We start from the raw sequence: 72,089 nt of genomic DNA, 5'->3' as shown, positions 1-72,089 counted from the left end.
AAAAAAGTTCGAACTGCGCAACTCTGCGACTTAATGCTTCTGTACAAAAAACCCCACTGAGCGGCTTTGTACATCGCCCCACTTAGACGGCGAATTTTAGCCCCACTGAGCGGCCACGGACAACGCCCCACTGAGCGGCGAAGACGTAATTATAGAGTTGGACTCTAAACTTACTCGGTGTTGCTTAGCGTGTAATATCAGCCTCGAATCCCGCCAATCGCCATTCATCGAGGAGAAAAGACATACAGCGAATCCACAGGAACTTCCTGGCTGACGTCAGTCTTTCAGCGTGCCTCTCCTCCCCTCGGTGAATGCGATTCCAGGGCTCCGGCATCGAAGGACCAATTAATGATAGGTTTGTAGCTTGAACCTATTCGCTGGAACGTTAAGACAATATAATTACACTGCAAGCAAGACGCAAGTAGGCAAACTTCTTCATGGTACTCGTGCACGGGAGAGACTGGACAGAGCGCCATCCCTTCGCTTGACCCCAGTAGCTCTCGTCCGTTCTCCCGTACCACTGTTCTTTTATTGAGGTTACATGAATATGCATAAGTTCATTAACATATGACGTCTACATACACACAAAGAGTACCTTGCCTGTGTGTGTGTGTGTGTGTGTGTGTGTGTGTGTGTGTGTGTGTGTGTGTGTGTGTGTGTGTGTGTGTGTGTGTGTGTTGCTGATCAAAGGGTCAAACATCCTTGGTCAGGAAGAGGGTAGCCTCCCCCTCACCCTAGATGGTTCATCCTAGATAACACGGTGAGGAAGTCCTGCAGTTCATCTAAACAAAGAGCACTTAGACTAGAACAGACGCAACTACGTTAATCCTACCATAAACTAATAAGACACGGTATGACCTCTCATGCTCCCAAAGTGCTGTCTAATACACACAAAGTTTGCAGACTATCAAGGATCAAAACCTCTACCAATCTACAACTAATTACAAAACTCTAAGCATATATAAGTAAATATTTCTAAGCATAAATGACAATCAACAATACAAATCTAACACATGTGGAAAATTGATTCACCTGAAAGTGACAAACTAAGACATTTTCATTATTATTATCACTGCTTAATCAACACACATCTCTCTCTCTCTCTGTTTTTGTGAACAGTCCTTTAAGCAGAAAATGAGATTGTAGTTGTTCTTGGCTGATCAACACAAAACCTTTTCCCTATGATTATTTTTCATCTACAATGTAATGGTGACCTGCAGAATCACCACTCTCACAATCAGAGGCAATTACTTTTACACAGCGCACAAAAACACTGTGACGTCAGACACATTAACACTCACTTGTTTCATCTGCGTAAATAAATCATTTGGCCAATGGCATGTGCCATGGTGATCCATAAATATGATCACAAGTTTATTTAACTATTTTTCAACCCACCAAAACAAATAAACAAAAACATGATGCTGATGCTATGAACACTCTACACACATGAGTCAAGATGCAGAAAAACTGCTGCGCATCTGAAAGAAGAAGCTGAACTCACGCAAACGCTGCACACTCCAGTTATCACAGTGATCATAGTTCTGTTTCCCTCTCTTTGAAGAGTTCTCAGCCAGCTCTCGATCTGATAATGTGTAGCTTGCTCATCAGCTCAGAAGAGACCGCAACGCAACCTCACACAGTGGTTGCGTGCTTTGACCCACACAGTGGCAAAGACTTGCACTTTCATATTCAATTCAGCTTCTGTAATCATGTATTTTTCAGCTGCTTCATACAGGGTTCAGCATATTAGTTGTTTTCACAGGTGTGCTCTATATCGCAATGGCTCATAATAAGATGACAGTCTTTCAAACAGGTCAAGTGCCTCTATGCACGTCATTAGTTTAAATATTTACCTATATCACTTCATCTGTCATTGTACTGAATTTGAGCAACCCTGAGCTTAATGCGGATTACTATTAACAACTGTATTGTGCCTTAAAATCAACTTACTTCCAGACACACACATATAGACATTTGCGCGCTAATTTGTCACGAAGTAATTTCGGCTACCTCTAAAACCTAAGTCTAATTCAGTTCCTTTCGGCGAACCCAACCTATTTTAATTTCTCTGTCTCAACGTGTTTTCATTTGCCTAAACGTATTTTAATTTGTCACGAAGTAATTTCAGCTACCTCTAAAACTTAAGTCTAATTCAGCTCCTTTCGGTGAACCCAACCTAATTTATCACATTACTTTAAACCTTTGCGGCCATTTTATATACCAAAATAGTGTTTCTCACCCTCCAACGTCTCACTGGTGGTTCGGATCATCAGACTGAATCCCAGCGCCGTGGACCAGGCCACCGGCCCAGACCCGAATTAACGCCCTGGGGCTCTCTCCTCGTCTAAGAGGGCTGTGCATAGGCTTCGGTGCTGGCTCCCCACGGCGTCATGAATCAGTGCTGGATCCTGGAACAGAGTCACAGATAACAGTTCTGATATTTTCTGATCCGGCTACGAAAGACCAAATAATGTTAAGAGATATATTCTAAAACTCTTCTTCAGTAGAGAATCAGAGAAGAGAAACACACAGATTTTCTTGCTAGCAAGGGCAGTCTCCTGAGCTCACACACCAAGAGTGAGGCTCAGAGACTAAGCACTGAGGACTGCCCTGGTCTTTTATTTATACACTTCAGTGGGTGCTTGTTCCTTACATTGGAATGTGTGTGTGTGTGTGTGTGTGTGTGTGTGTGTGTGTGTGTGTGTGTGTGTGTGTGTGTGTGTGTGTGTGTGTGTGTGTGTGCGTGTGTGTGTGTGTGTGTGTGTCAGAGTGTGACCCCATAAACGACTTCCTGCTGGTCTGGAAAATCCAACAGTTCATCTATATGTAAAAAAGCACTTAGACTAAAACTGACATAGCTACGTTAATCCTACCGTAAATGGTAAAATGGTAAATGGCCTGTATTTATATAGCGTAAAACAATAAGACAAGGTACGACCTCTCCCATACTCCTAGGATGTGGGGGTGAACGCCAGAACACCCTGGAATGTTACAGACCTCCTAGGATGAGACATTCTTTCAATATGCCACCAACTATATACTTCTAAACACAAATGATTACATGCAGTATTCTACCATATGCAAACTTATATCATTAAAACATTATACTGACTACTAAGTACAATTTTCCATTGACAACTTGTATTGCTCCCAAGGAAAGCATGCATGCTAGATGAGGGGCATGTTCTCATACACCTTTGTAACACTGGACTTGTTTTTGCACCCATCCTGCTGGCTGTTAGAAACAATGTTACATACAGTTCTAAGGCACTGTGTCCTCATCCTCATGTGTTCAGATTATCTGAATCCTTCACAGTGTGCGCTGTAGGAATAGGTTCCCCGTGTTATAAACAAATATAAATGAGCTCAGTCACTAAAGAGACAGAGAAGACAAACAGAGTGATGACAGCAAAATTATGTAAGATGACACGCACAGACGCCTACACACACTCATCTACAGCGAGAGCAATGAACGATGTGAAACAGAAAACTGTAGAGCAACAAAGAGAGGTGTATGTCTGTGAAGGTTCTCAGTCATCCAACTCATCGTAGTCTAAGGAGCTCGGAAAGAAAAGCGTCTGGACTTCTTTAAAGTCTTGACTTGCATTGCTTGGAAGGGAGCTTGGAAAGAAAAGTCCAGACGCTTTTCTTTCCAAGTTCCGTAGACAAAGAGAGGTGTAATCATTGGACAGACTCCACAGAGGAAGATTTTGTTTACAGATCAATACAGTAAATCAGAGTTTCAAACCCACACAAGCAACCACACACTTTAGTGCTTTATTAGCACTGGTTCAACTCAATGTGAGAAAATACATTGAAACACTATCTAGAAAATAGCCCAGATGAATGAATAGAGTGTTACATGCAGTGTGTTTGATTACAGAATATTGAATGTTATGCTACATTTGCCTTGGCTAGAAGAAGAAGACAGATAGAATGAGAGAGATAGTTACAACAAAGTTGCAAGAGTTTAAGAAATGTAATCAGATACTGTTTGAGGAATCAGCAAACATAAATGTGGACCATCTGTGAGAGCTCACTGATACAAACTCTGTATCCATACATCTGCACATGAAACAGACATTTTCCAATCCAGGATCATGCTTGATTAGATCCTTCTTTTTTGACCTACCGCCTTCGATCATGAGGATGAAGAGATGTTCCCAAGCCAGCTGAGCGATATCATCTCTCCATCTTGACTCCTCTACTACCCAAAACATCTAATCTGAGACATCCAAGTGTCATCCTGGTCAAATGCCTGAACAACCTTGACTGGTGATGTGGAAGAGCAGCAGCATTACTCTGAGTTGCTCCTGAATGTACAATCTCCTCTCTCTAAGCCCAGCCACACTTGAATGAAGCACATTTATATTACTTGTATCCTCAGTCTTACTCTTCCAATCACTACCAAAAGATCGTAACTAGGAGTCTATCTGGAAATATAGTTACATTTATAGTCAATTTACAGCTTCATTTTTTACACTCAGTTTTCTCCTTGCCACTGAGGACGGGTGGTATCCATTTCACACAATATCACGTACTATGCTGTACGTTCCTGTACGTTATTAACTGAGTTAATAAAAGTGCAAAAAGTACACAGCAAAATCTCCAGTGTTAAATTAACAACCAGTGTTAAATTAAAAGTAACCTAGTCAGTTTTGAAGATTAACAATGGCTAACACTGAGCAGTGCTGATTTTCTAACACTGGAATATTTCTAACATTTTGAGTTATTTTCCAGTGTTAGAAAAATGTTTTTCTAGTGAGTGGAGGTTGCACATCGATCACTGATTGGTCTCTAGGCCTGTGTGACTAAGGCCTGAGAATCAGTAATACTGTAAGTCAAGAGATAAAATGTTAGAAAAACAAAAATCCTATTTGTAATTATTATTTTGTATTTGTGTGTTAATGCATGTTTAAAATAGTCAGACAATGAAATATGTGTGAGCATTCCATCCATCACTTTAACAAAAGTCTAATGTCGATAACATTAGCATTCAGCGAGCACATTTCCCAATTAAACATTGACACTCTGTCAAATCCTCGTGGGAGCTGTCATGTGTTGTTGCAGCCACTGTCTCTACTGTCTGTCAGAGGGACTGTTCATCAGCTGTTTATGCAGAAAACCAGAGGTAAAGGTTCAGCACAGACTCACGTAATTTTTCTTCTTAGGGGTGACCAACCATGTGTGGAGGACAGATTGATACTGCCCGGCCTGAAGACCCACTGAAGTATGGCAAGCAATATAAAAACTTAATTTAAGTGTGAGTGTTTAATACCAGCTGCTTCATACAAGTACAAAGTAAGAAACAGACAGAGGTAAAAATCAAAGTAGACATGGAACATACAGCTAGACCCACAAAGAGAAAAACTGTAAATCAAGACAGCCCATATTATAATTACCCTGAGAAACAATTAACAGACCGAGGTTCAAAGGCTGGGAAGGTTTCACTGCAGAGGAAAATGCATGCTGCTTGGTTCTCTATTTGAATAGCAACATATGGATAAAATGCCAAAAAATGATGGAGCATTACAGAAGTCAGGTGAAGAGAGTGGATGATTTCCAATTTAATCAGCCAATTCAGTGGATTAGAAAGTCAAAACCAGACCAGATAAATTCACCATGAACTGTTTACAAAGTATGTCTTGTTCTTCTTATTAAATCTCTGACAATGACACTAAAATGTTCCCCATGTGTTTGTAGATAAACTATACAACTGTGGTGTTCCCAGTGCTGCAGCACTGAGTTTGCAGCAGCAACAGCAACTCTAAAGCAAAACTTTAGCTGCACAAAGACAACTCGTGAACAGCATGTATTTTAAAGAGATTCATGTAGCAACCCACTGGGTTTCTGAGCTTAACGTTCAACGTTCCCAATGTCAGATTGTTGGAGCCAGAAATTTGGACAAGAAGCTAAAGTGCTAACTTAGCACATTCAGACTTTTAAGAAAAGGTATCGAGTATAGCATCAATGCATTTAGGACAAGAAAATTAAGCCAATACAAAAGTGCCTTAAACTTTCATGCAATCTGAAGGCCACCAGTAGTTATTAAAATGTCCTGACCTCTGCAAACACTTTCAGATAGAGTTGTGGACTCTGTCACTCATTTCAGGTCGTATGGAGCTAAAAAAAAAAAAAGTTAATCTATGTTGCAAATTGGTCATACCATATTTCAAATTGGAGGATTACCTGTGAAACTTAACTACATGCTCATTGGTTAATGACTTAACAGTCACCAATGATTAGTCAGTGAATATATGGTTTCATAGGTCACTCCCATCTTGAAGTCTAAAAAGCATCCAAATGGATGAAAAACAACCACTCCACTTACAGTTGTTAATTATTTATAGGGTAAATTATTTATAGCTAAATTGAGTCACTGAACTGGATATCTCAATCACGTTTCTGGTTTTGGAAGTTTTGCAGATTTTTTTAACTCTTCCCTTTCTGAATGAATTTGATCTAACATGATCTTTAAGCCATCACTGTCATTCATTATCTACCAGGTCACTGTTAACCCGTCTAACTGTAGATGGGTTAACTTCCCACCTGACCATCACAGAGTCTAGATACCCCTCACCCCCAACTGGTCGTGGCAGATAGCCGCTCCTCCCTGAGCCTGTTTTGAGGGTTCTTGATGTTAAAAGGGAATTTTTCCTTCCCAAGTACTTGCTCATAGAGGGTCTTTAGAATGTTGAGGTTTTCTCTGTAATATTTTAGGGTCTTTAAAACATCTTGAAGTGATTGGTTTTGATTTGGTTCTATATCAATAAAAATGAAATTAACTTTACCCAAACTTTCAGGCCCCTACTATGCGAAGGACATTTTCTACAAAACTACTTGAGCTTGGTCTTTCAAATATTTGGCTCTATGACTTTACGGATACAAACTCTCAGGTTAACTTGAAATGCCTTAATATTTGGATACCTGATCTCAGACAGCAGATGTGGAGGCCACAGTTTTGCAGGTTGGGGACTGATATTGTATTTACAGCTTACTGTTATGTTATGACAGTCCAAATCAGGTGAATGGTTTCACAGATATTAAAGCTTGAATATGGAAACAAAAACACATTTTCATCCAACTTCATTGTGATATTCCCCAGGTATGACACCACGCACAAAATCCAGATGAACCTTAGAAAAATCAAGGTCCTAATAGTATTGTATATAAAAATACCCGGGGAATATCACACTGAAGTTGCATGGAAATGTAGTTTTGTTTCCATATTCAAGATTTAATATCTGTGAAACCATTCACCTGATTTGGACTGTTCTCAATAATATGTTGTGCTTTGTGTATGAGAAGCTGCAAATAAAACGTCAGTTCCTTACCTGCACAACCATAGTTTCTATAGGCCTCTGCCACCAGTAATTGGACAGCAAGATCTTAACCTCATCCAGTATCTGTTTCTACATTGGATCTGTAAATTTCGTGGATGCAGCTTTCTTAGTCATAATATGATGAGCTGATAGTGTGAGGCCCATCACGCTAGTATTTTAATGTACAGAGTTTTGTCAAGGAGCTTTGACAGCAGAAAATAGACCAATGGATTGATCATATTCTGATTGCAACAGGTAGTTTCCCTGTCAAGACTGAACAATAATGATACAGATCACATGTTAATAGCAGGTGGAAATGGGGTCAGAGTTACCGTTTTAACTGCCTGGTGATTTCGTTTCATTTTGTCTCATATTGGCTCTTTAAAGGTTCCAGACATAATAAAACGTGTTTTTTTTTTCCTTGTTCTTGAAGGGCTGCTCCTTTGTGGATAAATGTTTCTTTTTAACAAGGCCATGAACATCACAGGATAGATCATATGTGATTGGAACGAAGTGAATCTGTGCAATAAAATGGATTCCAGCTGTCAGTGTGGCTGAGTTATTCAGGATATTTCTCCTCAGAGGGACTCATTGAAATTCAATGGGTACATTAGTTATCTGACTGTGGGCCCGGTGGCAACACAGTGTGACGCTGGCGCTGTTTTCCATTAATTTTTATCTGACTGGAAACAAGTTTTGTTTTCATAAAATTCATTTCTTTATCGACAGTTTACAGCAAAGAACGTAGCAGGAGTGGTGTGCAGATACACAAAAAAATAACACAAAGACAGGGACAGTATCTTTGGAAACACTCCAAACCTCTGCAGCTTTCACATAAAAACATCAGTGTTTCAGCCATAATCAGCCGTTGTCAGGTCAGAAGTTCCCATTCTTATCTAACACAAAACAAATACTCACTGACGTTAAACTGGAGCTCTTAGCACTTTATGGCAGTCCGTCACATTAATGAGGACATTCATGTTTCCTCCAAATGGCTCAGTGTAGAAATAACTCCCACTCGCACCCTCTTTGTAAGGGTAATTCACTTTGTTACAACTCGGTGTCCTTTCCTGCAGTGATAATAGTTTTGTATTCACCAGAAAAGCTCTGGGACCACTGTGACATAACTAAAAATGAATCACACTGGTCAACAAGCATCAGCAGTCACATGTAGAGATCCTACAGGGCTGTGCACGTTTTCTAGGGAACCAACATCAGATCAAACTCATGCCAGTAAGGATCTGATTTTACTGGACATGTCTCAGGATGTTTTTGCCCACGGGGAGTAGCACGGGGTGTCCCCCTGGGAATCTGATGCAGTTTTATCCAATTCTTTGGAGGAATACAAATCTGACCCCGCCAACTGACCCCGTAGGAGCTCCTTCGGGTATTTTTCAGAGGAGAAAATAGAACCTGTTTCAGGATGGATCTTTCTATGCAGGCCTGAAAACCTGTTGAGAACTGGAAAAAACTCACAGCATACTGATTTGTTAAACTCATAGTAGACATCCAGAACAAAAAATGGAACCTTGCAGTCATCGACAGTGTTGGGCATAATGCATAATGTAATGCATTATGTAATTACATCACTATATTTTTTCAATAACCCATCACGGTACTGTACTGAATTCATCACAATCAGTGTCATTTGCAGGATCACTGAACAGCACACAGTTCCATGTGGAGTTCTGTTTACAGTAAATTCAATAAAAGAGATCATTTGAAAGAATTGTCAAGAATTATTGTAGTGCAGAGGCTGAAGTATAAACGATACAGTGATTAGATTCAGATGACGGCAAGATAGCAGAGCAGATTCCTGACAATGTTAGCAAGTCTAGAGTCTAGACGCTGGTGGTGGCAGCGATGAAGTAAATAGAGAATGAGACTCTCAGTGATCAGTCAGGATGTGCTGGAGATGGAGATTACACACATTGCACAAATGAGAGTCTCAAAGGCAGAACGGTGAGAGGTACTGAGATCTAAACCATATGGCCCGCAGAAGGCGAGCAAGAAAATGATCGGTTCAGAGCAATGATGACAAAACTGAGTTTGACAGCCTGGGAAGAAGAAGTAATAACAAATAGACTAGAGCTCAAATGCCCAGCAATGTAGGCAGACATGCATACAGATCCTTAAGCTTCATGAGAAGAAAACTCAACTGGTATGACCACGACATAAGACCTGAAGTACAGGACAAAAGCATTCTTCAAGGAACAGTCCAATGAAAGTGGAAAGCAGAAGAAAATAAAAAATAATGGTCCAACAACAGTGAGGAGTAGACAGGACAAAACTTCAGAAAATGAAATGTCTTCTGTTACTTCTGTTCTATTGTTGTCCAGTTTATATGGGTAGTGTCACTCTGACTCCATCAGGAATTAAGGGTCATAGCAAGACTGATACATTCTACTGGATGATCGGGGAGAAACTTATAAGCGTTTGAAAGAAGGTATGCAAATAGTGTCACAGAGTGTTTAGGTCAATATTAGGGAATATTTCACAATGCATTATTTGAAGACTTTCAGTTTTAGGCTAAAAGGTCAAAAACTGACTCAAGCCAAATTTTTAAAAGAATGTGGGATTTTATTGATCCATTCTCTTCCACTTATCCTTGTCAGGGTCAGAGGGGGCCTGGAGTCTATCCCATCTGTCTCAGGGCAAGAGGGAGTTTACACCCTGGACAGATCCCCAGTCTGTTGCAGGACTAACACATAGAGACAGACAACCATTCACACTCATGTTCACACCTTCAGTATAGGCAATCCAGAGTTACCAATTAACCTATCCCCACTAACTGCATGTCTTTGGAATGTGGGAGTAAGCTGGAGTACCCAGAGAGAACCCACGCAAACATGGGGAGAACTCCACAAAGAAAGTGGTATAAAACTCAGGACCTTCTTGCTGTGAGGCAACAGTGCTAACCACCATGCCACCATGCTGCCTGTGGGATGTGCCAGGATATAAAATCCTGTGTGATTTAAAATATATTTCAATATAAAATCGCACAGGATTTTATATTGAAATATATTTGCTTTTCTTTTAATCAATTTTGGTATCAAGAATTAAGTTACCAATTACCAATAATTACCAATAATGACATCGTTCCTGTGGCTCTAATCGTAATGATCAAATGAAAGACATTTAGTGTCATGTATCTAATAAACTGTGTTGTAATCCTGAGGGCTCTCCTTCGTGAGCTCTCAAAAGTAGAGACAGTTTATTTTGATGAGTCTTTAAACCGCTTTGCTGTAAGCAAAAGTCAATAAACCTGTTTGTTTGATGCTTTTTGTTTTTTGTACTGGTATCTTCAGTGTTTGCACACATTTCAGTTTGCTGGTTAAAAAAGATTTCAGGTGAGCTATGGTTCAATTTCACATGGTCTACGGTTATTATTCCAACTCTTTTATGCTGTGTCGTATAGTCTTTTGTGTCTCCTTAAATAATATTACAGTTTCTACTTTTTGAGTTTACCCCAGAGTCCCTGTTGGATGTTTACCATGAGAATTACAATGGCTTTACTCTGTTAACTTTATCTCTGTGCTGTTTAGTTTGTTTGGTGTGTATATATCAGACATTTTTGGTTGCCGGTGTTGAAAATAGTGTCATGTGATGAGAGGAAAACAACAGCTGGAAGATAAACACATTGGGAAACTGAATAGTTGGTTTTTATTAAAATAGCAACTTCCAGAAGTGCCAAAAAGTGCAGTTCCTCTAATGACCACATGGTGTAGTCATCAGAAAATATACTCCTAGTTCAAAATGTACATGTTTACAGCAAAAACTAAGATGACACTGGAAAATATTTTAAAAGCAAACATTTTTAATCATTTTAGTTTCATCTGGTTGTTTAGTAGTTCCTAAGTAGCAGAAAAGCAGGTTAAAATCATTATGGTGCCTCAGCCAAGCATCAGTTTTGGAGCAATTTTTTGTTATAGATTGTTCTTTCTTCTTCCCAAATAATTCAACTTCAGGACACAAAACATGTTGATGTTGTTTCATTTATACTTTATCTCAAGAAAAAATCAAACAAGGCCAAAAACTGTCTCTAAAGCAAGGCAATCAGCACCTTGACTCACCGACTGCTGTGAAATAATGGTCCAGTGTTGAGGTTGGAGAGATGGCATAATCTGCTGGCTACCAGCCAGAAGTCCACAATTTTTGGTAGCACTTTGTTTTGCTTCTTTGGCTGGTTTTGTTTTTTATAATTTGCTTTTTCATGCTGGTTAGGTTTAAGCTATAAAAACTACTTGGTAGCCCTGGTCAAATTTAGGGTAATATCCCAATAATGCTGTAGAGCAGCAGAGACCAGCAGAGCACACCTCAAAAGACCAATCCCAGCAGCTCTGACAAAAAAACCTTTAATTCGTGCTTCACAAAAACCGAACCTTATAACTGTGTTAATGTTGTTTATACTCTTTGAATTATTAAAAATGCTAGACATAGCATAAAATTACACATATCAAATGATTTGATATGTGTATAACTGTACTAACAGTCTAAAATCTGTGAGTTTTGTTGTGATTTGGCGCTATATAAATAAAATTGAATTGAATTGAATTATTATGTGTGTCTGTTCGTTTGCAGCCTGACCAAGCTTGCCAGTGTTAGAAATCCAGGATGTGCTGTTAAGGTTCTCATTAGTCAGTAGCCAATAAGCATCCTCCTTTTTGACTCTGAGGAGGATCCTCATTTACTAAACATAAACATAAACTCATTAGGAAAGTGGTTGCTATAGTTCAAAAGAGCCATTTCCCATTGATTTCTGTACAAGTAGAAGTTTTTTTACCAACCAGAGAAGCTACCCCCTGCTAGGCATTCAAAAAAATTGAGATTTAAGACATTTCTTTGCATGTTGGCTTTATAAACCCCACAAGCTGTGTAAATCTTTTATATTCAGTCTGTGGTTCATCACTACCTGTTATTAATTTTATCACATGATCCATTGTTAATATCTCGGTACTGATGAGAGCAGTTTTCAAATTTCAGTTCTCTTCAAAAAGTGTGCATCATTGTCTGTAAATCCTTTGTTTTCCTCACTGTGAATCCAATCTGAATCCAGTCAACATTCAAAGCCATTATATCCGGAGAGATAATAGCACCGTGTTATAGCACTTACATGCTCTGGCTGAGGAAGGGCTGGCCATAAACACAGAAATGATGCAATGGAAACCTCGGGGATCATCCGTTTACATTCACACCATCTGATTTTTGCTGCTGAAGGAATCTGTAGGTGTCTCCTGGTTATTTCTGTCTTTCTGATTTGGTGTCTCCCTCCTACATTCAATCACTGCCTTTGTCTCTCGCTCTCTTCCACTCTCCGCTGTGCTCTCTATGCAACGACCACGTGCAGCCTCAGGCTCTCCATTAAATCTTCATATTAGAGAGATGTCGTGCTGCCGTCACTGTAATGACTGTGGGATCTTCATTTGCTTTCAGGTCGATTCTCCACGCTTTACATCTCTCATTTTCCCCTCCATATGTTCCTCGCAGGATTTATTACCGCCTATCTGCGGCTTTCCCATATCTGCGATGCAGCCGGGGAGGGGGGGGGGGTCATTTGAAAAGTAAAAGCTGTGGCTGTGGGAGCTAATCTGCCTGTATGTTAAGGCTTAATCCACATTGATCTACAGATGAACCCAGATCAGAGGAGATTAGATAAGGCTTGCTCACCAAACAGCCACCATGCTTCCTGCGTCGCATGCAGCTCTGAAGCTCTGAAGATGTATATGAATCATGTCTCGCTGCATGAGCTTCAGCAACAGGAGCATCCGCCACTGGACATAATAATAAAAACACACCATTGTTACAAAATACAGGAAACAAAGGTCAAAGGTCAGGGAAACTGGAAATGCTGTTTTCAGTTGTAGTGGAATCAAGGGTTGGTCTTTTTCTTCTGTGTCACTGTTTTAGTGGCTTTACTGAGAGTTTTTGTGCAAAGATAAGAGGTGAGAAAAGCATCCGTTTCCCTTTTCAAGCTGCTGTGATTCAGTTTGAGCCGTTCAATAATGAATGGCATATTCTGCGTGAATGAGGCAACAGACATCCTGCTGCTCTTCACTTCAATAATAAAACAAACATCAGATGCTCTCTGTGTCAACACAACAGGCATGCTGAGCACCGCTGTGTGTGTGTGTGCAGCTGCAGGTGGCGTACTCACTTTGTCAACCACAACTGGAAATAAAACAAAACAAAACAAAAAACATACCATATATTAAGGATAATTTGTAGCATTACATGACTAAAAATAAGAAGTAAACTCTGACATTTAGTTGATGGGCAGTGAAGATTCTGAGTACGCTACAGCTCCTGATTAATCAACTTTATAACTTTATAAAGCATTAACTTTATAAGCTGATTCAAATGCTTAAACAACTTTATATGTGTGTGTATAAATATGGATAAAAAAAACCCACACACACACACCCAGCTCGCCCCTGCGGGCAGTTTTATCCTTCAAGCTCGGGTCCTCTACCAGAGGCCTGGGAGTTTGAGGGTCCTGCGCAGTATCTTAGCTGTTCCCAGGACTGCGCTCTTCTGGACAGAGATCTCCGATGTTGTTCCCGGGATCTGCTGGAGCCACTCGCCAAGCTTGGGAGCCACCGCACCTAGTGCTCTGATTACCACGTGGACCACCGTTACCTTCACCCTCCACATCCTCTCGAGCTCTTCTCTGAGCCCTTGGTATTTCTCCAGCTTCTCGTGTTCCTTCGTTCTGATGTAAGAAAGAATATATATTGTATTCATTCGGAACCGCTACATCAATCACTACGGCCGTCTTCTTCTGTTTGTCTACCACCACTATGTATGGCTGGTTAGCCACCACCATTTTGTTCGTCTGTATCTGGAAGTCCCACAGGATCTTAGCTCGGTCATTCTCCACCACCCTTGGGGGCTTCTCCCATTTTGACCTCGGAACTTCCAGGCCATATTCGGCACAGATGTTTCTGTATACTAGTGATGGCCAAATGAAGCTTTCTGAAGCACTGAAGCTTATATTGAAAAACGGTTCATTACTCGAAGCTTTTCAACACAGTCCTCTCTGGTGACATCTGGTGGCCAAAAATATGAAGAGCAGCTTGAATCCACAAAATAAAACCAACTGCTTCATTATGATTGCCCATTCAACTGAGTGGAATTCTGTCTGATATTGGGTCGCTGTTGTGTTGCTTTGAACGTGTATTTTTTGGTGGTTAAAAAAATGTATTTTATTTGTTTAATAAATAGTTTTGACCAGTAAACTCTCCTTGTTTAAATATGCACCATGGTGTGGTCTTTCTTTGCTTATGACTTCTTGATGTTGGTAAATACAATAATTGAAAAATACCACGTTACATATAAAATATACATATAATAATGTACAACACATTATGGAGTATGCTTCTGCTCTGAGGTCTTGCCTCCATGCACTTATGCAATTAATCGCTAGACGGGTGTATTTATAAATAATATTATATTAGGGAAATTTTCCCAGACATATTTTTGACCTGGGGGTAGAATTGATTGTGAAATGGAAAAGGAAAATGCTTATGAACTTGCAAATTAAAATCATGATGCATTTAAGGTAACCCCTTTTTATTTTTCTTTAAAAAGAGAATTTGTTCTAGTGTGCGATGGCCGAACCTGTTCCTTTTCGTGGATATCATTTCTCCTGTCTTAAGGAAAATCCCTTCACATGGCACAGAGGAGGCTGGAGTGCAGAGAAACTGGTAGAGATGCAGTTATACATTCTACCTGGGCCCCACCAACTATCAGCTAAAGAGAATAAATAAATTAAATTGCTGCACATTTGGCAGACTAACATTTTCAGATTAATTAAACAATAAAATATATATTTTTACAACATTACATGTAAAGAGTCAAGTGGAAGTTTTTTAAGTTAAGCAACAAAGTTAAGTTATTTAATGATATTTATATTATGGAAGCAGATTTTTGACATTTTACCTTTTTCCCGTTTTCAGATATAATAAACACGCACAAAACAAAAGCAAACAGCCAGAACACAAAGCTGGAAACCCACCCGATTGACAAAAATCAACTCAAAATTCTCCCACACAACAGAACCTCCTCTATTCCTCGCTGGCTCCAAATCTCTCAGTGGAATGATCAGTGGTTCGCTATCTGTCACCATCAAAACAATCCACAAATCCCACCAATGATTCGCTTCATTATAAACCATTGAATCAGATACCGAAGCAGTTAGGTTCTAAATGAAGCTTCGGACGTCACTGATCACGTGACTCTGGCCAAACGAATCAAGCTTCGACACAGTGCTTCTGAAGCAGTGTGTTGATGTTTTTGACACACGCACCGGAGCTTCAGCTTCAGGCGGGCCATCACTACTGTATACTATGCCGGGCACTTGGTTATGGCGTTCCATGTATGCCTTGCCTGCTAGCATCTTGCACCCTGCTGTTATGTGCTGGATTGTCTCAGGGGCATCTTTACACAGCCTGCTCCTGGGGTCTTGCCTGGTGTGATAGACCCCAGCCTCTATGGATCTTGTACTCAGAGCTTGTTCTTGTGCTGCCATGATTAGTGTCTCTGTGCTGTCATTCAGTCCAGTTTTGTCCAGCCACTGGTAGGATTTCTGGATATCAGACACCTCCTCTATCTGCCGGTGGTACATACCGTGCAGGGCCCTGTCCTTCCATGATGGTTCCTCGTCTCCCTCCTCTTTCTTGGGTTTCTGCTGCCTGAGGTATTCACTGAGCACTCGGTCAGTTGGGGCCATCTTCCCAATGTATTCTTGGATGTTCGTTGTCTCATCCTGGACTGTGGTGCTGACACTCACCAGTCCCCGGCTCCCTTCCTTCCGCTTAGCGTATAGCCTCAGGGTGCTGGACTTCGGGTGAAACCCTCCATGCATGGTAAGGAGCTTTCTTGTCTTGATGTCAGTGGCTTCTATCTCCTCCTTTGGCCAGCCTATTACCCCAGCAGGGTACATGATCACGGGCAGGGCGTAGGTGTTGATAGCCCGGATCTTGTTCTTACCGTTCAGCTGACTCCTCAGGACTTGCCTGACCCTCTGCAGGTACTTGGTGGTTGCAGCTTTCCTAGCGGCCTCTTCATGATTCCCATTCTCCTGCGGGGTCCCCAGGTACTTGTAACTGTCCTCTATGTCTGCAATGTTGCCTTCTGGTAGTTTGATCCCCTCCGTTCTGACTACCTTCCCTCTCTTTGTTACTATCCGACTACACTTCTCCAGCCCGAATGACATTCCGATGTCATTGCTGTATATCCTGGTGGTGTGGATCAGTGAATCGATGTCTTGTTCACTCTTGGCATACAGCTTGATGTCATCCATGTACAGGAGGTGGCTGACAACTGCTCCATTCCGTAGTTGGTATCTGTAGCCAGTCTTGTCAATTATCTCACTGAGGGGGTTAAGGCCTATGCAGAACAGCAGTGGGGACAGAGCATCTCCTTGGTAGATCCCGCACTTGATGGTGACTTGTGCTATGGGCTTGGAGTTGGCCTCTAGTGCTGTACGCCACATCCCCATTGAGTTCCTGATGAAGGCTCTTAGGGTCCTGTTGATCTTGTACAATTCTAGGCATTCCAGTATCCAGCTGTGGGGCATTGAGTCATAGGCCTTCTTGTAATCAATCCAGGCAGTGCACAGGTTGGTCAGCCTGGTCTTGCAGTTTCGGCTGACTGTTCTGTCTACCAGTAGCTGGTGTTTTGCGCCTCTGGTATTCTTGCCTATCCCTTTCTGTGCCCCACTCATGTATTGACCCATGTGCCTGTTTATCTTAGCCGCTATGATGCCTGACAGGAGCTTCCATGTGGTGCTGAGGCAGTAGTTGGAGGGGACCGGTCCCTTCTGGGGGGTCCTTGAGGATCAGGACTGTCCGGCCTTCGGTTAGCCATTCCGGGTGTCTCTCATCAACTAGCAGCTGGTTCATTTGTGCTGCCAGGCGCTTGTGGAGTGCAGTCAGCTTCTTCAGCCAGTAGGCGTGAACCATGTCAGAGCCTTGTGCTGTCCAACTCTTCATACTGGAGACCCTTTCTTGGATATCTGCCACGGTGATGGTTACTGGACCATGTTCGGGGAGGTCGCTGTGGTCTGCCCTCAGATCCACTAGCCACTGAGCATGGAGAAACTCCACACTGGTGAAAAATGAAAAAAGAGAGTGTAGGAAAGCTGAGCGCAGATGGAGAAAAACAAACCTCCAGGTTCATTATGACATTTATAAAGAGAAACTTCACAATTATAATTTACAACTGAGGAGTGCAAGGAGGTCCTGCTTCTCTGACATCATCACCAAAAACAGTCATGATGCTCGGGTCTTATTTTCTACAGTTGACAGGCTAACAAACCCTCCTGTGTCAGCTGAACTTTATTCGACCATGGCCTGCAATGACTTTACCAAATTCTTCACAGAAAAAATCCAAAAGATTAGACAAGCAATTGGTACATCAATAGCAGATTCAGGATATGTACTGTGTCTACCGAAAAACTGTTTAAACACCATCAATTTCACACTATTAACAGCAAAGACCTGGAGGACATCTTAGGTCAACTGAACTCCTCCTCTTGCTGTTTAGATGTCCTGCCAACAAGTTTTTTCAAAAAGGTCTCAAAGACTTTGGAGTCAGACCTGTTACAGATCTTCAACTTTTCTTTAATGTCAGGTGTGTTTCCAGAACCACTAAAAACTGCTGTAATTAAACCTATACTGAAAAAGGACAATCTTGACAAGACACAAATGAACAACTACAGGCCGATCTCAAATCTCCCATTTCTAAGTAAGATCATTGAAAAAGCAGTTTCTCAACAGCTCAATTACTTCTTAAAACAGAATAACTGCTATGATGCCTTCCAGTCAGGTTTTAGACAGAACCACACACTGAAACCACTCTGACCAAAGTGTTTAATGGCATATGTCTAAATACATACAGTGGAAAAATGTCAGTCTTAGTTTTACTGGATCTCAGTGCAGCATTTGATACAGTTGACCACAACATATTACTCAAACGACTGGAGAATTGGGCAGGTCTTTCAGGAACTGTACTAAACTGGTTCAAAACATACTTAGTAAACAGGAAATACTTTGTATCAATAGGTAACTTCACATCTGAGCAGACAAGCATCACATGTGGAGTTCCCCAAGGTTCCATCTTGGGACCCCCTCTGTTTAACATTTACATGCTCCCACTGGCACAGATTATAAAGAACAACAAAATAAACTATCATAGCTATGCAGATGACACACAAATATATATCACAATGTCACCAGGAGATCAAGGCCCTGTACAGGCTCTTGGTAAATGCATTGAGGAAATTAATGACTGGTTGTGCCACAATTTTCTCCAGCTAAACAAAAACAAAACTGAGGTAATAGTCTTTGGTGCCAAAGACAAACGATTACAGGTCACCAGAGAACTTCAATCTATACACCTAAAAACCACAAACCAGGCGAGAAATTTGGGTGTAGTGATGGATGCAGACCTAAACTTAGAAAAGCAAATTAAGACAATAACAAAATCTGCTTACTATCACCTCAAGAATATTTCAAGGATAAAAGAACTAGTCCATGCATTCATCTTTAGCAGGCTTGATTACTGTAACAGCATCTTTACAGGTCTACCTAAAAAATCAGTCAGACAACTACAGCTCATTCAGAACTCTGCTGCTCGAGTCCTCACTAAGACCAAAAAAGTGGACCACATCAGTCCAGCTCTGAGGTCTTTACACTGGCTGCCTGTCCGTCAGAGGATAGACTTTAAAGTTCTGATGCTGGTCTATGAAGCTCTGAATGGTTTAGGATCAAAATACATCAGTGACCTCCTGACCCAGTATGAACCTTCCAGATCCCTCAGGTCATCTGGATCCGGTTTTTTATCAGTTCCCAGAGTCAGAACCAGACACGGAGAAGCTGCATTCAGTTTTTATGCTCCATATATCTGGAACAAACTCCCAGAAAGCCTCAGACACTTTTAAGCTTAAATTTCAAAACTTAAATTTTAACTACTGATTTTATCTACTGTTCTGATTTTACCTACTGTTTTTTTGTTTTGTTTTTTAATCAATTTTAAATCATGCTTTTTATTTGTTTTTGTTTTTAATGTCTCTGTAAACAGTGTTGGGGAGTAACGGAATACATGTACCGCCGTTACGTATTTAGAATACAAAATATGAGTAACTGTATTCCGTTACAGTTACCGTTTAAAAAGGTGGTATTCAGAATACAGTTACTTTGTTGAAATAAATGGATTACACTGCGGTACTTTCCTGTTTCATTTTGTCGCGGGTCAGGACTGTTTGGGTTTTGTTTGACAGCTACGTTCTTTCGTTCCAGGCGGCAGCGTTACGGTTGCCATGGTTACAGGGCGACGCTCTCTCTCTCTCTCTCTGCGACTGTGTGTTTCCTGGGTGAGAGAGCGCCTTTTCGTTGTTGTTGTTGTGCTAAGCTAACAGGCAGAATGCTACAAGCATAGCTCTAAAGAATGCAGCATCATGGGCAGTATAGTCCGTGCTGCAGGGAGAATGCACTGCCATACACGTTATGTGTCTGTGAGCGCGAGGAGGGAGAAAAAGGCGAGTGGAAAGGTATGAGTTGTCGTCGAGGAAAAACGGGAGCTGGAAGCATGTAAATATAATATTAACCACTGCAGCCAAGAAGAGTGCCTGACGAGCCCAGCTGTAAGTAAGCTATTAAGACTCGACTGTACACCGTGTTCGTGTTTTCCTCCGAAAACAATAAGTTCCGTTGGAGCAGTCTTTCAACGCCTCTCTCTGTCTCTCGCAAGAAAAATTGACCCACACAACAAAGTAAAGCTATTTTTCGGCTATGAGCCGACAGGGACCCCGCCGTATTAGTCAGAGGTCCCTTTACTACAGTTCGGAGTCGCGGACCTTCAGTAATAGTAATAAATCACACAGCAATAGTACATTCACGTTGTTGTAAAAAGCACGATAATATATTAAGTAATCCAAAGTATTCAGAATACGTTACTCTCATTGAGTAACGTAACGGAATACGTTACAGAATACATTTTGGGGCATGTATTCTGTATTCTGTAACGGAATACATTTTAAAAGTAACCTTCCCAACACTGTCTGTAAAGCACTTTGAATCACCTTGTTGTTGAATTGTGCTATGTAAATAAACTTGCCTTGCCTTGCCTTTATGCGATTAATGCATTTTATACATGGTCGCTGAAATAAATAAATAAAAATAGATACTAAGTCTCACTCATTTCATAACCCGGTGCCTAACACACTGTCAGCACAAGACATCTTGTAAAGACCGGAGACACAGAAACAACTTTGATCAAATTGCATTATTTTACACCTTGGAAATGAAAACAGACAGACATTACATTACCTTAGAATTCTGGATTGTTTCATTGGTTACTTTAAATATTTGTTATTATTTATTTGAAAGCAACACTTTCTGATAAATATGTACAGATTTTTCTCAGTTTTGCCTTCCATGACACCTCCTGTGCTCGTGGCCTATAGAGGTGGCAATCCCTGAGGCCGAAAAATGAAGCCAGCGACTGCAGTTCCTCTAGTGGCCACCAGATGGTGTCTCCCAAAGTGACTCGATTCACATCGACTCCCATATTAAAATATCCCATTTACAGCAGAAATAAACATATCTACAGACCACTTCAAAACAGGTCTCCGTGCATAGTTTTCCAATTCATAACAAGTACACAGATTATAGCTAATATCTGTGTTTGTGCATTGCAGTTGTACACTCTTATGTCCAACTTGCTAACTAAAGCTGTGGTTTATAATTTAGCATGCTGCACCATTTTGAGATCCAAAGACCATCATGGTGATGTTGAGGCTTTAAAATTTGGTGTCTTAAACCTGTTGCAGTAGCTATATTTTATACATTCAATGTGTGGCTATGTAGTTATGCACAAACAACATGGCTGCCTGTGGCTCACATTGATGTGTGAATGCCATATTTTCCTTTCATGCTGTATAAATTACACTGACAGGAAAGATGTCATTAAGAAATATCTATTAAGGATAAAGTAGAACTGTCCATGTTCAAAAGCATATCTATGCACAATGTGGATTTAATGTGATTTTATACATAAAATGAGAGATTTGTGTGTTTCTCTGTAGCTGTAATCTCAGGCTGTGTCTGTGCAGTTAAAAAATAGGTGGGGGTGTATTTATGTGTGTCAGTAGGAATGCAAAGGGCAGAGCAGTGAGATGGAGGAGAGGATCTTCCATTATAGATCTGACCTGAGGGGTCACACACACACACACACACACACACACACACACACACACACACACACACACACACACACACACACACACACACACACTGAGCTGAGAGAAGTTGACCATTAGTTTCCTCCCCATCACTCCACCTGCTGACTGCAACTGTCTCGCTCTGATTTATTTCCTCTTATTGACTGTCTGCTCGTGTGTCTGTTTGTCTTCCACCGCAGAGCAAATCTTCCCTCTGAAATCAGCCATTTGCTCCTCTATGATGCTGTTTTGAGTCTCGTGATCATCTCGACTGGCAGCTGACCTTCTCCTGTGCCGATGCTGATCTTGTTGAAGTTACCTTTTGCTGGTGTCATGCAGTTGATAATCCTCTCTGAGGATCCCTGAAGCAACACTAAACAAGGTGAGTCTCCTCCTTAGTTCGTTATGATCTCTCTGAGGACATGGTTGGAGGAGCTCGTGGTGGTGCCCACGCCCATGTCTCATTTAGCTGGGGTTACACCAACATCAGTCTCTCTGACAAGCTTAAATGGGAGGTTTCAGTCAATATTCTCAGATAAATGAATCCCTTTCACTGTCTACTAAGCAGTAACTACACCAACAGTGAAACTGAGAAGAAGAGGATTTAGCTCAATTTTACGTTTGAAAACCAACACAATCCGATTGTTAAGTGATGACGTGAGGAATCCTACTTCCGGGCCTAAAGTAGTCTGCGTTTAATATGGCTTTTGTGTTATTAACATGTTTAATGTTTTGTATTTTCTTCTATTTAATCTCAAAAAGCTCCTAAAGCAGTCAGTGATCACTGTTGACCTCCCTCGGCTTTTATTACCGCTAACTATTTATTTAAGCTCAGTTTTTAAAACCTTAGGATGTAACTACAGCCCAGCCCATGCAGCAGTATATGAATGACTAACCTCATATGTGGACGGATTATCTCAGTTGTTCTCCTGGCTGAAGTTTGGTCCTTTTACAGCATCCTGCCATGCGATTACATTTGTTCCTAACCACCGAGAACACGTTAACTTTTATCGAGTGGAAAAAAAGTTAGCTGTTTATATTATGCTAACATAGCTGTGTCGCTAGCGGTCACGTAGCACATCATTATATACCAGCTAGATCATTTTATTAAAGATGAAAGACTTTAGACAGTTTTTCAACTCTCAGTAATGCCATAGTGATCGTTTGATATATGAACCTGCAGCGGAGTTTAGGTCCAGACACGGCTAGTGACGTCAGACTGAACAACCGGATTACTGCTGCTTCTTCATATATATGTAACCATCAACAAACAGAAAACCAAGCATTTATTCAGTTGATCAGTTTTTAGATCACTATGTGCTTGAGGAGGTGTTACTCTTCCACATCAAAAGGAGCCAGTTGAGGTGATCTGGCAATACTAGGGTGCCTCCTGGGTGCCACCTAAGTGAGGAGTTTTGGGATGTCCTACCATGAGGAGGCTCTCGGGCAGATCCAGGAGACACTGGAAAGATTAAATATGTCACCTGGCGCAGGAACACCTGAGGAGAAGGAGGTCTGGGCATCCCAGTTTAGACTGCAGCCCCTGCAACCCAGACCCAAATAAACACTAGAAAATGGATGGATGAAAGAAATGTAAAAGTCAGATTTTGGTCTTAATATTTCAATTTGGACTAAATATTTGGAGTTAATATTTTACTTTGTAGTGCAGTTTGCTCATATATTAATATATCCAAGATTTTAACAGTGGCCCTCATTTAAAGCCCTGTGGAACCTGCTGTTGCTGAATGTGAAAAACATCTTATTGTCAGAACTTATTATTAAACAGTAAGAAGAAGAAGAAGCAGCTGATAAACACTTACTTTTTCCAAGTATAGGGCAATGTTTAGGAATATGTTTGATCTTCTATATTTATTATTGTTTTAAGAATAGAGGTATCTGGTCCTGAGAATAGCATTATAGGTTGCTTGCATTTATTGGTCACTTTCTAGAATTTCTCTTAGACTCAGCCAAATGTAAGCTTCACAAGTTTCTGACAGCTTGTGATTCGTGTTTTTTTTTTTTTTTGTTAACGTATAATCAAAGTTGTCTTTTGACGTCTTAACTACAGAAATGGAACAGGAGCTGCATCATCTGTCAAGCAGCCAAGAATTACTGCTGTCACTGATGATTGGGGCCTCAAAGAGAGGAAAAAAAGACTGACGAGAGCGTATGACAGCAGTGTAACTTATACATAAATGGTAAATGGCGTGTATTTATATAGCGCTTTACTAGTCCCTAAGGACCCCAAAGCGCTTTACATATCCAGTCATCCACCCATTCACACACACATTCACACACTGGTGATGGCAAGCTACATTGTAGCCACAGCCACCCTGGGGCGCACTGACAGAGGTGAGGCTGCCGGACACTGGCGCCACCGGGCCCTCTGACCACCACCAGTAGGCAACGGGTGAAGTGTCTTGCCCAAGGACACAACGACCGAGACTGTCCAAGCCGGGGCTCGAACCGGCAACCTTCCGATTACAAGGCGAACTCCCAACTCTTGAGCCACGATCGCCCCACTGGAAGCTGGAAAAATGTGGAATTTATTTTAGTGCTCAACTTTTTCATATTTGACATTTAGGGCTTTAAACTAACAGAATCTAGGGGGAAAGTTTCCCCAGCAGAATGAGTTTGAAGGACCTCAAAGAGCGGAAAAAAAGACTGACGAGAGCGTATGACAGCAGTGTAACTTATACATAAGCTGGAAAAATGTGGAATTTTTTTTTTGTGCTCAACTTTTTCATATTTTACATTTAGGGCTTTAAACTAACAGAATCTAGGGGGAAAGTTTCCCCAGCAGAATGAGTTTGAAGGACCTCAAAGAGCGGAAAAAAAGACTGACGAGAGTGTATGACAGCAGTGTAACTTATACATAAGCTGGAAAAATGTGGAATTTTTTTTTTGTGCTCAACTTTTTCATATTTTACATTTAGGGCTTTAAACTAACAGCCTCTAGGGGGAAAGTTTCCCAGCAGAATGAGTTTGAAGGGCTTTTAAGCATACATATGTGGACAAAAGTGACCCTTGTTTGCCGAGCTGCAGTTGGGTAAAGTTGTTGCATTATACTGTGATGTTTTAGACATGAGTTTGCTTCAATCAGCCATCTTTGTGGACAAAGATAAAAAGTTTTTTACATTGTCATCAATCGTGGTTGGAGCAGCAACACAGTCAACAAATCAGCCTTTTAATTACAATAATAAACGTACTGCACCCCCTGATTTGTCAGTCCTAAGATGACAGCAGTGCAGAATAAACCCTGACTGCGTTCATGACATGATGTGTCCAAACAAATGAACACAAGACAAGTCGAAACATCACGTTTTCTCCACCAAAAGTGGCCCACGAACATCACAGAGAGCGTGAAAGTTTACATGCTTAAACTGATGAAGGTTCACATTCCTCCAACCCCAACCTCCGATCTGTAAGTGATTATTAATGAGTCTCATTACAATCTTATCTAGGCATCATGAACAACTCACAGGAGCTAAAGTTGTGTTTGTTGCCTTCAGCAGTTTGTAAGAGTCTTTCCTTTTATTGTTTCACGTACCGTCACCATCATTGGGTTCTATGCACATGGCCTGATGGTGGTAACAAATCCAGCAGTATCCCATATGGAAAAGATATATATATATATATATATATATAAATCTTATAAAGTTTGTATCTGTCTTGTGTGAAACTTGTATGAAAAGCATACAAGAGTGAAAGCAGATATAAGATCCCTTGGTGGCTGTAGCTCAGGTGGCAGAGCAGGTCAGCCACTAATCAGAAGGTTGGTGGTTCGATCCCAGGCTGCCTCCTGGCTGTGTGCCAAATATCCTTGGGCAAGATACTAACCCCATGTTGCCTACTGGTGGTGGTCAGAGAGCCCGGTGGCGCCAGTGTCCGGCAGCCTCGCCTCTGTCAGTGCGCCCCAGGGCAGCTGTGGCTACAATGTAGCTTGCCATTGCTAATGTGTGGGTGAATGACTGAATGTAGTGTAAAGCGTTTTGAGGTCCTTAGGGACTGAGTAAAAGCGCTATACAAACGCAGGCCATTGAAAAATTATATAAATGAAACTTGGATGTTTTGGATACTTCCTAAAACAATATATGAAAGTAATGAGAAAGTGGCCACTTTCATGAGTAAATCATATAAGCCTTATATGATTCACTATATGAAGCAAGCTAAAGCTGATGCAAGTCTTTTATACGTTTTTCCTATTTCTTTTCCATATGGGTATATTCAAACCATGCTCATATGAATGAACTCTGAGAAAACAATTCTTCTTGACTGACCTGTTTCAAGGACTTGATGTCACATCACTCTGGTTTGGAGTGTGTTTTTGGTTTGAAATGAATTTAAACGTTGTCTTAATGTTATTAAAGCTAACTTGGCAACACTGAGGTTTAAATAAGTGAGATACAAAGATGGTGAGTTGGTTTGTGCCTTTTTGGAGCTAATTTTTTTTCCAGCCTACATACTTTATCTTTCTTTTCAAATGTGCTGCGGCTTAACAAAAACAAAAGCAAACAGAAACATGTTGCAAAATCAGACAAAACACAGTAAAAATGGAAAAAACAGCAAAAAAAAAAAAGAGAAAAAAATATGAAACAAAACGGAAGATTTCTGGGGAAACAATAGGAAACAACGACACAAAACTCTGTTGTGTCGTTGTGCTTTTTCAACATTTTTCTTTTTGTTGGCGTTTCTTGAGCTGCTGTTGGTTGGCCTTTCAGGACCACCATACGTCATTAATTAAGACTCAGCAGAATCTGAAGGATTATAATCGAGTGTTTTATTAGATTCTGATAAACGTTTTAAACTTTTCATTCTTTCACCTGTTGACTAATAATGGTGAAATATAAAAAATAATTCAAAAGTAGACCTAGTCTGCATGCAAGTCTGATGTAAATACAAATAGAAAGACTTTAAGGATCATGTTATTACTTGCAGAAGAGGAAAGTTGTTAAGAAATTGTTTCAGCGCATTATTATCGGTGTGCTGAATAACTGAAGCATCATTTAAACTGTTGAATCTGAAGTCACATATCTCCCAATTTGAATTCAGAGCTTTTTGGTCTGTTTAATAAATAATATATCACTTACTGATTCATAAGAAATTAAATTGGTATAAAGATCAAGTTACTTGCTGATATCCTGCTTGCCTGTGTTTCTACCTCTGCTTTCTCGCTTAGTTTGACCCTTTTAAATAAAAAACTCATATCCAGTTTTTCTCACCAAAAATCTTTTCATCTCTGAGGTCTAATCTTTTCTGCATTCACATAAATACATTTTTGAAGGATTTTTAATACTTTGTTCCTTTTTATCCAGCGACCTTTCATTGCTCTCTTGCTGTGAGTGATGCTTACCTTTCTAAAGAAAATCACAATATAAAAGCACCTGACCTGAAACTTAATAATATGGAAGTATCGACACACAAATCCAATTTAACAGTGTGATTTCATCCTACTTTTAGTTTTGTTATCAAAAAAACATCTTAAGTTGTCTGATGTTGATTTTAAGTGACCACAGCCGCGTGTAGAATATGTCAGAGGCTAGTTTTAAGTCTTCATTAAAGATTGTGGCATCAAAGATGGACCCGACCACATATTTGCACTCTACACAGACTTTACTTCCAGTTGTTGTTCTTTCTACAGGCTTGCAGCTTTTCAGCTCCCAGCTGAATACACAATACAACAACTACAACTGGAGCCAGCACCAACTTATGAGCTGAATGAGCTCAGGTGTATCAGCCTTCCCCACAGCCAGACCATGAACCATGCCCCGCCGCACAGATCCATACATTTTCTTAATCCAGCTCAGGGCTGTGCAGAGAGGTTTAAAGGGGCGGGTGCTCAAAGTTAAAAAGGGGCACATTGAACCAGGCTGAATAACAACAACACACATTCATCAAGAATCTAATATGGGCAACAAGGCAAAGCAAACGTAGCTGATGCTTTACCTGATGGGTACAATGTTGCTGTTGAGGGGTTGCTGTGGATAGTGCTGGAGGGCAGGGCTGTGTTGATCTGAGACTGTAGACATTAAAAAGTTCATAGGAGAGATGGTAGCTGATTAAACAAGTGTCATGAGATAATAACAAAATGCAAAGATTGGTGACAGCACTTGGAACCATAAGGCAACAAAAAACTGTGAGAAATAATTTAGGCTCTGCCTGTGATTCACTCTTTGCTTCTCTTCTTCCTTCCATCCCATCATTTCATATATCACTCTCCACTTGCTGTCTATCTGAGAACAAGGCACAACTTGCTATTGCAATAAACTATAATCTAATTATCCACACCTAACAACTCTTGCACTTAATCTAAATGATGACAGAAAAATGTCATAGCCCTGCCTTTAGTAGCCTCACACAGCTCCTACTGTTTCCTCCTCATGTCCTTACCAGGCATGTCTGGGCAATGTTACAGTGGGGCAAAAAAGTATTTAGTCAGCCACCGATTGTGCAAGTTCCCCCACCTAAAATGATGACAGAGGTCAGTAATTTGCACCAGAGGTACACTTCAACTGTGAGAGACAGAATGTGAAAAAAAAAATCCATGAATCCACATGGTAGGATTTGTAAAGAATTTATTCGTAAATCAGGGTGGAAAATAAGTATTTGGTCAATAACAAAAATACAACTCAATACTTTGTAACATAACCTTTGTTGGCAATAACAGAGGTCAAACGTTTACTATAGGTCTTTACCAGGTTTGCACACACAGTAGCTGGTATTTTGGCCCATTCCTCCATGCAGATCTTCTCGAGAGCAGTGATGTTCTGGGGCTGTCGCCGAGCAACACGGACTTTCAACTCCCGCCACAGATTTTCTATGGGGTTGAGGTCTGGAGACTGGCTAGGCCACTCCAGGACTTTCAAATGCTTCTTACGGAGCCACTCCTTTGTTGCCCGGGCGGTGTGTTTTGGATCATTGTCATGTTGGAAGACCCAGCCTCGTTTCATCTTCAAAGTTCTCACTGATGGAAGGAGGTTTTGGCTCAAAATCTCACGATACATGGCCCCATTCATTCTGTCCTTAACACGGATCAGTCGTCCTGTCCCCTTGGCAGAAAAACAGCCCCATAGCATGATGTTTCCACCCCCATGCTTCACAGTAGGTATGGTGTTCTTGGGATGCAACTCAGTATTCTTCTTCCTCCAAACACGACGAGTTGAGTTTATACCAAAAAGTTCTACTTTGGTTTCATCTGACCACATGACATTCTCCCAATCCTCTGCTGTATCATCCATGTGCTCTCTGGCAAACTTCAGACGGGCCTGGACATGCACTGGCTTCAGCAGCGGAACACGTCTGGCACTGCGGGATTTGATTCCCTGCCGTTGTAGTGTGTTACTGATGGTGACCTTTGTTACTTTGGTCCCAGCTCTCTGCAGGTCATTCACCAGGTCCCCCCGTGTGGTTCTGGGATCTTTGCTCACCGTTCTCATGATCATTTTGACCCCACGGGGTGAGATCTTGCGTGGAGCCCCAGATGGAGGGAGATTATCAGTGGTCTTGTATGTCTTCCATTTTCTGATGATTGCTCCCACAGTTGATTTTTTCACACCAAGCTGCTTGCCTATTGTAGATTCACTCTTCCCAGTCTGGTGCAGGTCTACAATACTTTTCCTGGTGTCCTTCAAAAGCTCTTTGGTCTTGGCCATGGCGGAGTTTGGAGTCTGACTGTTTGAGGCTGTGGACAGGTGTCTTTTATACAGATGATGAGTTCAAACAGGTGCCATTCATACAGGTAACGAGTGGGGGACAGAATAGCTTCTTACAGAAGACGTTACAGGTCTGTGAGAGCCAGAGATTTTCCTTGTTTGAGGTGACCAAATACTTATTTTCCACCCTGATTTACGAATAAATTCTTTACAAATCCTACCATGTGAATTCATGGATTTTTTTTTTCACATTCTGTCTCTCACAGTTGAAGTGTACCTCTGGTGCAAATTACTGACCTCTGTCATCATTTTAAGTGGGGGAACTTGCACAATCGGTGGCTGACTAAATACTTTTTTGCCCCACTGTATATCATGAGTAATATTTTTTTAAATCCAGCTAAATAAAACACACACATGCACACACAGTGACATTTTAGACCTTCTTCAGAATACTGTATATACTATGGGCATCATGGTGCTGATCCAGAATCTTTTTTTTTATTATTATTTATTACTAGAGCTACAATAATAAAGCAATGAGGAGGGGGAAGTAATAAATATGAAATAATGTCATTATGATGATTCCATTTGTTTCACTATCCACTCTGTGCAGGGGCAAAGCTTATTACATTTTTAAACTGTAGAGATACAATCATTTTACTGCTGTAAAATCCAAATTTTGTCTTATTTAAAATATAAATCTAATATAATCTGCTTCTTAATGTATGTTCTTTAAAATACAGTGTGTTTTAATATATTATAATTATAATAATGCATAATTATGTGGACATGCATATTAGATCGTTTTTTAGTGAAATATAATCCCTCCAGAAAGGCAGGAAAAGCCCTGTAACTTGCTTTAAAACTAAATATGTTTCTAAATACTTTAAAACTAAATATGTTCCCTAAAACGGTGACAGAGCTACAGACCCATGACAGCCTTACACAGGTAGCCAGCAGCTATGACCAGCACTACTTGTGCAGTTAATAAAAGGACAGGTAATGTTTGTCACGCTGTTGCACACACAGCACGCTCGTTTGTTTCAGTTCGTCAGTTGCAACAAGACAGCTTACCAACGTGTACGTAATAAGCTGATACTCCTGGGTGCTATACACTACAGTGTGCGCTGTACACCTACTTACTGGTTTTGTCGCATCAGTCTGTGTCTCTGAGTTAACTTGTGTTTCTCCTACAGCTCCGGACCGCAAAAAATGCGCGTGCTCTTTGTGAGCTCGTTCCCGGCTCGTAACCAGCGCGTTCTGCCGTCAAGGGCGATCATTGGTTAAATCTGATCATGTGACTGATGCAAGCCAGATCCTTTTATTTAGCAAAACTGTGATTAATAGTTAAATATTATTGTTGAGGGGCACAGACAAGACTCTGCACGCACACACACATTAAAAAAAAAAAAATTTAAAAATCTTTTTTTAAAAAGTTGCCTCAACAAAAGGGCACCTTGGGCACCCATCAGGAAAGGGGCGGGTGCTCAAGCCCCTCTAGCCCCCCCCCCCCCCCCTCTGCACGTGCCTGATCCAGCCTGATACTTATCCTTATCCACTTATCCAACTCACGGTCAAGGTGAGAGAACCTGTGGTCTGGAAGATATCCCAGCAATTATTAAACAGTGTGACATTCATTTTGTAAATTATAGTCCCATTTAGAAGATAAATGATGACATGTACCCAAAAAACCATGACTAATTTCAGTGTGTTTCATTACAGAATCATTTTAGATTCAGAAAATGATCTTCAGCTTTTGGTACTAATCAACACTGAAGAGTTAGCAGCTTAGTTTTATCAGTAGATATGTTTAGTTATGGTCATCCCATATGGAAAAGATATACCGTAATTGTCGGGCTATAAGCCGCTACTTTTTGCACAAGCTTTGAACCCTGCGGCTTTTAGTCAGGTGCGGCTTTTCTATGGATTGTCCATGATTTTTGACATATCGTAAGACGATTTGTTTTGTTTGTTCCGCTGTTGTACGGCACTACGTTGCCTGGTGGAAGGGCATGTGATCAGACACACAGTATCGGGGTTAAAGAGTGGTATGTTGGTCACATGTCCATCCGCCAGGCAACATAGTGCCGTACAAGTAGCGCGAAAAACAAACTTCAAAGTAGCGCTATGCGTTCAGCAGGAGGCGTGGATGATGAGCGGCGTGGATGATGAGCATAACTTGCAAAAAGCAAGTTATGCTCAACTCCACCGGTGGAATCTGACAGCGTGGAAAAGTGTGAAAACATCCATGATCACCAACGGATTTCGAAGGGCTGGACTGCTGCATGATGGAGAGGAGGACACCGCCACGGCCCTTCAGAGGGTGTTCAACTCTGACACTGACAACGAGGATTTCTTTGGTTTTAAAAGTGACAACAAAGGAAAGAAGCTGAGAGTGGATGACGTAGCCATCCTGAGCCTGTTCGTATCCGACACTGGAGAAGAGGACTTTGGTGGTTTCAGTGTGCAGGAAGAAGAGAAAGATGGTGGTGAATGACTGACCTTTCTTCTTGTTAAAGCTGTGTCACTGCACCTGAGCCTAAAAGGTAGTCCGAATCTATTTTTCTGGTGTGCTGTAGGTTATTGTTATGTACTACATTTGTTACTCATTTATGAAGCACAGTACATGTTTCGTACTTGTAATTACCGCTACTTGTATATATACCTAAAAAGTTATGCAAATATGTACCCATAACTTGTTTTTCAAAATATTAATAAAAGGGGTGTGTCTCCAAACAGCCATCTCTTTCCTGACAATTCCCTTTGTGCACATTCTCTTACATATGATAAGTCAACATTGAAACACCTGCGGCTTTTGGTCAGGTGCGGCTAATGTATGTACAAAACAGGATTTTCCCCTGATTTTAGCTTGTGCGGCTAATATTCAGGTGCGCTTTGTAGTCCGGGAAATACGGTATATATAAATCTTATAAAGTTTGTATCTGTCTTGTGTGAAACTTGTATGAAAAGCATACAAGAGTGAGATATAAGATCCCTTGAAAAATTATATAAATGAAACTTGGATGTTTTGGATACTTCCTAAAAAAAATATACGAAAGTAATGAGAAAATTGCCACTTTCATGTGTAAATCATATAAGCCTTATATGATTCACTATACGAAGCAAGCTAAAGCTGATGCAAGTCTTTTATAAGTTTTTCCTATTTCTTTTCCATATGGGATATCCGCTCCAAAACCAAAAGCTAGATACCGTAATCCAGAAATACAAAAACACGAGGCTTCAAAATGATGGGTTACATCAACACTCCAGAGAACAGGCTCCAGGTCAGGCCTATGTGGTGATTGACAAATTGCAATCATATGAGTGTGTGGCATTCCTCTGATTCACAGTCAATCCACTTGACATTTGTGACATCTGGTTTTAAAAATCAATTTAAGGTGACATTTGAAAAAACTCAGCATGCATGCTGCTATCCACATTACACACACACACACACACACACATACTGTAAACACACAGATCTCTATGGGCTCAAATTGTGGTCAAAATTCGTACTTCTAACTTGAAACTTGTGTGCAGAGTTTCACACATATTTTTTGGCTATGTCCACTAGAGATGGCACGATACCACTTTTTTATGTCCGATACCGATACCGATATCCTAAATTTGGATATCTGCCGATACCGATATGAATCCGATATAGTGTTTTTTAATCAACAAAACTGTTTTTTAAATATCTTGCTGCATTTTGTATAAGTTCATACTCAAGTTTAAAACAACAACTACACTAAAGCTATTCTGTTATACCTGTATGCAAAAAAAAAAAATTTCATAGTTCAGCAATACTGATCAATCTAATAAACTTAAACCTACACCATCCTCCCTATTCTGGTATTTTAAAGAGTACTTAGCGTAAATATTAAGCAACCTAACTAATAGGGTTCCAACTCCCAGCAACAACAAAAATAAATAAAAAATAGGGAACCACCCCTCACGCTCCACCTCATGATGCTTAATCGACGTAATCAACCTTAATTTGATGCAGTGTGAAAAAAAATGCACAGAAATCAATTATTTTTCAAGAAATATTAAATAGATTCAACATCTTTCTTCAACAAAATTGCAGACTGCACAGATGGTACCTTCCCAAAGGAAAAAGTACTATAGCTTACTAGGGTATATATATTAGACTTAATAGTTACTATATACAGTAATTGACTTCTATTCATTTTACATCAAATTAAAACTTTGGGTGTCAGATAATTATTTATTAAAAGCTAGACCTAAGCTGATTTAAATCACGCTTTTCTCCCCTCGTGTGTTTAATGATAAATATGGTGGTCAGCACCAATGTTCCCTCTAATTGGATCTAACTGAGTTTTGCAAACTACAAAGTTTTTAGCTACTGTTTACCTAAAAATGCAGCCAAGGCGTTTTTTTTAAATAAACATTTCAAACTATTTTCAAGACATTCAGCTGTTCTGCATCAAATTTGATGCCACACAATTTATTTGTGCCACTCTAAAAAATAAAAAAATAATTTCTGTCCACTATGAGATAAAGTAGAACAACAGCCTGATACCTGCAGGCCTGACAACAGGAGATGTATCACTCCTGTAACACCTGTAACATTCAGCAGTCGCCTCATTGTTCTGACACACACAACAAAACTATTGACTACACTACACACTAACTACACAGGATTTGCGCAAAATCTCTCACATCTCAAAACACCACTGTCACTCCTAAAACTTCCCCCCCTTCCTAAATAACTAAATGCCATGTTGCCATCTCATTTTTTGATTGGTCGACATGGTGCATTTTTCCACCAATAGGAAAGGGTGGGGGGTATTTTGGTTTTGTTTTTGCTCACAGGCTTTTGAGCGTTTTCCTTATAAAACCCCGTTTTTACCGTTTCTTCCTGCAGTAAATATAAACAACGACAGTATTCAGGAAGAAAACCAAACATTGCAGATATTTTTATCATAGCTCTGGTTTTACGTGGCCTATCAACACAATTTAAAAACTGGTATAAAGTCCACACTTTTTCCGTCAATTGTTCCGTCTGTCCTGCTCACATCTCCAATGGTTGTACACGTTGTCATTAACGTGGCTTCACTCCACATCAGCCGCTTTGCTAGCTAAAACACCGGCGTCGGCACATAAGGACGCTGTCACAGCCTGTCAACGACGTTGATTAGCTGCGTATATACGAATGTGAATCGCATGATTGGCTGGACTATGGGATAAGGTGGCATCATTCTAATCCCATACAGGAGCAGCCAGTCACTTACTGACTAACACTGCAAAACAGAATTGTTAAAGTATTAATGTTAATTTCGATTCAGGTTAGATTTTGTTTTTGTGCGCAACGCAGATTTTCTGTGCGCAGAGACCGTGCCAGCAGTGTGCAATTGCGCATGTGCGCAGCTTAGAGGGAACATTGGTCAGCACTGACATGGATTCATATCCCTCAGTCCACTGGATTAACACGGAGGCTCTGCTTTTTATTTACTTGTTGCCATGGTAAATCCTACTCACACATGCACTTAGCTCTGGTTGAACACTCAGAGTTGAACTTACTCTGATTGTCTGTTCTGGAATGGGAAACTCAGAGTTGCAAATCTCAGAGCTAATCAGCTCTGACTTCTAAACGTCTGGTCTTTCTGAGTTAAAAAAAAAAATAACAATGCTCTCGGTTTATGAGTCGGTCCAGAAGAAAACTCAGCTGCACATTTCCCAGCCGTCCAAAGCTGTTTTTTGCATTGCCTTCAAAGACATTCATGAAAATTCACGATGTTACTGAATTGTCTGTTTCAATATCTGTTTGTTCTTACTCGGTCATCTTATTCAGAGACTGCTGTGCTAATCCTTCCAGAGACTGTATATTCTGTATATAAAGGTGTTTATGCTTAACAAGAAAAAAATTCAGTGTGAAAAAAGTGATTATCCCAAGAGTGCAGAGTAGGGCTGGGCGATATATCGAGTTTTTTAAAAATATCGATATATTTTCATACGAGATATAAGATGTGACAATATCGTTTATATCGATGTAGTCTATGTTACGTTATAATTATACTTGTGGAGCCGCAGGTTTGCCTCTCTTTCGTCCACTTTTGTCTCTACGCAACGTTACTCGGCCTCGCCTCTCCTTCACTGAACACAACCCCCCCCCTCCCCCATAGCTTCACCTGCAGGCAATGACAAGATGAAAGCGAGTTACCGCGGATCGCCCCGTGCGTGGGGCTGGACGGTGTCAACGTGTTAACGAGCTAACCGCGCTAACGACATGCAGCCCGGAAGGGGTGCACGGCCTAAAATCCTTTCATTTTCTCAAAAATCGACAGTGCGCCTTATGTATGAATTCTGGTTGTGCTTACTGACCGCGAACCGATTTTATGTGGTACACAGCGCTCAGCAATCTGTCAAAAAATGTTTTAATATGACTTTGCTAAGCTACGGAGCTGCACCGCTTGATGGATTGTTGGAGGATTGTGGCTACTGAGGAGGAGCCTCGCGGAGTGATATGTACTGTGCTTCAACGTAATATTACCGTACTGTGTGTGTATAAGGACCACAAATGGCACCTGTTCAGAGACGTGGTGCAGCTGTGAAATCTGTCTCTTTGTTATTATGCTCAGCGTCTATTAGTTTACATTTTGACTGCACAATTGTGAGCTTTTTGTTATGCACAAAAACAACATTGTTTTCTTTTATTTATGGACCATGATTATTTAATAAATGCTGATAATTTATTTTTGAGTAATTTCTTCATGTACATCTATGCTGTATGTAAATAAAAGTGCCCGTGTGACATCTGGGACACAGTGTGACTAAGAACTCTCTTTTTGTTCTTAACTTATGGCTTTAAAAAAAATATCGAGATATATATCTTATATCACCATCCAGCTAAAAAATATCGAGATATGAATTTTGGGTCATATCGCCCAGCCCTAGTGCAGAGACACTTCATCTAAGACAGGGGTGCCCAATCCCAGTCCTCGAGAGCTACTGCTCTGCAGCTTTTAGATGCGTCCTTGTTCCAGCACACCTGAATCAAATGAATGCTTCGTTATCAGGCCTTTGCCAGACTTGATGGCATGCCGAAGAAGTAATCCAACTATTTGATTCAGCTGTGTTGGGAGTAGGGATGCATCTAAAAACTGCAGGACAGTAGCTCTCGAGGACTGGGATTGGGCACCCCTGATCTAAGAGGTCACAAAACGCCCCAGAACAACATCCAAAAACCTGCAGGCCTCACTTGCCTCAGTTAAGGTCAGTGTTCTTGACTCTATCATAAGAAAAAGACTGGTCAAAAAAATGGCCTGCATGATAGATTTCCAAGACAAAAACCACTGCTGAGCAAAAGGAACACTTTTGCCAGAAACTATCTTGAAAAAAAAATACTCAACTGACAAGTTAAAAGTTTAATTTTTTAGAAGGTGTGTGTCCCATTATATCTGACTTAAAAGTAACGTAGCATTTCAGAAAAGGAACATCATACTTGCAGTAAAATACGTTGATGGTAGTGTGATGGTCTGGGGGTGTTCTGCCTCCTCAGGACTTGGAACACTTGCTGTGGTAAATGGAACCATGAATTCTGCCGTCTGCTAAAACTTCCTGAAGGAGAATGTCTCACCATCTGCTTGTGATCTCCAGCTGAAGCGCATTTGGTTCTGCAGCAGGACAATGATCCAAAAAACAACAGCAAGTCCACCATTGAATGGCTTAAGGAAAGCAAAATGAAGACTTTGAAGTGTCCAAGCCAAAGTTATGTGTTGCCTGAGCCCATGGATCTTCCCCTCTTCTTGGTAGCCTCCTGCCAAGTCATTTGAGGGTTGCTGTCCTCAGCTCCTGCCAGACTACCAGATGTCTTACTTTATCCTCCTATTTTTCCTTTGACGCTGTTGCTGGCCTTCTGGCACCAACCATTAGCAGGACTCCACCCTAGCCGTTGGCCACCTAGTGTGACTCATCACTGTGAGCCTTCAATTTGTCCTGCTGATGGGCTCTGCGTTTGTCATTAAAAACCTGCAAACAAGTATGACTATATATGTGAAAACCTACACTGCACTCTGGCCTCACAACCTGGTAAGACCTGATCACATGACTGACACATATACCCTGTGTTGCATTTAGTGCACTAACCTTCACATTTTAAGAGATGAGCGACATCCTTGTGTGTTTTTAGGCATTTCTAGATTAATTGGTGTAACCTGACCTTGTACTTGGATCTTTTTTCTTTCAACGCAAGCCGTACAAGGTGCTGCTGTCATCTTTATAAAGAGAAGTAGCTCGAGACAGCTATGGCTCCGAAGCAAAATAGGGAGAAACCCGGCACCCGCAGTGGCTTGCAAGATGGTAGTGAACAACAAGGCCAAGCGGAACAGCGAGGCCAGGAATCTCCATATGCAGACAATGTGCTGACTGAAGTATTAAAAATTGGAAGTACGCTGCAGACTGTCGCGGCTGATATTACTTCGATTAAGACTAAACCTCCCTATTCCTGCTCTACCACACCCACCCACACACACAGGGTTTGGGGTGCAGGTATGTCACCAGGGTGCAGGGGAGCCACTCCCCCTCTGTCCCCTTCTGCCTGTGCCTCAATTTTATTCTGCAACCTAGACATCCACATTACTCACACTCTCACATAACACATACATATAGGGCCTTGGGGGTGGGCACGTTTTACAGCATCCAGAGGATGGCGCTGGTGCCCTACCCTCAATTTTAAATGCATTTAGACATTAAGGGTTTTCGGGAGGAGCCGTGCTGCTCTCTGACAGGAAGCAGGAACCATGCTCTCCTGTGTTTTAAATGCACTTTAGAACAGCAACACTACATATGAGCGGGCGGAGGGAGGTTTGGGGTCTTCACCCCGGTTGTGTTAGCCATCAGGGCTAGGGCTGGGAGGAGGTGCTGGCCGTCAGATTGGGGTCTGGGATGCGAGGCCTCCCTGCTACTGCAGATAAGAAGGTGGTCCGCTTGCCTCCACCCCAGAGAAAAGGGTTACATCTCCTGGGTCTAGGTGCAGCACGTACAAACTCCAAAACACTTGCAAACTCCAAAACACTTGCAAACTCCAAAACACTTGCAAACTCCAAAACACATGCAAAATCCAAAACACTTGCAAACTCCAAAACACTTGCATACTCCAAAACACATGCAAAATCCAAAACACTTGCAAACTCCAAAACACTTGCAAACTCCAAAACACTTGCAAACTCCAAAACACTTACAAACTCCAAAACACTTGCATACTCCAAAACACATGCAAAATCCAAAACACATGCAAACTCCAAAACACTTGCAAACTCCAAAACACATGCAAAATCCAAAACACTTGCAAACTCCAAAACACTTGCAAACTCCAAAACACATGCAAATTCCAAAACACAACGGAAGTGCTCCAGGACGCTAGGGGCAGTGTTGAGCTTTTGTTACCTAGTAACTACACAAGCCAGGAAGTACCAATGACCGGATTTGGGCTGTATCCCAATTCAGGGTCTGCAGCCTTAAAGGCCACATTTTAAGGCCGATTACGTCACAGCGACACGACGAAGGCTGTCCCAATTCAAAGGCTGCTCGAAATGTGGCCCTCAAATGTGTCCTTAATTTCCCTGAATTTTAAGGATGAGTCAGTGTAGCCTTCATGGCCCAACATATCCCAGACTTCATAGCGCGGCGGTGGTGTGGATAATTTTGCCAAAATAAACGGCGGAAGCAGAGCCGCCGATGAGTAAACTTTCAGAAGTAAGTACTGAATATTATGTCACTTATTTATGCGCAAATGTTTTTATAATGATGAACATTAAAACAGTACTGTTGGCCACATGTCGGAAAGTTATGTGACATTAGCGATGTCTGTACTAACTTGGTTTTAAAGCCTTTACTTCAAAATATACGCCGTTCAATAGTTGACTTTAATCTTACAGAGAATGTGATGATTTTATGGATAATTAAAGTCAGTCATATATCCACAAAAACGAAAGTCAGTGATGCTGCTCGGTTTGCAGTCCTGAATATCATGGCACAAGCAGGATTCACTGCACTGTTAGTGTTAGCTATGTTGTATTGTTCGGTGGTGTCGAGCCAAACGGACTTTAACGTGTGTTTGAACGAGCTGACGGTTCACTCGTTAAGCTGAAAGAAAGATGCTTTAATCACAGCAGTCACACATGTGTCCACTGTACCATCTGGGAACTCTTCTTGTTTCGTAATAACACAAACACTAAATCCTCCTTCTTTTGTGCTGTATTGTAGCAGTGTATACACCTGAGACTGTCACCTGTCTGTCCTGCACTCTCTCTCTGTTTCTTTCTCTCTGATTGTGTAATAAAAGTATGAACATGTATTAATAAGTTACACTTGTGTTTGAATCCTGCAGCTTATCACACATTTGATTTCCATGTGTGACAACTGCAAGTGTCCAGAGTGAGGACAGACTGAGGGACCCACTGCTGCACATCATCTGTGAGGCTTTGCACCCCTGATGATCCACCAGGACAAACTCAGCAGTGTGTGAGGAAGAGGAGGAGGAAGAGCCAGCAGCAGCTGACAGATGGAGAGAATAGACAGACTGTTCCCTGGTTGTGAAGGACTGCTAGGAAAGTTATAAGTAATTGTCTGTCCTGAATCAGTTTTATTAGGTAATTTTCAAATAATTGTATCCTCCCAGTGTTTTCAGTGTGGGAGAAAGTACTCAAGGCCTTCAAGTTACACACTATGAAAGGCAGCAACAAGTTTAATGTTCAGAAACCTAAAGTATGTATCAGCAGCAGAATGGAACTAAAAATAAATGTTTGTTCCAGTTCTATGAAGCTTTGAGTATTTTGGATTAGTAGCACTGCTGTGTTTGTTGCATCATATTGCTGTAATTGTTTATGTGCTTTATATATTCTGAGGTAAGTTGATCTATAGTGTTACATCATATTCTATAAGGATGTTATGTGTTTGTATACTTTCTGCCCAGTTTGACCCATTTAGCAGAAGTCAGCCTGTTTAAGGCTCTGATATCTATTCTGTATGACTTAAAGCAGTTATGACATGGTCTGATTTTCTCACCCAATAAAGGAATATTTCATATATCAGTCTACTCTTCATTCTATCAGAAACAGTTATCACAGCTTGTACATTTTCTTTTTATAAATATATGTAAGCAATGAGCCAAATTTAGTAATGCCAACATAATGAAGGAAAAAGATTTGTCTCTTATATATGATACACCTATATATGCACTGTCAAAGATACTTGTCTTTGAGTGAAGATTTAAGATGATAAGACATATAAATAGCTGCAACTTGAATCTGTACTGAGGCTCAGTATTCCATGTTCACTGCTGTAATAGCTAATAATGACTAATATAATAACTATAATATTGGCCATATTATATTTACATTACCAAAGTGAGATGACTTTAGTCTCATGAACAACATTAGCTAATTGTTATTTACTAACTAATCTTAAATGACTGTTCAGTACAGAAATTAAGCCCAAAAATCATGTTTTACCTCAGATACTTATCAAATCACACAGAGCTCTTGTAGAAACAAACAAACAAATGAACAAAATATGTTCTCCCTCATTTCTGTCAAACCAAGTTGTATGACACGTTTCCAGCGGTTAGTATCATGGTTGCTAGGCAACCTGGGAAGCGTGACGGAGACTAGACTGTCCCATACAGACAAACTTGCCGTTTATTTTGCAAATCGAGCTCAACACCGCCCCTAGCGTCCTGGAGCACTTCCGTTGTGTTTTGGAATTTGCATGTGTTTTTTAGTTTGCAAGTGTTTTGGATTTTGCAAGTGTTTTGGAGTTTGCAAGTGTTTTGGAGTTTGTACGTGCTAGGGGCCGCCGTAGTTTTTTCCCATTTCAAGTTGATAAAAATGTTTTCTCTGTTCAGGGGTTTTGGCTGAACAAGCACTTTGCAATAATCTAGAGATCTCAGACCTACCATTTATCAGCTCAAACATCCAACGACATGAATGCTTTAAAAGCATCAACATCAGCGCTTCTCTGACAGCATGGTGGGAGTTTCTAAAATTGACAGCGTCTTCATTAATCCCATGCAAACGTACACCTATCTGGAACAACCCTGACATATTACAAAACAATAATATGATAAACTTTTCAGATTGGAGTGGTAAAGGAATCAAATATTTAGAACATATACTAGAAGGAACAGAATTTATTTCATTTGACAGACTAGTTACACAATATGGGATCAACAAGAAAAGATTTTTAGAATATCAACAAATTAAATCCATAGTAAAAAAGAAATTTAAACCGGGTCAAGTTGAACTACAAACACCACCAAGTGTGGTTCAATTTCTTACTCTTAAAACCCCCAAATTACTTTCCAAAATATACAGAATGCTTTCTAAAACAGATGAATCAATATCACTTCCTATTGCAAAATGGGAAGCGGATTTATCAGTTAACTTAGACCTAAACTTCTGGTCTCAGATTTGCTTAAAAACCTTTCATCTAATTAGAAATCCCAGTCTTCAATTAATTCAATACAAAATATTACATAGAGTGCACTATACAGGTCATCGGATGTTCAAGATGGGCTTTACGTCTACCAACAACTGCTCACACTGCCAAACCAATTCACCGGACAATTATATCCACGCTCTTTGGTTCTGTCCACCAGTTCAGAAGTTTTGGCGCGAGATATGTGAAGACTTATCGAAGTGTCTGAAATGTAACATTCCAACTTCCCCCCTAGTGTGTTTGTTGGGCAGCTTAGATAATGTCACTTCAGAAAAGAATATCGCCCATATGGTTTTCACTGCCCTATGCATAGCCAAGAAAACAGTCCTCATGAACTGGAAAAATAAAAATAATCTTAATTCTAACCAATATAGAAATTATCTATTAGATTACATTAGTCTTGATACAGCCTCTGCCACCACATCAGATTAATTGCTCTGGGCTCCTTTGATCAGCTCCATCACCTAGTGGGGGTGGGGGGTCATAGTTTGGTCCCGCCTTCACTGTTGTGATTGGTGTGGGGGTAGGGACAGGCTTAGGGCGTCGGGGGGTTCCCCGGAGGCATTTTCCTTGGGGGGCTCAACCCGGGGTAGCGGTCATGTCCGGTTAGGGGCTCTGTTGGCTCTCAGGTGACTGTTTCCTCGCGGCTGCGTGCAGCGGGACTAGGGGAGGGTCTGTGCTGACGGACGTGGGTTACTGACCTGGTAGCCTGGCTGCCCCTGGGTGGGTCCAGGATGGGCGTGAGGTTCTGGGGGCGCTCCGTCTCTGGGCTGGGGCCCGGGCCGGGCCTCGGGGGCTTGGGTCCTGGTTGGTGTGTTGCCGGGGTTGTGGGCGGGTGGGTGCATGGGGGCCCAGCCCTGGAGCAGGGTGCCGCCGGTGCATCGAGCCACCTGGGGGGCTCTTCAACTGGTGGGGAAGATTGTCACATCTTGCAGGAGCTTTCCTCTCCTCAGGGGCTCTCTCTACAGGAGGGGGAGATACAGGAGAGGTGGAGGAAGATCTCAGCCTGGGTGTTTATTGTCTTATGTAGTCTGGAAGAAGAGTGGATGGTGGGGTGGGTGCAGTTTTCTCTGTGGTGGGGTTGGGTGGACTGTCCTGGGCTCTGTGGGGCCGGGAGGCGCTGCTGCGCTGGGCCCCGGTCTGGATGGGCCTGGGCCCCCTTTCCCTGGTGGGTCGCGGAGTATGGGGGTGCCTACTGGGGTCAGCGGGGGAGCTGGCCCCAGGGAGGGGTCACTTGCCCCTCCCTTCCTTCCCTCCCCATCTCCAGCTGCCTCCTTCTTCCCGCTCCACCACAACCACCCACACATGCAGGACCTTGGAGTAGGGGTATGTCACCAGGGTGCAGAGGAGGCCACCCCCCCCCCGTCCCCTTCTGGCTGCCTCTGCCTCAATTTTATCCCACAACTTAGACATTCACATTACTCACACTCTCATTACACATACATATAGGATCTTGGGGGTGGGCACGATACACGGAATCCAAAGTACCATCAGGGTGTACACCCCACCCCTGGCGTCGTTGCCCACCTCTCAATGTTAAATACACGTAGACATTGAGGGCCAGCAGGAGGGACCATGCGCTTACCTGCTGCTCTCTGGCAGGTAGCTCCATGCCCTCCTGGGTTTTAAATGCACCTTAGAACACACATGCATCAACACTACAATGAGCGGGTGGAGGGAGGTTTGGAGTCTTCTCTCACCCCCATTCTCTGCGACCTGCTGGAGCGGGGGGGCTAGGAGGAGGAGTTGGCCGTCCGACTGCGGTCTGGAGTGTGGGGCCTCCCTGCTGCGGAGTCGGGGCGGTCTGCCTCCCCCCACCGCAGGGAAAAGGGTAACACCACCTGGGTCTGGGTGCAGTTCCCCCCCTCCAGGGGCAAGGGTACCTAGACCCGGGGCTTAGAGTACGCTTGGGGAGTGTGATCGTGTGTACAGTGTCTCTTTATGTCTGTCTCCACGTTGGTTGAGTGTGGAGTAAGTGTATATGAGAGCATGAGGGTGGGAATGGATGTTTGTATATGTGTGTGCCTGTATTTCTGTGTCTATATGTCAGGTTGGGTGTCAGGCGCCACCTCTCTGGGGACATCTTAGGCCCTCCAAGGTATGGAGGCCTATCTCCCCCTACCACCACTTCCCCTGCCAGTGGCGGACTCCCTCAGACATCGGTGCGTTGGTGGTTCTTTGTGTCCGGGGATGGGCGTCCAGGTACACACTGGCTCACTCCTTGGCGGCCGCTTATCGGGGCCTGGAGCCTGGGGCTTGCTCGGGCCACTTCGGAGGTGGGGTGCCCCCGGCCTCTCGGCCTGGGGCTCGGTCACTCAGGCACGGCTGGCTGCCGGCGGAGCTCACGGGCGCGTCACTGCAACTCCCCCTGGCTTCTGCTCCGCGGCTGCTGAGTGAGCCCTCATCTGGGACTCTCCTCAGCTCTTTCTGGGACAGTGGCGCGGCTGCCCCTCTGTTGGTCTTCCTTGGTCTCTTGTGTTCTGGGGGCCTCTGGATGTCTGGAGTTTTGATCTCCTCCATACCTGCTTCATGCCCTGGAGGACGGGGCTGTGGCCCCCCCACACCCTCTAGCAGATCATTACATGAAGGAACCTTTTAAAAAACAAAAAACAAACGCGTCCATGCTCACAGGTGTACACACGGGTGATCACACCCACAAACTACACCCTTTTTGGCTCCTACCTCAAAGCACACGGTGTTCTGTTGATCTTATGTGCTGCACAATAATGTTTAATATTTAGTATTTACTGTCATATTCCCATATATCATTGTGATGTTGTTTATTCTATTACTCTTGTTCTCTTCTGCTTGTTTTCTTTTTTCTTTTTCAGCAGGTGATCCAGGTGATTGATATGTGCATTTTTTTTCTTTTTCTTTCTGCTCATTCTGTTGGTTTTTGGTTTTTGCCCTTCTCCCCCGTCCCTCTTCTCAGCTGTTTCTCTTTCCCTCTTTCTTTCTCCCCTTCTTTCCCCCAGTCAAGTCTGTCCCATATTCAGTAAGTGAAAATAAAATAAACAATAAAAGGTGAATCAAATGGACCATTATGGCAAGGCTGGGATGGTCAATTTGGTAAAGTAAATCCATTGGGCATCTTTCTTTGCCTTTAGACAACAATTCTGATGGCAAAAGAGCCAAACGGGACAGACAGAAAAAAAAAAAAAAAAAAGCTAATTGTTATTTACTAACTAATCTTAAATGACTGTTCAGTACAGAAATTAAGCCCAAAAATCATGTTTTACCTCAGATACTTATCAAATCACACAGAGCTCTTGTAGAAACAAACAAACAAATGAACAAAATATGTTCTCCCTCATTTCTGTCAAACCAAGTTGTATGACACGTTTCCAGCGGTTAGTATCATGGTTGCTAGGCAACCTGGGAAGCGTGACGGAGACTAGACTGTCCCATACAGACAAACTTGCCGTTTATTTTGCAAATCGAGCTCAACACCGCCCCTAGCGTCCTGGAGCACTTCCGTTGTGTTTTGGAATTTGCATGTGTTTTTTAGTTTGCAAGTGTTTTGGATTTTGCAAGTGTTTTGGATTTTGCAAGTGTTTTGGAGTTTGTACGTGCTAGGGGCCGCTGTAGTTTTTTCCCATTTCAAGTTAATAAAAATGTTTTCTCTGTTCAGGGGTTTTGGCTGGTGGCAATTTCTGGGGTTAATCAGTTGGGAAGGGAGAATGATCACTCCAAAATGCAGGAGCACTGGTTCCAAATTATTGCTAATTTTCTCGCAAAATGACAGGAAAATTTATTAGAATAATGACATGGAATATAAATGGATGTGGTAGTCTTGCTAAAAGACGTAAAATATGGTCTTATTTAAAAACAACACAAGTGGACGTAGTATTTCTACAGGAGACACATTTAAACCAAGGTGAAGAGTCAAAATTTAAAACGGGGTGGTCAGGTCACATTTTCTACAGCTCCTTCTCCAGTGCTCGCAATGGGGTTATCATCCTCATCAAAAGAAATATTAATATTTGTACTGGTAAAGGAATTTAAAGATGCAGAGGGAAGAATAATATGTGTTCAGGCACGGATTGAAGGTGTGATGATGATTCTTTGCAATATCTATGCTCCAAATATGGGAGACCCACTTTTTTATCACAACGTTAACAAAATCGTGGGGGAGATGGAAGGACAAATACTTTTAGCTGGAGATTTTAATGAAGTCATGGATGGTGCCCTCGACAGGAGTAGTTTCGGGAGTTCTGTTGGTAATAAAACCAGAGAGGCAGTCCACATGTTAAAAGACGACATGGGGCTGACGGATGTATGGCGGTTAAGTAATCCAACTAAAAGGGAATACACCTTCTACTCAGTGTTGCCAACTCCTCAGTAAGGAAAATCGCTATTGGCTGTCCTAAAAGTCGCTAGAAGTCGCTAAATGACGTCATCGCCTAATTTGCATAATTGGTCATGCTAATCTAATCGTAACCTATGTTGTGTTTTGGAAATTGTGGCAGTCTCATGGCATAAATGTTATTAGCGACTTATTTAAAGATGGGGAATTTATGACCTATAGAGACCTTGTTCAAACATACAAATTGAAAGGGAAAATTTCTGGAGATATTTGCAAATTAGACATTGTATGACGTTGAAGTTCAGAAGGGGACATGAAAATCTAATTCTAAATTTTATAAATATGCCTCAGGAGCACCACACAGCATCATGTTTTTATAGGTTGGTAAATGATAATAGAAGTGGGGAATGTTCGAATAGTAAAACTTTGTGGCAGAAAGATTTAAATGCACCAATTCCAAACAAAAAATGGATGGGCATTTTGGCGGAAAATGGGATTTATGTTAAGGAGGCGAGGAGCAAATGCATACAATGTAAAATTCTACATAGATATTATCATACTCCAACAAGATTACACCGTATGAAGCTTATGGCTGACTATCTCTGTTGGAAATGTAAAATTGAGGCGGGGACTTTCCTACATTGTTTTTGGGAATGTTCCCTATAATCATAACCACTGCAGTCGTCACACTTTTAAAAGGTTGGTCAGGATTAGAAGTGCCCTTAACTCCTGAATTGTGCTTGTTAGGAGACTGTTCTCATATTCCAAGAATTCATAATAATATTTTTACGGTTGTTATGGTTGGTTGGTAACTGCATCGAGGATTATCCTTAGGCACTGGAAGACTACAGTACGTCCTGAACTGAAAGACTGGATCAGAGCAATGGCAGAGACTGCTTCCTATGAGTCCATGCTGAATAAACTTAAAAATGATACAGAAGACAAAGATGAACATTGGGACTACTTTTGGAGCTATCTGAAGCAAACAGGAAATCATGACCATATTATCGTAATCTGAAGGACTATTAACTGTGGCCACTGGTCCAAATGTTACTTTGCCGTCAATTTTATTTGCCCATTTCTGTGTTTCTTCTCTTGGAACCCACTGTTAGTTAGTTTTGGACTTGTAAGGGCAGGGGTGCACACCAGCAGTTTTCTTGTGCTTTCTGTAGTTGTAGCTCAGGTGGCAGAGCAGGTCAGCCACTAATCAGAAGGTCGGTGGTTCGATCCCAGGCTGCCTCCTGGCCAAATATCCACACTGGCAAGCCACAATGTAGCTTCAAACTACAATGTAGCTTGCCAGTGTGAATGTGTGTGTGAATGACTGAATGTAGTGTGAAGCGCTTTGGGGTCCTTAGGGACTGAGTAAAGCGCTATACAAATGCAGGCAGGCCATTTTGTGGGTGGTTTTTTTTTTTATTTGTTTTGTTTTGCTTTCCCCCCTCTTATACAGGTTTAAGTATATGTTGCAAAATCAATAAAAAACTTAAATGTCAAAAAAAAAAAAAAGTAGAAGCACCTCACAGCTCTGGCCATTAGGCTGAAGAGATATGCCAGAGAAACTGAGGCCAAGAGAATAAATGACCTGTTCTCCAAAGATCCATCTAGGTTTTAATGCCAGCTAAAAAGGCAATAAGGATCTGGTAACCACCCTTTGCAAGGGAAAAATTAATATCTCCTGGCTGTTGCAAGTTTGGGATAAAACCTCTGAAACTAATCTAGTGGTTGAAATTCTGCCTAGAGCTTTCAAATTTTATAGAATGTTATTAGTTTTACTAAAAGGAAACTTTGAATGTTTCTAAAACTGTACAAAATACCATTATTTCCTTTTAGAGTAAGGTTGGACATTTTGATCAAAGGGCAATCTATCATGGCTGCCACACAACTGTTTAATTTTCCACCAGCTTTTCTTTTTATCTCAGTTCACTACTCCACAAAGCTTAACCTTGCCAGTCGTGCACATCAGGCTGTATAAAGTAACTTGTAAGACGACATACTTAAAGTTCTTATCTAGGAATAAACATAGTGAAAATCTGTTTTAATCCTTCTAAGCTCTAAATCATCCAATCCAATTACTTATAAAGTACATTAAAAACAACAAAGTTTACCAAAGTGCTGTATGTGAAAAAGGAGAGTTCCAAAATAAAATACAAGATAGACTTTACACATTAATAAATATACATAACATGTCTAATAGCACTTATTTCTATGCTAACGTGTCCTCTATTAAACATTCACACAAGGATCTGTCTGAAGCTTCCATAATAGTTCCAAATAAGCTCACATCACATTCTCTGGAACATGATGTGCCACAAAGGTCGCTTAGGAGGAACAGATCCGTAAGCTATGGCAAGGTCAAGCAAAAAGAGTGACATATTTCCTTGGTTCTCTTTTTCTAATGGAATTGGTTGGGGTACTCCACACTGAGGCAGTTGGCAACCATGTTGAAAAAGATCTTACCTTTCATACTCAACAAGGAGATGGTACAGAACTGCATGATGTCCTTCGCATGTCCCTCCTTTGGAATCCAAACAGCTTCTGCATGGTGCCACTGTTTAGCTACCTTCACCCTCTGCTGCACTACCCTAGTGATTCTCCACAGCCTCTGCAGGAGTCTCGGGCAATGTTTGTAGACTTTGTATGGCACTCCACTTTGCCTTGGAGCAGTGCTGCCCCAAGCCACTCTAACTACTTCCCTGCCTTCTGCCAGAGTGGGTACATTGATATTAAGTTGAGTGGAAGGTTTCAGTGATGGAAGAAGCTCTCTATAGTAAACAAACCATTTAGAAAAAAAAAACAAAAAAAACAAAAAAAAAAACAAACCAAACTCAAACAGAAACTAATCAACAATAAACTGAACTTAGAAGTGACAAACTCCAAGACCATGACACAATCAGAGGCTGTGATAACAGTATGTTAGTGCCACTAGTTTTGGAATTACAAAAAAGATTGCTAATGCTTAGAAATCTACAGCAATTTAATTTGTACATAATTATCAGGCACTTCCCTTATTTCATGCATGAGTCTCATTTTCTCTCTCCACTTCTTCTTTTTATGTTTTTGTGTGTGTTTGCGTGTGTGAGGCTGTTTTCCAGTCTTTACACGTGCATCTCGTCCGGTGCAGCCGGCTGTTCGATGAGAACATTCAGCTAAATGTCTGATCGATAGGTGCTGGCAGCGCTCCCCGCTGCTGCTGCTGCCAGAATACAGAGGAGGTGGAGAAGGTGGAGGCAGGGCTTGGACTCAGTATGTGTGAGCACTTGTTTCTCTTTATATGGTTTCTGTAGGTGTTGCCTTTCTATATAATGTCAGATATAATCTCATATGGTAAATGGTAAATGGCCTGTATTTATATAGCGCTTTACTAGTCCCTAAGGACCCCAAAGCACTTTACATATCCAGTCATCCACCCATTCACACACACATTCACACACTAGTGATGGCAAGCTACATTGTAGCCACAGCCGCCCTGGGGCGCACTGACAGAGGCGAGGCTGCCGGACACTGGCGCCACCGGGCCCTCTGACCACCACCAGTAGGCAACGGGTGAAGTGTCTTGCCCAAGGACACAACGACCGAGACTGTCCGAGCCGGGGCTCGAACCGGCAACCTTCCGATTACAAGGCGAACTCCCAACTCTTGAGCCACGATCGCCCCCATATGAAAGAGATACAGCTGTAGGAAACCTGACCCATGAGTTTCTATTGTCAATGGCCTCACATGATCTGAGTGTGTTTTACTGTGTTACAGACATCACAGTGACAACAAAGGCAACCTATTTATTTACAGTCACCATCTCCAGTTTGTGTTTTATTCATATCCAACTCTGTGTTTGCGTCTTTTTTCAGAAGGTATGTGTTGATATAAAACAGGAAGTCCTCGCCCCATCTGGAGAAGCTATTCTGCTCATACTGACAGCAGGGAACCACCTGCAGAGTTTCTGCAGATGGGACTTTGTTCATCTTCTGTCCCTGTGGAATCCCAACATGCTGTTTTCCTCTGGAATTTTTTCTTGTGTAGTACAACAAAAAAAACACTCAACAACACATTTTTACATTCATCATATAGCACAGTATACGAATGAATGATTCATGAGTCTTTTATTGTCATGTTTATGTGTTTGAATCATATTTTGAAAAGTAAAAAATTTCTGACTGTTTTAAATGCATTACTTTGGGCTAACTTGTAAAACTGAGGCAGGTTTTGTTTTTTATACATATACTTTGGACAATTATAATACAATAAGGTCAAAACATTAGAGATAGTTTTCTTCAAATGAATACACAGCAGACTTGGCACCTACTAACAAAGAACAAATGCAGCAACATTTTATTTTTTTTCTTTTCACACCTCTCCAAAATCTGACTTCACTTGCACTTTATCAGTTAAAGACTTCATAATATCACATGCACCTCTGTTGGATACGTTCTAGAAAAGTTCAGGGCTGAAGTACGTGTGTGAAAAGAGTGTTATTTTCGATTGATTGATTTCCAGCCACTCTTCCTGCAGATCTCTTTAATTTATAAAATGTTGTCAGGCCGTTTAATTTTAACTGCTATTACAATCAGAAGATTCTGATGAGCTTTTTAAAAGTCTCAGACCACCTTTCTTAAAATAGTTGATTGGGGATTTATAGATCTGATTTGGATCCTTATTTTCATTCATTGTCTTCATTTATTACAAGAACTTTGCAGTCACACTGTTTTACACTATTGACTCTATGTAGAAGATGACTGTATATGATCTAAAAAGTGAAAAGAGTGCTCAAGTTCCTTAAACCTACACCTTTCTTATGGCTGATAATTTAAGATATTTCTGATGACCAGATGGTGCCAGTTTTGTAACATATGGTCCTGATATAAAAAATAACCATTGTTTAGTTAACCCTTTAAGACCTACCATAGAACCAAATCCGCCAGAGCTTATATTAGATTTTTACATGCTGTGGAGCCATTTTTGAGAGCATTTCAAGTTGCTATACATCAATACACCATTGTAGCTCAAATTTTAATGATATGTATGCATTAAGTGCATAGTAATTACATAAATTGCAAAAAAAAGTGCAATAAACTACAAAAAAAATTTAAAATCGTTTTTGTTTTTTAACATATATTTCTAGTTAGAGAAATTTAAGAGGCTTATCCCTCAAAACTGTTAATACAAAAAAATTGCACAAAATAGTTTCCCACCACAGGAAATTTATTTTAAGTGTCTTCATAGTTTTGTTTTTGAAATACACCAATTTTTATATACTACAGGAAAAACGAAAATAAATATTATAATGCAAATTTGCAAAAAAAACAGCATGTGCATCGAAATAAACTTTTTCCACCAGTGCAATATGAGTCCTAAGCATCCCAGAAATGACACAGAAAGTCATAAAGTCAAGGATAACTTTTAAAAACACAAGTATAGGCTCATAAGGTCCTGATGGTAAAAAACTACATTTCCGCAAAATGACGTCACTTCCGGTTTCAGGCAGGTCATGGTGGACATGCGATAGTTCGCGCTGATGGAGCAGGAGGTGTTACGAACAGCTGATTGGATCGCAAAACGTGTTTCTGGAATATTATGTTTTTGTTGCTGCAAGTGCTTTTTATGCAGTTTTTGCAAAGCTATATGTGGAAGGAAACCGTGACCGAGGACAAGCTGATGGCATAAGATGTAAGTACAACTCCTCCGGTTTCATATGCAAAAAAAATGATTGCACTAGCTTACGTGGTTGCAGTGCTACCGGGATTTAAAAATAGTTACGCAAAACGGAGCATTCCCGCTCCGACCGCTCTTAAAGGGTTAATGACTTGCCACTGAGCAACAGTGTCCAGTTTCAAAAAGCCAAGACAAAAAAAGCAAGCCACCACACATATAGGTAACCTCACAAAAATTGGAAGATTTTTTGATGAAAGAGTGAAGTACTAAAACTTATCATTACCATCATGGTTAGGAAGCTGCGTCCTTACACTGCACAGTATGGTGTACTGTATTCAATTACAAACATGTTTATTTCTGTTCTAAAGTTGGACTCACTTATTTCACAAAGATAAACAAAACACGATAGTGTACTCTGTACTTCATTTTTAACGACATTTACAAAACATCATAAATGAACTCGTTTTTAAGCATTTTAATTCTCGTTCAGCACCAAATTATTTATGTGAAATGTGTTTCCACTGTACTGACAATGTAACTTCCCTTTTTATAACAGTTTCATTCTTTACAATCAATAGTCTCCCACCAGAAATACCTCTTAAGGAGTGAGCCTGTTCTCCCCCCACCCGGATGGCAAGAAAATTTGCCCTTGTGGACCCAATCAATCACCTTAGGGCGAGCCACGGTGGGGACATAGCGTCGGTTTGGAGGGCCCGTGCCGGGGTCTGGCTCAGTCTCCAGCGCATGGCGGATGTCCTCCTCCACGTCCCAGGTGACAGAACCGATCCTGACTCCTGCCGGCAAGATGGTGGGTGCATCAGACGGGTCACACACAGGGTCGAACTGGCGGGACGGAGCATCCGGCTTAATGTTGCGGGTGCCTGGTCGGTAAGAGATGGAAAAGTTAAATCGAGTAAAGAATAGGGACCATCGAGCTTGGCGCGAGTTGAGCCTTTTGGCCGTTAGGTTAGGTTTTTATGATCAGTCCAAATAATGAATGGATGCTCTGCTCCCTCAAGTAAATTCCGCCATTCCTCCAGCGCCAGCTTTACAGCAAGCAACTCCCTGTCTCCAACGTCATAATTCCTCTCCGCGGGTGAGAGGCGGCGGGAGAAAAAGGCGCAGGGCTGAAGCTTAGCAGATGGACCTGAATGCTGGGACAACACCGCCCCAACCCCAACGTCTGACGCGTCTACTTCCAGGACGAAAGGTTTACTATGATCAGGATGGATTAAGACCGGCGCAGAGGTAAACAGTTCTTTCAACCGGGAGAAGGCGGCGTCGGCCTCCGGACTCCAATGGTAAGGAAGCTTAGAGGAAGTTAGACGAGTTAGGGGAGCGGCTACTTGACTATAATTCCTGATGAAGCGGCGGTAGAAGTTCGCAAAGCCCAAAAACCCTTGTAAGTGTTGTGAGGTTGGTAGTGGCCACTCCGCTACTGCCTTCACTTTAGCCGGATCTGTCTTCACCTGCCCCCCTGCAAGCATGTAACCCAGAAATGACACAGATGGTGAGTGGAATTCGCATTTCTCGGCTTTGACAAATAATTTGTTCTCCAACAACCGCTGGAGTATGGCCCGGACATGAACTCTGTGTTCCTTGAGGTCCTTGGAAAAAATCAGGATGTCATCGAGGTAAACGAAGACAAAACGATCCAAAAAATCCCTAAGGACATCATTCACTAGGGTTTGAAAAACTGCAGGCGCGTTAGTGAGGCCAAATGGCATGACTAAATACTCGAAATGTCCTAAGTGTGTGTTAAACGCAGTTCTCCACTCATCCCCCTCCCTGATTCTGACTAGGTGATATGCGTTCCTGAGATCCAGTTTGGTAAAAATGGTGGCCCCATGGAGGGGCTCAAAAGCGGAGCTGATGAGTGGTAATGGGTATTTGTTTTTAACTGTGATGTCATTAAGGGGCCGAAAGTCGATGCATGGATGGAGTGTGCCATCTTTCTTACCCACGAAGAAGAAGCCAGCACCCACGGGGGAAGTTGATGGTCTGATGAGTCCAGCTGCCAGTGAGTCTCTGATGTATTTTTCCATGGCAGCCCGTTCAGGGTGTGACAAGTTGTAGAGGCGGCTGGAAGGTAATGTGGAGCCGGAAAACAAGGTAATGATACAATCGTAAGGGCGATGGGGTGGTAGGGACAGCGCCTTATCTTTGTTAAAAACTTCTGATATGTCATGATATTCGGGGGGAACTGCAGAGAGGTCAGGGGTGCAGCTCTCCTTGCATGAGGGCTCGGTGGCCCCTGGTGGGGCAGCTGAGACGAGACAGTTGGCGTGACAATATGGGCTCCAACTCACGACCCTCTGTCCCACCCAATCCAGGTGAGGGTTATGATGCCTTAGCCATGGGAAACCTAAAATTATGGGCATGTCAGGGGATTGTGAGGTGTAAAAGATCAGTGTTTCTCTGTGGTTGCCGGAGGTAATCAAGGCAACTGGTGCAGTGCGATGAGTGATGTAAGAAAAGACTTGATCGTTTAATGCCCTAACTGGGATAGACGGATTTAACTCAAAAAGAGGGATCTGAAGCTGTTCAGCAAATCCCCTGTCGATCAAACTCTGCTCGGCCCCTGAATCAATCAGCGCTGATGCGACGTGGGCTCCCTGACCGAGTAAGAGTGTCACAGAAAGCATAAATCGGGGCTTGGCGTTAACCCTGGTACCGCCCACCCGTACCCCCGGACCTACCGGCGGGCGGTCTCTTTTCCCTTCTTAGGGCAGGAAGAAATCAAATGCTCACAGGAGCCACAATAAAAGCAAGAGTGTGAACGGCGGCGCCTCTCTCTCTCCTCCACCGTCAGCTGGTAACGCCCGATCTGCATGGGTTCCGGTTCCGGTTCACCACCCCCTGTGCCAGCAATGGGAGTGGACGGCTGAACCGGAAGCGGTGGCGGGGGAGAAACGACCGGAGATGACCGATAGTGTACTCTGTACTTCATTTTTAACGACATTTACAAAACATCATAAATGAACTCGTTTTTAAGCATTTTAATTCTCGTTCAGCACCAAATTATTTATGTGAAATGTGTTTCCACTGTACTGACAATGTAACTTCCCTTTTTATAACAGTTTCATTCTTTACAAAAAAAATTTATGTCTTTGACATAAACAAACACATTTACTATAGTTATACAATATACAAACTATATAGAGTGCAATGCTCCTTTAACCACGTTCACTGCTACCATGCAGTTACCATTGGTCAATAAGTTTCCTTATAACACTCTATAATTGTCTTTGGTATTAAAAATAAAGCATAGTATAAAACCTATTCAATGGAGTCCAGCAGCCTCTCAGAGGTTAGATTAGCTCCCCCCCCCCCCACCCACCCCCACACACACACGAATGCAGCCGACAAATGCGTCCTCCTTTTCCCTGAATTTGAAGGATGGGTCAGGTGTGTCCTTCGTGACCCACCACATCCCAGAATTCATAGCGCGACCCAGCCAAACTACAGTTTCCGGCAATGGCAGCCGCTACTAACTAAATTACTCTTATTAATCTTAATAGGTCACAAAATAAATTTTTAACATATTTTCAGGCGAGAATGTGGGTGTGTAAACTTCAAATATCTGTTCAGTTTATCAAGATATTGCATATTTACAAAAGTGCTTCAACGTTTTTGGAGACGTCTGTTACCCATTAGCTCGATATCTAGCTGAGAGCTCGAGGGTCACTAGAGCCACCGAGAACAGCGAACTCCAGGCACGTCATTTTCAGATCACCGCTGTCTTTCACTACTCAGGTTAAACATAATATATAAGTCAGTTAGACAACCTAAAAATGTTATTGTTGGGCTTTCTTCAGTGTTTTATTTCTTCAGTTTTTATTTTTGACACGTGTATGAAATGAAATAAAAGAATAAAGTTACATTGAAACCAAGCACACCATTGTTTTTCTTGTGACATTACCAATAAGTTTGATGTGTCACATGGCCCTCTTCCTATTGAAAAAACAAAAGTTGTATCCAAGATGGCCGACTTCTAAATGGCCACCATGGTCACCGCCCATCTTGAGGAGTTTGCCCCTCACATATACTAATGTGCCACAAACAGGACTTTAATATCACCAACCATTCCCATGTTATTATGGTGTATCCATATAAATGGCCCACCCTGTATTTACGGAGAATGGTGCAAAAAGGGAAAATATCAGGTGAGTGGCCATTTGCTGCGAGAAAATGCTATGTTGATCCCAGAGGCCAGAGAAGAATTGCCAGACTGCTTCCAGCAAAACTGGAACCAAAACTGGACAGTAAACAACATGAAAGCATAGATCCATCCTGCCTTATATCAGTGGTTTGGCTGGGGGTGGTGAGCTATTGGTGTAGGGGACAATTATTGGCACACTTTGGGTTTCTTAGTATCAGCTGAGTATTGTTTAAATGGTAGACTCCCCTTATAGATGGCTAATAAATAGTTTATTAATTAATCTGTAAATGCTTTATAAAGCATTAATAATGGTATATTATGGATTAGTTAAGGGTGAGAAAGAGAAAAACCTGACCAGTTTCTTGCCAAATAGTGAGCCAAATGTGTTTACCTATATATTTCATCTAGAGTTGCTATATTAAACATTTCAGACTAAACATTTGTAAGCATGTTTTTTAGCATATAATATTGTACTTTATAAATGCATTATAAATATCCACAACTATCAGAGTTTTGTTGTAGAGTGTAAAGCATAACACCATTTATTAATAATAATTCATAATAATTATTATTAATAATTATTATTAATAATAATAAACATTCATAAATGCCAATGGGGAGTCTTATTGTAAAGTGGTACCCTTTAAATGTGCTCAGGTAGGCTGTTTAAACTACAATAGAAGTTGGAACTTAACCCCAGCGTCATCACCTGAGGATACGTTTGCATATCTGGGACACACCATTGGCTTTAACATAATGTCAGCATTTGACACCCTTAAAATAAATGATTGTTTATTGCAAAAACACAGAGCCCTAAGGGACATGAACTGGAGTCATCCAGTAGACAGTACTTTGCAACAGTGTTGAGTAACCTCATTTTCTTTTGCTTTAAAGGAGACAAACATTCTTGAACATTTTAAAAGTGGTCTTGAGAAATATTTCTCCAGGCTTCTGAAGAACTTTCTCCAGACATATTGGCTGCTTTTTCACTTACTTCAGTCCTCATTTTCAGACTCATGTTTTTGTTTGTTAAACCGCTTAACACTGAGATGAAAGTCACATCTTTAAGAATTAAGAAAAAACTGAGCAAAGACCTGGCACATGACACTGAGAGGTGGTTCTATAGTTCATCAAAGCTTCATCAGAAATTGTCAATAGATGAGTTGTTGTCAAGAAGCCATTTCCGAGCCAAGAAAAGAAGGAAAGGGCAGAGGTATGCCAAATTACTGAAAATCAGTGACATAAAATCTTATGGATTGATGATTGCAAATTCTATTTATTTATTTTTTTTTGCTTCTAATCATCATTAATACATTCAGAGGAGTTAGGCGAGAGGTACAACATCGAGTGTCTACAGCCATCTGTAAACCATGGTGGAGGCTGTGTCATTGTTTGGAGCTGTGTACAGCTATTTTGATGGCATATGGAAACCAACAAATCTAAATTGCAGGGTTGGTCATAGTTTTTTGGCTTATAATGGATTTTTGCCTTCCAGGAGACACAGTTGCATAGACTTTCATGATGATGTTGTGCTCAATTTGCACTACATCTGATATCAGTACCACACAAAGCTGGGGTCCATAAAAGACACCAGCTACAGAGTTTTATATATTTGGTGGGTTGCTGTTCAATAAAAGGCAGGGCAGAATTCTCTCCTTTTCCCATCTTCATTCCTGTGCCTTTCACATTCCGGCTGTCTGTACCTCTCTATCCCCTCCCTCCATCCATGGCTGAGCAGCATTGATTAAAGTCTCAGTCCTCTCCTTTCTCTCTGTTTGCCGTCTCTCTGCTGCTCTTTGTTTTGCAGATACGATCCGACTTTCAGTCGACAGACACAAACAGCAGCTTGTTCTAGTCCATTTAGCTGCTGTTTGGACCCAGGCTACATTACAACCTTATCAGGGGAGTCTCTGGCACACCACCGCTGCTAATAAACTGATAACACCTCTGAGTATTGATTCTGGCCTCAAACAGGCCAACTTTATCCTACAGTCTGGCCAACACCGATAATTGCCACCAGGAACTGGTTTACAATTTTAAGGATTTTACATGTTTGAAACATAAAACTGTGTATTTCATATTCCTGCCATTTCACATTTACAAAGCCCATCAGTTAGAGCTGAGATTGATTTTCATTGGCGTCAGTTCATCTGTTGGAACAATAAACTTGCAGGGACTGAAAATGTGTTGCAAACAAAAAGATAATATATCACAGTTGATGATAAACTATGTCTTCAGACAAATTCCACTGTCGTTATGTAAAACAGCTGGAGTCTGCAGAACAAAACAAATTTGATGACACAGACCACATGCTGTCAATACCACCTCTACATTTAAAATATGGTACTGAACTTTTCTGCCTTTAATATTTTCATTGGTATACAAACCAATAGTTGGGTTGCGGTCACGTGGTTCTGATGACGTGCGGAGGCAGCGCGATTTTTGAGTGGAGGGCGGAAGTAAACATGGAGGACACTGTGGAGAGTCAGGAGAGCAGCTATTGTGCAACTTTAGACCCCGTTTCTCGGGAGAGATATAAACAGATAGTTAAAAAATATATCGGACGTGATCCGTATTCTTTGAAAATGTCCGAATACACCACAGAAGTAAAGGATTTGCCTACTATCGAGGCTGTGGATATCACCAACTACTTGGTCCTCCAGACTTCTTACTACACTAGGCAGCAAATGAAAGCTTTCAAGAGTCTGGAGGCGTACAATTTTTTTGTCAGCGGGTGGGTCCACAACCTTGGAACAAAACGTCTCCGTGATGGATACAGTTTGGTGTTTGCAAGGGTGAGTGTTTGTTCTTATATTGCTTTATCTTAAACACGCTAACAGTTAGCGGTAGCGGCTTTAACGTCAACAAACATGCCACATCCTTAGGACTTCGTTAGAGTGACAGTTGTTTGTTTCAAGGTAAACCATTCTCAGCGGTCTAACGAGACACCTCTGAAGACTTGGGTAATTGCAAAGGAGGATGGAGAAGTGATTGCAGCTCATTGCAATTGTATGGCAGGGTTAGTAGCCTGTTCTCCACTGTCACTAGGCTCAAATCCGGGCTCTCAGCCGTCTGTTGCATATCCAAAATCGCCTCTGCACATCGATGCTGTTCTGCCTTAAGCTTCATTCTTTTCTCTCGTTTGAGAACTGATTCCGATCTGGGTTTTCGTTCGTAGCCGAGATTGACCGTCGGAGCCCAGTCCTCCGACTCTTCGTCATCCAAAGCACTTGGGCAGCCTATAGTCCCAATCAAGTCAATATTAGACTACTAACTTAAAAGCACTAAGTAAACGAGAATTTAACGACAACCTAATGCTAATAAGTTCGTTTGCAAACATAACATTACCTCTGACGAAGTGGTCGCTGCAGACACGGGCATTGGCAGACTCTGCTCCTCCCGACTGTAAACGTAAATTTAAAATCCATTTTTTCCTACGTTTTTCGGTTAGAATTTTCCATTTTTCTCCTCTTCGTTGGGCTATTTTTGGTACCCTAAAATACCGTTTATCAGTTTCTCTGGTCGACCTACTGGAGCATCCGTAAACACAACAGGACATAGGCATTTTGCGTACTGTCTGTCTGTGATTTTGCGCTTATCTTTTTCACTTCCGACCGCCAGTCAAATTTCGCGCTTTACGTCGACGTCACGTCTACGTCAAATGAAACCTAGCTATTCCAGAAAACACTGGACATGTAAAATGTGAATAAAAAAAATAATGCAATGATTTGTAAATTTCATAAATCCGTATTTTGTGTGTGTGTGTGTGTGTGTGTGTGTGTGTGTGTGTGTGTGTGTGTGTGTGTGTGTGTGTGTAAAATCTTGCCTGTCCCCCCTAAAAATAACATTTAACTATTAATCACAATTTTGCTAAATAAAATTATCTGGCTTGCAAGAGTCACATGATGACCATTAACCACTGCTCACCCTTGATGGGAGAGCACGCTTGTTTCAAGCAAGGAACAAGCTCACAAAGAGCATGCACATTTTTTGCCACCTGGGGAGCGAGGAGCTGCAAGGGAAACACACAAATCAACTGGAAGACGCAGACTGATGCAACAAAAACCAGTAAGTACAGTGTACACTATGTCTATAGCACACAGGAGTATTTCAAATAGGACAAAATGCAGATTTTACCATAGCAAAATTATTGTATCTCTACAGTTTAAACATTTAATAAGCTTGCTGCCTGCACAGAGTGGATAGCCAAACAAATTGAATCATCATGAATACATTATTTTATATTCCTTACTTTGTTTTTTAATTTTCATTACTTTATTATTATAGCACTAGGAGTAAATATTAAGGAAAGGATTCTGGATCAGCACCATGATGAAAACTTGTGGCCATAGTACGTACAGTATTCTGTAAAAGGCATAAAATGTCACTGTATGTGTGTGTGTGTGTGTGTGTGTGTGTGTGTGTGTGTGTGTGTGTGTGTGTGTTTTATGTGTATAGATTTTTTTAAATTATTTCTCATGGTATAACATATAAAATCCACCAGCTGGATTAAAAAGAGCACAGGTAACAATAACACATGTACCAGCTGTTGCATTGCAGAGTTATTCAACAATAAAAACAATGATAAGTATAAAAACAATAAGTCTTAAAGACATAAAGACGTAGATGACCTCTAATTTTCTGCTTCTAAATTCAGATAAAACTGAGGTTATTGTACTTGGCCCAAAAAATCTTAGAAATATGGTGTCTAACCAGATTTTTACTCTGGATGGCATTACCTTGGCCTCCGGTAACACTGTGAGGAACCTTGAAGTAATTTTTGACCTTCCTTCCTTCAATGCACATATTAAACAAATATGTTGGACTGCTTTTTTCCATTTGCAAAACATCTCTAAAGTTAGAAATATCCTGTCTCAGAGTGACGCTGAAAAACTGTACGTAGTTTTTCCTTCCACTGTCGCCAAAGTGCTGGCTCATAAGGGGTCATATGATTGTTGGAGGGGTTTTTTTTGTATTATTAAAGGATATTTACCTTACATTATAAAGCACCTTCGGGTCATTATTATTGTGATTTGGCGCTCTATAAAAAAAAATATGAATCAAGTTATAAATATTTATAGTTATAAATATTTGATATAATAATAAGATATTAAGATATAACCTTTTTTTAAATTTCAAATTGGACTCCTCTTTGATTTTTATAGAATGTGATTTTTAATTTTGGAGCCCAGTCCTGCTTGTGGCTGTTTCTGTTGTTTCAATATCATATGAAAGATGAACTTCTGCTGCTTTGTGACAGACAATGGTGTTATTATTCTATTCTATTCTATTCTATTCTATGCATTAGCCTTCTTTGAAGGATGTCCGTGCTGAGTGTTAGAGAGGGTGAAGAACTCAGTGTCTCACATGAGACTGAATCAGAGTGAAGTCTTGGATGTCTCCTGGATGCCTTCCAGTTAATGTGCTTCAGGCATGTCTAAGCCAGCTGACAGACCTCTCCTGCATGTCTGTGGTCTCCCCCCACCTGAACATGCCAAAAAAAAACCTTAAAGGTGTCCAGCAGGCAACCTAATGAGGTTGCAGGCAACCTAATGGGACTGCCTGCTGTACCTCTTAGCTGGTTCACTTCGATGTGTAAAAGCAGATCCTATTGATAGTCTGATTTCAGTCACTACAGCTCGTGGCCAAAGGTGAGGGTAGTGAAGCAAGTAGAGATCAATCTACTTTTTATTTTTTATTTTTCGAAAAGGCATACAGATCTTCCGAATGGGAATTTCATTCCCAAGTATGTACTTATTAGACACAAGAAACCCAGTCTCATTATCAGTCTTTGCTTGATGGTGCTGTCTAAACATTCATGCCCCTGCCTGTATCCTAACCCACACATGAACACAGAAACGCCTGGATCCATACAAAGACTGTTAATGAGACTCAACAAAGCAAGTATTGCAAAAGACAGAAATGCTAAATGAGCACTTCTCTATTTTAAAGTGCTTAATCTTGATCATTGGCAGTCGTTCTCACTTTCTATCGTGTAAGCAAGGTGAAATCTTAACACCACCTTTTGATGCAATACTTCTTAGTAAATGTATTTTATTTCCCAGATTAGGTGTCATTAAACACATCACTGGAGTTGGCTCCAAGAGGAAAAGGAATCTCACTGATTTTACATTTGTATGGCGTGACAAGTGATGTTGATGAGCAACATTTAACCAAACCTGATTAAACCTTCTGCTTCCAAATTGTAACTCAGTAGATCACTGGATTACATCATGATTAAAAAAGTTCCGACCAAAAGCCACTTGGTGTTGTTACTTTTCCCTCCGTCTCTGTCTAGATGATACAGAAAGTTAATTAAAGTAATTTCTTGTGTGCTAACACTGTGATTTTGTACTGCATGTGCTGCATGAGGATGAAGCTCATCCAATTAATTATCCTCCATTAAAGAACTCATTACATTTGGAGCTCTTTGTGTTTGTCAGAGTGTGGTGACGAGTTTGTGTTGAATTAGGTGAATTAGCAGCCCAGACTGTACTCTAGAGCGAGATAATTACTTCCAGACAGCTTTGACAAGGGCACACCTGTGCACATGCACATTCAAATCTCAGTACCAGAATTCACCTTCTGCCACATCAATCAGACCTTACAGGACCTGCAAATGTAAGGCCCACAACCCAGCATGTGTAATCAGACAGGGTTGTGGTTGCTTAGCTGCTGCCTAAAGCAGTAAAGGTAAGAGCGTTGAGCTTTTGTACTGCTCTGTGAAATAAAAACAATGCAAGCTTTATTAAAATGTGTTAAATTATTCAACTGTTGTCTAAGAGTTTGTGTTATTCTAAAATTAGTCCACTCATAAAAAGGTAAAGAGCTCCGTTTCGTCTTTGTATGACATTTAAACATGCAATCAGATAATTAGTTTTTCTGTTAAAGAGGCAAACTAAACTTTCTTTAAACTTTTAATTATATTTGACTTTTTTTTTCTTAAAATAGAGTAATAGAGAGTGATTGGCCAAGGCCATTAAAATTTGAAATGTGTGTGTTTTCTGGCATTCAACTGACCTTTATGGATTACCACTCCTCACCTCGTTAGACAAATACTAACAAGACACTTGAGCTGACACTTCTATATTTCACTGTAAGACTCTATATACATCAGTTTTTGCTTCATAATTTGTGCATTGATTAAAATAAAAATACAGATCTACCATCCTGAAACAAAGATCAGGCTTGGGGCGCTTAGGTTTGCATCTACACCTTTATTTGGAATTCTCACATATTTGGCAAAATCTTATAAGAGAAGAATGCCCAAATGCACATTAGAGCTGAACTAAATACTTATTTTTGTTTCTAAAACCATGCTTGGTTAGATGAGTTTTGAGGCAACCTTGTGCATTAAGTTTCGTCTTGTTTTATATTGTTAGTTCTCTGTCTTGATTAGTCTTGATTAGCCTTGTTTTGTTTCGGCTGTGTCCACATCCCCTAATTACTTTGAGCGTTTTGTAGGCATTAAGGGAGCTGCTCTATGGTTTAAGTCTTACTTCATGAATAGGAGCTTCTCTACTTATTCCTCAGCTGCAGCACCTCTTACTTTTGGAGTTCTTCAGGGATCTACCCTGGGCCAGTTTTATTTTCCTCATATATGCTGCCCCTGGGCTCTATTTTTTAGGAAATATAATATCTCTTTCCGCTGCTTTGTTGAACATTAGCATCTGCTGTACACTCTGTGTGGGAAGAAAACGTCTTTCTACAGCAAAGAAATTAAACTTCAAATCTGAGCAAGCACCTAGCAAGCCGCCATGGGAATGTGAAATTCACAGAGAAACCCCCGAATCCCTCCAGTGACATGACGGCTGCGGCACCAGGCAAATCTCCGGCTGCTCCACTCCTGCTAAACAGGTGAAAATAGATTTAAGAGTGACAGGACTTAGTGCTACTGAATCTTTGATTTTATTTATTTATTTATTTATTTTTACTTGCATCTATTTGAAAGAGTGAGTATAAACACAAAACATTATTTTATCTGGAATATGCAGATAAGTTTAAATGTTAAACAAATCCTTCAAGTCAAAGACTGTTGCATATAATTTAATGTTTGCTTGATTCAATGTGCATAAAAAATAATAAAACAAGTTTTAAAAGTAACTAAATAATAAAGTAATGTGTAAATACCACCAGAAACATGAAAAACGTGAAAAAACTTGTATGTTGTATCATAACACATCGGCTGACTAAACCTGAGGGTTTGGACCATGCTGGAAATGCAGATAACACAAGGATGAAGAACTTTTGCTGTCTGTAAAATTTCTGGACATTAGGTCCTTGAACTAAACCTTACAGGAACTTAGAGCAGCCTAAATGTAGATTTAGAGCCCTAAGAGGACTAACAGCAGGGAAGAGAGCTGTAGACTTATGATATGTTTTCATGATGATGATCCAGCAGCATGTAGCTGCATCAGAGACTAAAAATCTTGCCCCTCCAGGGGCAAGGGCACCTAGACCCGGTTTGTAGAGTACGCTTGGGGAGTGTGATCGTGTGTACAGCGTCTCTTTATGTCTGTCTCCACGTTGGTTGAGTGTGGAGTAAGTGCATATGTGAGCATGAGGGTGGGAATGGATGTTTGTGTCTGTGTGTGCCTGTATGTCTGTGTCTATATGTCAGGTTGGGTGTCAGGCGCCACCTCTCTGGGGACATCTCAGGCCCTCCAAGGTATGGAGGCCTATCTCCCCCTACCACCACTTCCCCTGCCAGTGGCGGACTCCCTCAGGTGTCGGTGCGTTGGTGGTTCTTTGTGTCTGGGGGTGGGCGTCCGGGTACACACCGGCTCACTCCTTGGCGGCCGCTTATCGGGGCCTGGAGCCTGGGGCTCGCTCGGGCCACTTCAGGGGTGGGGTGCCCCCGGCCTCTCGGCCTGGGGCTCGGTCACTCAGGCACGGCTGGCTGCCGGCGGAGCTCACGGGTGCGTCACTGCAACCCCCCCTGGCTTCTGCTCCGCAGCTGCTGAGTGAGCCCTCATCTGGGACTCTCCTCAGCTCTTTCTGGGACAGTGGCGCGGCTGCTCCTCTGTTAGTCTTCCTTGGTCTCTTGTGTTCTGGGGGCCTCTGGATGTCTGGAGTTTTGATCTCCTCCATACCTGCTTCATGCCCTGGAGGACAGGGCTGTGGCCCCCCCACACCCTCTAGCAGATCATTACATGAAGGAACCTTTTAAAAAAAAAAAACAAGCGCGTCCATGCTCACAGGTGTACACACGGGTGATCACACCCACAAACTGCACCCTTTTTGGCTCCTACCTCAAAGCACACTGTGTTCTGTTGATCTTATGTGCTGCACAATAATGTTTAATATTTAGTATTTACAGTCATATTCCCATATATCATTGTGATGTTGTTTATTCTATTACTCTTGTTCTCTTCTGCTTGTTTTCTTTTTTCTTTCTCAGCAGGTGATCCAGGTGATTGATATATGCATTTTTTTTTCTTTTTCTTTTTTTTTCTGCTCATTCTGTTGGTTTTTGTCTTTTGCCCTTCTCCCCCGTCCCTCTTCTCAGCTGTTTCTCTTTCCCTCTTTCTTTCTCCCCTTCTTTCCCCCAGTCAAGTCTGTCCCGTATTCAGCAAGTGAAAATAAAATAAACAATAAAAGGTGAATCAAATGGACCATTACGGCAAGGCTGGGATGGTCAATTTGGTAAAGTAAATCCGTTGGGCATCTTTCTTTGCCTTTAGACAACAATTCTGATGGCAAAAGAGCCAAACGGGACAGGCCAAAAAAAGAAAAAAGAAAAAAAAGAGACTAAAAATCTAAAGCAGTACGCCATGTGTGGCTATCTCAAAGCGCACACACACACACACACACACACACACACACACACACACACACACACACACACACACACACACACACACACACACACACACACACCATACTGTCTTGCTCTGTCTTCACAAACCTGGTTTTTAATTTCCCGTCTGACATTAATATCCGTTCGCAGATGAACACACACACTCACACACTCTGGGGTTTCAATGTCCTCAACTGCTGTGTTGGTAGATCTGAGATGCTGATGAAACAGAGGGGGAGAAAAGGTAATCTAACCTGTGAAAGGAAAAGAAGTAGAAATGATAAAAGTACAGGAAATATTCCTTTCCATCAAAGGAAATATTCTCAAAATTTGCAGGCATCCACCTGCTACAAGACATCACTTGTTTGAAATTAAACCTATAAATAATCATAATACAAGGAAACAGGCCACAACTTGGCCAATAAATGAATGTGTGAGTCACTTGAATAAGGAAAAAAATGTAAATAAGATGATCAATTGTCACCACAGACATGTGGTTGCTATGCCAATGCTATGCCATTAAAACCGCTCTGATCTTTTTGGTGATGAGCACAGATGTCCAGTGGGGCCCTTCGTCTAGTTCCAGGGAATGCTTTGGACTGATCCGAGTTTTAGTTTTTTAACACCTCAGTGCATAAACTGTAGCCAAGGATTATTTTTACAGCCTCACTAACAGCTATTTGATTGGCATCAAGTTAACTTTTAGCTAAGCCATAAATGTCCACATTTGGATATGATGCTAGAGAGTTAACAAACTGCATCGATTTTGTGTAGGCTTTCCTGTCATTTCCTAAGCCTTTTCTCAGTTTTAGTGACAGGGCTCGGTGCTATGTCCTGCTGAGGGGGGCTGCTGTTGCAGTGTATAACTTCACCCTGAATGCTGGGACCCAGTGGCTTGCCAGCAGAACATTGGACTTTAAAAGTGGCCACCCTCTGAGAACCCTGGCTGTAGAGCAAAAGATCTGTCATCTGGCTTTATCCACATCTGTCGTTGCCACATTCTGCTTGCTGCGGCAAGTCAAACCACTGAAACTAAAGTTAGTGGTTAACTATTAGCTGCTACATCAGCGGTAAGATTAAAGTGGAGACTGAAGTTATGCATAAACTTGACTCACAAAGAATATTTGCTATAGAAATTTTGAGCTAGAAAAAAAACTTCCCTATTAACAATAAATCAGTCAGTTCAGGAATTCAGACGTAATCAGCTGGTCTGAACATTTCAGGGAGAACGCAGTCAGACCGCGATCGTGACCTCTTAAAGAGGAGGAGGAGTGGGCAGCAGGCTGATAAATACTTGCTATCAGCTGTATTGTGTGCTAATTGGCTTCTATTTGAGGGTTTTCAATGTGAAATAAAGAGGGCTTTGTTAGACAGCATCTCTCTCTCTCACACACACACACACATGCACACATGTAGAGGGCTGCAGTGTTTAGTCTGCTGTGAGCTCACAGTCTAATAATCAGTAATTAGGTAATTGTGTGTGTGCAGGTTGTTATCAGGCTCATAGTGAGAACAGAAGCACACACTGATCTGTGTTTGTGTTGATTTGTCACCTGAGCTGTGTGTGTGTTTGAGGTGTAGGGTGTAGATAAAAATGGTTGCCAAGTGTTCTCAGAAAGTTTTTTAAAGTTGAGGGCATTTGTCAGGCAGCGCTTGTTTAAGCGTTGCTACTGTCTCCATGCTCCATGCTCACACTCGAATCTTTGACTTCCTGTAAAAGAGTGGATCAGTTGTTCAGTGAGGTGTCCACATATGATCAATAAGTCCAAGGCTACAGTGAGTGTGTACTGCAACGTTACAATCACTGAAAGAGACGTGTGTGCAATGGATAAATTATCTATATGAGCCACAAATATCCGTTCCATAAATGTAAAAATAGACTAGTTTTCTATATTTTGCAATGTTTGCATGGTTATTTTACTGAGGCTGCATAAAGAAACCAGTTGTAGTAAAAAGTTAAAAAACAAAAAACGGTTTGGTTCAGCAAAACATCCCAGAAATTTGGAGAATAATGTTATAGATTTATGGGGAAAAAGCATGGAACTTTTACAATAAAACTCAGTTAAGTTTTACTTTTTACAGTCAGTCTCAGCATAGTCATCTCAAAGCCAGCTGCAAACACAGAGCAGCACTGCGACTGAAGACGGAGGACTTATTTGAATGAATATGAGGTTGTAGTTTTCTGCCTAAATCATATGATTCAAAAGACATTTTTTAGGTGTTCATTTAACATTTTGTGTCGATTTATGGTACCACAAATTCAAACAAGTGAACTTTATTTTTTAACTTTGAAAAATGATGCACTATGATTTCAGGCCAAAAGACCCCAAAACTCTTTTATTTTTCATTTGTTTTTTTCTCATGAATTTGTCTCCTTTTCCGCTGTATATTTGTTTTGGAGGGCCCGATGACCATTGGTTTAGCAGCAGGTATACCATCACCTTGATTTTCTCTATTGTTGTGCTGTTTGTGTCACTTACAAATGACGTCACAGGACTTCTGGCTGAGTTGCTTTACCGACCCCAAGCAGACTGACGTGGAAATCAGTTGTAAAGGAAAATGACAGAAGAACAACTCATTAACACATCTAATTAGCCAATCAGATGGCAGAGCTAATTGCATGTAGGTATGGTAAAGACCACCTGGTGAAGTTCAAACTGATCATAGAATGGGGAAGAAATATGATTTAAGCAAGTTTGCAGGGTTGGTGATGCTAGATGAAATCCTCTGAGAATTTCAGAAACTGCTGATCTGCTGGGATTTTCCCACAGACAAAATACCCAGTGAGAGTCAGTTCTCTCGGTGAAAATGCCTTGTTGATCCCAGAGATCAGAGGAGAATGACTGGAAAGTTTTGAGCTGATAGTAATGAAGCAAAAAGTCAAATGACCACTCATTACAACAAAAGTATGCAGAAGAGCATCTGTGAACACACAAAACAAGGACAGATATAGTTTTGTGGTGATCATCAGTTAGTTTTGCATTGTGTGCTGCAACAGACTCGTATTCCGATAATGTCTGTGTGGTGGAGATGTCCTCGTTTATAGTGCTGAAACAGTCCTTCATAGGAGGCCTCTGAGGCTGCTTTTTGTTGCAGGTCTCAGCACAATGGTGATGTGATAAAAGAGACTAAGGTGTGGGAGGCAGGAGGCCTTGTTTGCTCCCTTACAAGTTGTGTACATCAAGTCCGGTAAGTTATGTCATCTTTTTTTAAAGCCCACATGTTGGTGTAGTTTGGATAGTAAAAGCTTTAAATGTGTGTGATTAAAGTCTCCTGATGTGATGAGGAATCTTGTTCACTGATGCCCTGGTAGAGTTCACAGAGTTCCTCGCTCTGGAGGAATGTAAACAGCGATAAACGTAATAGATGAAAATTTCCTCGCAGGTAGAAGGGTCGGCTTAATGATAATAAACTCCGGCAGTGGAGAAGAGTGTTTGCGCAAAACAGCAGTATTTCATCACCACGAATCTCTTATGTCACTTACTGGGGGGTCCAATATGGCTCTAATACAGTGCAACTAATAAAGTGCCCATAAACTATCTTTGATAAAACAACTATTAAAATAAAAACTAGGCATTCACTATATTAAAGTCACAAATGAAATTTGAAAGAATATTAGTTTTTAAAATTTGAACCATAATTGAAAAACTTAAAATGATTTGTTATTTTTCGCCTAGTGTGTCTCAAAGTTGGTGCTTAGTGGACAAGAAAAATGTGGCTTATTGTTTTGCTTTCTGTTATCTGTTTGCTAACAAGACTCAGGGTCTGTGCAGCCACAGCAGCAGTCACAGAGATGTCTCTGCTGTCAGCCCATTGTGACCTGCTGTAAATATGAAACCATAGTCAATTCATCCTGAATTGAGAGCTGTGGATGCCTCTTAAACCGGCAGACATGGAAACCGAGTGTTTTCTAGTGCAAGGCATCAAAGAAGTGCTCAACAATATTGTCTTATATAAGAAGATAAGTTGAAGTCTCTTAAACAGCTATAAAATTATATTTCTATTAAACAAAGAACTTCCATCACTAAGAACCTTTTTTTCTTTTTGCTCTTTGCAGGACCTTATGATCATTATTTACACCTTTAGGATGGATTTTTTTCCTCAGGGAGCTGGGATGATTTAATGATGCCTGCCCTGGTCAATGATTTTAATCATATCATCAGACTGTGAATGTGATATCTCTCCATGCTCAGTAATAAAGCTGAAATTGGTGCCAGCTTTAAATGAAACAGCTTCCTTTGTTTTGGTCCCAGAGAAAAGGTTTCATGTTTGATCAGGGTCGTGTCAAATTTGACTTTGGTTTGAAAACATGAAAGCTACTTTTGCCTGTTGTGTGTAAGTAAAATGCTGCATTTAACTTACTACAGGAGAGCTCAGAGAATCAAATCTCAGCAGTTGGCAGCCATCTTGGTAATTCCTTTTACTTAGTATCTGCTAACTACATCTCAGCCACAGTGCCATAATATCTCTGTTGTTTATTGTTTTGTTTTAATGAGTGCCAATGAAATTCTGCCAAAACTATTACCACAAGGGTGTCAAACACAAGGCCCAGTGTACAGAATGGGCACAGCAAAGACTCCAGTCCGGACTTTAAAATATATTTAGAGTTTAAGTATTACAGCTTTTTTCCCTGATAAAGATCTAAGTAACAGATAAACAATTAAATAACAGTAAAGTTCCCTTTTCACTAAAGGTTAAAAAAAGAAACCAGAAAACAGGACATTTTCTGTAAATTAACAGAAACTTTCTGTTTTATAATCACAGGGCAGTCTGGACAATGACCAACCAGAACTTTTTTTGTAATTTTACACATTTATTTCTTATATTTTATGCCCACATAAATACTGACACAATTCTCTCATTTACTACAAGAGCATTTCTTTAGCATGGACAAAAAACTAAGAAACACTGTTGAAACTACATACCTTTTTTATTATGTTAGCACATGTGTATTTAAACGAACAGAAAGAGCAATTTCACCGGCCCATTTAGGATCAATACGTGCTGCTCCTGTTTTTCATGTAATAGATATGTGGACTCCAACACCAAAGAAAAAAACCTTTAAAATGTGAAGGATTTTTGTTTTCTGTGATTACCAAGAAGCTTCATAGAAATAAATGCGTAATGTCCATGTTCTTTAACAATCGTTTACAGTATTTCCCTATTCCCTTCATAGTCAACATATTAAACATTCTTTAATAGGCAAAATAAAATATATTAACACATAGACTGTCTCTATGTGTTAGTGCTGCGGCAGACTGGTGACCTGTCAAGGGTGTACCCTGCCTCTTGCTTCTACCCTCGCAAGAGAGTGGATGGATTGATAAAATATAAGTTACAATATTGAATTTTTAAGCCATGTATGTTTTGGGTTTTTTTTCATGGTAATATACTAAAGGAATGAACACATTTTGGGAGGTTTTTCTGCTGAATATTAAACTTTTGGGAAGTCTAGAATTTAATCCATAATACTGGCAAGAGTCAAATGATGAGGAGATAAAAGATATTACACTAAATAATAATTTAGATGGCATATTTACCATGTTTAGTTCAACTTTTTTGGCAGTATTGGGCTGACATATCTAAATATCCTTAGGCTATAAAACACTTTTTTTTTTATTCAGTGTTTTTTTTTATATGTATTAACAAACACATGAAAAAGATTATATTTCAATTTCCCACCAGAAGTTCGGATGTTTTTAATGCTGAATCTTCATGTCTACTATAGACCATATTCTATATTTTTAATAAATTCAAAATCACTTTGGTAATAGTGGAATTACCAGAAACAACAGGATTTTTTTTTATCCCCCACTTCCGTTCTATGATATCAATCCCACATAAATGGGTTGAAATACCGAAATAAATATGTTTCTTTCTATTATAATTCAAACATTTTGATAATACGGTACAACTTTAATAATAATAAAAATAAATTACACTATATATATAACAGAAATATAAAATGTAATCCAATTATAATTTCTATGTAATTTTTTTAAAGTCCAAACATATTAACTAATAAATATTCATTCCTGGGGAGAAAATAACCTTATGTTTAAAATCTTTTCTTGGCTGCATTTTACTTCCATACTTTGAATCAGTCTGGGTTATGCAGTTTGTTAATTTGTTAATTTTGTTAATTCATTTATTTCAAACATGTAAACAATATGCAGGTACATTTAGAAAATAAGAGAGAGAAAAAAAATACTATGCAAAAGTCAATACATTTCAGTATTGCTACCGTTTTGATTCATTTACATGTTGAAAGGGAGTGGGAAGAAGTACACACTTATTTAACCCTTGGAGGGTCCTAAAAAATGCACCCTTTAAGTATGGTGAAACCAGTGAACAGTAGAGAATATGAAGTGATGTTCTGTCTAATACCTGCTTTCCCTTGTTTAGTATTGCAATGCTTCGTGATACTTTGGAATGAATATATCTTACGTGAACTCTCCAGTTAAGTTTTTCATCTGTTATTATGCCCAGAAATTTATTTTCACTGACTCTTCCAAT

The 72,089-nt window shown here is 41.0% G+C and overlaps 2 long non-coding RNA genes across 3 annotated transcripts in view; one reads left to right on the top strand and one right to left on the bottom strand.

Moving 5' to 3' along the window:
• The window catches only part of LOC308393103, a 20,680-nt gene extending 18,061 nt beyond the window's left edge, over nucleotides 1–2,619 (bottom strand). Inside the window, exon 1 of the long non-coding RNA XR_013970919.1 lies at nucleotides 2,243–2,619. This is a non-coding gene — a long non-coding RNA (uncharacterized lncRNA). The remainder of the gene's footprint in view (nucleotides 1–2,242) is intronic.
• A 16,794-nt stretch (nucleotides 2,620–19,413) lies between these two features.
• LOC308392743 lies at nucleotides 19,414–45,290 on the top strand. Of its 2 annotated transcripts, none has more exons than XR_013970860.1 (3): nucleotides 19,414–19,968; nucleotides 21,747–21,928; nucleotides 39,550–45,290. It is a non-coding gene; the product is annotated as an uncharacterized lncRNA (long non-coding RNA). The 2 variants fall into 2 exon arrangements; XR_013970861.1 differs by having other exon boundaries at nucleotides 36,721–45,290.
• The last annotated feature ends 26,799 nt before the right edge of the window (nucleotides 45,291–72,089 follow it).

Source organism: Rhamphochromis sp. 'chilingali' (genome assembly GCF_963969265.1).
Source record: "Rhamphochromis sp. 'chilingali' genome assembly, chromosome: 2".
NCBI classification, from domain to species: domain Eukaryota; kingdom Metazoa; phylum Chordata; class Actinopteri; order Cichliformes; family Cichlidae; genus Rhamphochromis; species Rhamphochromis sp. 'chilingali'.
The sequence above is the reverse complement of the archived record's forward strand: the minus strand, read 5'-3'. Positions and strand labels throughout refer to the sequence as shown.